Source organism: Apium graveolens, chromosome 10 (assembly GCF_009905375.1).
Source record: "Apium graveolens cultivar Ventura chromosome 10, ASM990537v1, whole genome shotgun sequence".
Lineage (NCBI taxonomy): Eukaryota > Viridiplantae > Streptophyta > Magnoliopsida > Apiales > Apiaceae > Apium > Apium graveolens.
In genome coordinates, this window is record NC_133656.1 from 235831017 (window position 1) to 235903105 (window position 72089).

At 34.2% G+C, this 72089-nt stretch overlaps 5 protein-coding genes across 7 annotated transcripts; 3 read left to right on the forward strand and 2 right to left on the reverse strand.

Moving 5' to 3' along the window:
• The first annotated feature begins 23302 nt into the window (after positions 1-23302).
• Positions 23303-27180, forward strand: LOC141692862 (transcription factor bHLH62-like). Of its 2 annotated transcripts, XM_074497806.1 has the most exons (9): positions 23303-23612; positions 24227-25159; positions 25254-25469; positions 25562-25627; positions 25711-25779; positions 26290-26361; positions 26452-26580; positions 26662-26734; positions 26827-27180. In XM_074497806.1, the coding sequence occupies exons 2-9, from the start codon at positions 24602-24604 to the stop codon at positions 26847-26849; spliced, it is 1206 nt and encodes a 401-aa protein (XP_074353907.1). In that variant the 5' UTR covers positions 23303-23612; positions 24227-24601; the 3' UTR covers positions 26850-27180. The 2 variants fall into 2 exon arrangements, with proteins under 2 accessions (XP_074353907.1, XP_074353908.1); XM_074497807.1 differs by lacking the exon at positions 23303-23612 and having other exon boundaries at positions 23670-25159.
• A 2239-nt stretch (positions 27181-29419) lies between these two features.
• Positions 29420-31971, reverse strand: LOC141688920 (polyubiquitin-like). The gene is made up of 2 exons (XM_074493064.1): positions 31779-31971; positions 29420-30935 (listed from the first exon to the last, which is right to left on the reverse strand). Exon 2 carries the CDS (start codon positions 30933-30935, stop codon positions 29559-29561), a length of 1377 nt encoding a protein of 458 aa, XP_074349165.1. The 5' UTR covers positions 31779-31971; the 3' UTR covers positions 29420-29558.
• Positions 31972-37258: 5287 nt separating this feature from the next.
• On the forward strand, positions 37259-38082 carry LOC141692085 (uncharacterized). The gene is made up of 2 exons (XM_074496824.1): positions 37259-37645; positions 38044-38082. The coding sequence occupies exons 1-2, from the start codon at positions 37259-37261 to the stop codon at positions 38080-38082; spliced, it is 426 nt and encodes a 141-aa protein (XP_074352925.1).
• Positions 38083-54189: 16107 nt separating this feature from the next.
• On the reverse strand, positions 54190-56536 carry LOC141688922 (polyubiquitin 4-like). 2 transcript variants are annotated; one of them, XM_074493066.1, is made up of 2 exons: positions 56338-56536; positions 54190-55494 (listed from the first exon to the last, which is right to left on the reverse strand). In XM_074493066.1, exon 2 carries the CDS (start codon positions 55492-55494, stop codon positions 54346-54348), a length of 1149 nt encoding a protein of 382 aa, XP_074349167.1. In that variant the 5' UTR covers positions 56338-56536; the 3' UTR covers positions 54190-54345. The 2 variants fall into 2 exon arrangements, with proteins under 2 accessions (XP_074349167.1, XP_074349168.1); XM_074493067.1 differs by lacking the exon at positions 56338-56536 and adding an exon at positions 55886-56169.
• A 1968-nt stretch (positions 56537-58504) lies between these two features.
• On the forward strand, positions 58505-59659 carry LOC141692086 (uncharacterized). The gene is made up of 2 exons (XM_074496825.1): positions 58505-58987; positions 59075-59659. The coding sequence occupies exons 1-2, from the start codon at positions 58505-58507 to the stop codon at positions 59657-59659; spliced, it is 1068 nt and encodes a 355-aa protein (XP_074352926.1).
• Positions 59660-72089: the final 12430 nt, after the last annotated feature.

Consider the following 72089-nt stretch of genomic DNA (forward strand, 5'->3'; position numbering starts at 1 on the left):
ACTGTTTGCGAGTTGGAAATTCAACAACTTGGTACTGATTTTTTATATTTGCAACCGAGACCGTCTTATTATCAATCATTTTAGACTTGGCAATGTGTTTACTTAGATGGAATGGATGGCTCCACTTTCTATAGTTTCATGTTCAATGTGTGTAGTTGTTTCTATGTTGTTTCCTGGAATTACTCCACTCTCATTGTGTTTAGTTGTTTCTGTTGGGCTTGTAATATAAATCCTTAGATCTCCTGCTACATTTGGTATTGCACTATTTTATGGAAAATTTGATTAAAAGGTACTCAGTACTTGGTTAGTAATATTCTTTAAGTAACTTACAGTTTCAGAACTTGATGAACAATGTAGCCAGGTTTTACTACAATCACAAGAAACAAGCTAGATAGTTTTGGTAAATGAACTATAAAAGAGGTGACAGTTAAACATCGTATGGAGGGCCTACTTACATTAACATGACAAAGGAACTTACATATAGACAAAGGGCACGAACGAGGCAATGCATGAGTCAAAGTTAATGGCAAATAGCAATCAGCAAAGTTAGTGTAGCAGTAAAAATAAAGGGGGTTAGATTCGCAACATATTACTTATCACGTACTTAATAAGCGTGGTAAGTATGCTGCAACAATCATCTGTCACGGAACAAACCCGGACTAAAGTATTTACATAAATACTTTATTTTTAAAAAAAATTAACCTTTTTTACTTAATATGTTAATAAAGGCATCACTAAGCTAGCATGATCACAATCATGAAGAAACTGGTATGTTCTTCAGCAAGATTAATCACCCAGTAATAGTTGACCAAAAAGTTGACCAAAAAATCCACTCTTCACTATACAAGATGCAAATAAAATACGTCCGCCCTTTAGACAAGGCCGAACCTGTGTACAAATGGGCTAATACACAAACTTTTAAAGCATAAAATATTTGGGGCCTTTGGTTGCCTTTCTCTAATGGGCTTAATTCGAACAATTTTTGGCCCAATTCAAATAAGAGAATAAGAATGCCGACTTGGTCATGGAGTCATGGTTGATGGGAATTGGGATGCAGTTTTTCAGAAGAAATTTAGATAAATATTTAAGCTACGTACTCATACTCTGAGTCCCGTGGGAGGGATTCGAACATGTGAGTAAGAGGATAATTATTTTTTTTTAACCAACTGAGTCAATTTTATAACTCGTGCAATATACTATAAACTCACGTGTTAAAGAACTATGTACGTGTTATGAAAATTAAATATATATTATTAGAAACGAAGCCGGCAAATGTCAATAAGGGGAGTAAAAAAAAATCATCAAAATATACAGTAAAATATTCAATGAAATAAATTCAAAAATACTACTAAACAATTTATATTGAACTTTTACATTCCTTTAATTCAAGAAACTCATCTATAATTGAGTCAATACTAAAAAATTTCACTATTTCTCTTTTAATATGAATAAGCATACAATGATATAATAATTCGTCATGATAATTCTAAGTCATAGCCTTTAATCGGCAATAACACACATAAAATTAAGTTATATTTTGAAGAGTAGTAAGTAACATTTTCAGCAATCACCCAAAACTAAACTTTTTTACTTGCGAACAAGAAAATAAGTTATATAAGACAAGTAAAATCTGGATAATGGAATTTGAATTGACTACCCGAGTGGGTAAATATAATTAAAAAACTGATATTACAAGAGAGTATTATCTCCGTCGTGTTGTACAAAAATGAATAAGTGAGGTATGAGTTTCTGGAATAAGAAGACCGGGAGATTTTAATTTTTTAAAAATAGACACATTGATGTTCATCTTTACAATATACCACATTCCATGTTCGATTTTTTAAAAATAGCATAATTGTTAATATGCATATTTTTGTTAATTTTTGTTTTGAATTTGGTCTAATAAATTAATAAGAGAATTTTACTGAATTAAAATTTTATTTTGTAAGGTTCAAAACTTTTTAGGGGTGGCCAAATTTTATATTTACACTAATATATAGATAAAATATATTTTTTTATAAGAATTATATTATAGAAGTTCCAGTATTACTACAACCTTAGAGGGGCCAAGATCACTTGTGACCCCTTTGTAGTCTGGTCCTGTATATTGTGCTGTGAAATACACTTACTTTTATATTGAGAAACTGGCAAATGATGTTTGGTAATATATTTTGTGTAGTGAGATGCATTTTCTTCTGTCTACTGTTTGGCTGGATCCTATTGGTCAGTCAATTATAAAGAAATTGGACGTTAATTGTTTGGCAAGATCGTATGATTTCAATACAAAAAATCTGCTACTAAGGTGACATTAACTCATTCACAATTAGCAAACGATGTGTTAATAATCAAGAATGCGTTTTTACTTCACGTTCCATGACACTATTATGATCCAACTTACAAGCCTACTGAGTTATCTAATTGAGCACTATAATATAAAGTGTGAGTACCTGAGTAATTAATGGCAAATAGAAATCAGCAAAGTTAGTGCAGTGGTAAAATAAAGTGGTTGGATCCGCAAAATATACAAATCACGTGTAACAAGTGTGGTAAGGGGGAAACACTCAGATCCCGACACTAAGAGTTGACATTCACTTAAAAAATAAGTGTTATATCTTATCGCAATGTGAAAAATATGTTGCAACAGTTATCTGTCTATAACAGAACATACCAATATGAAAAATACTCACACATTTTTTTTTTAAAAAAAAATTGATCCTTTTATCATGTTTAATGGGAGAACAAAGGCATTACCTAAGCTAGCCTAGCATACTATCATATAAGAACTGGTATGTTTTTCAGCAAGTTAGACAAAAACACAAGTAATTGTTGACCAAATAAAATTCACCCTACATTAAGATGCAAATAAAACACTCTACAAATGGGATAAAACAAAAATTTTAAAACATAAATATTGGGGGAATTTGGTTGCCTTCCTCTATGGGCTTAATTTGAACAATTTTGAGCCCACTTGATATAAGAGAATGAGAATGAGAATGTGTAATGGACACTTGGTTGATAGGTTGCAGTCTTTTAGGACAAAATGTACATAAAAGAAAGAGGTACAGGCCCAAGTTGTTCTCTTGTTATTTCATGATTAAGTTCATGAACTTTGCTGTTTGTATTATACATCCAATTTTAGAAATTTATTAGTTTTTTCTTAATAATCCAGTTTGTAAATTAAAATATTCAAATATTTAAATATTTTACCATAGTTGAAATGTATCTCTCTCTTTTATTCCAAAAAATAATCACTATACAGAATTATAAGATTTTTCGTTTTGCCAATAAATGGTTGGTGGAATGTCAGAGTTCTTGCCTTTGTGAAAGAGGTCGATTGTTTAATATCTCCTTTGTCCCGGTCATTTCTTTATATTGGATTTGGGTACGAAAATTATGAAAAAATGTAAATGAATAATGGCGAGAAAAACACATGCAATTAAGGCTGTACATGGGTTGAGCAAACCAACCAACCCGACCCAACCCAACCCTTTTTCAACCCGAAAAATCCGACCCAACGTAAACCAAATTATAGATTGGTTGTTTTTGGATCAACCCGACATAAATGGGTTGGGTACGTGATACAAATATTTTTACCCTAACCCAACTCAATCCGATTCATTAATATATTATCCATAATTTTATATAAATTTTTAAGTTAATCATTTATTTACATCTCTTCTCGTATATTTTTACGTAACTATTAACTACTACAATATCTTAATTTTTTAAGTTTAACATGTATTTACACCTTTTTCCATATGTTTTCACGTAACTACTACAATATCATAAATGACTTATGTTTTTTTTTCCATCTCCAATATCATATTTAGATTTCTAAGTAATATGATAAAATTTTATTTGTTCAATTTATGTTTGCATATTCATTTTCGTTTACAGATGTATGGTTAATTTATTTGGCTATGCATATAATTTAGGATATGATATACATTACTAAAATTATGATGTTAATCAAATTTAAATGTTAGTACTATAATTATAAGTTATACGTATTTTTTTATTTAAATTTACAAAATGAGAGATAATAAATAGTATTGAAACTTTTTTATTGAATCATTCAACCCATCCAGACGGGTAGGGTTGGATTACAAAATTATATTTTATGGGTTGGTTAAAAAATTTCAAACCGATTCAATTGGGTCGGATTGTAAAATCGTCTCAAGCCCGGCCAACCCGACCCATGTGCAGCCCTATATACAACGGTGGAAATGTATAAAATGTGTGTAGTGGAAAAAAGTAACCGAAATAGTTATTTTTTGTATTATAAAATTTTACCACTTTTAATAACTTTTGTAATACACAAAATCGAGAGAGATATTAAAAAAAATAAGTGTAAAGAAATGAAGGATACGGTTGGTTGAAGTATTCATTTAGCAGATGTAGGATGAGGAGGGCCTATGGGCCATAACCCATCTACCAAGTACAGGGGATCTTCATATATGGGCCTTCTTAAATTCAATTGCTTTTAACTAATAAAATTGTGATACCTACCTAACCTTATTGAACAGGGCTGCTGGGCTGGGGTCAAATCAAAGCACAACATTTTATAATGTGCTAATTATGAATTAGCAAAAAAAACAATTGCTTGTAAACTTGCTATTAATAATCTCTACAAGTTGAATCTCATAAAAGGAGACATACAATAATTGTAGTAGTAAAGCAAGGAGACTGGAGAGTGGAACTGAAAAAAGGGAGGAAGCAAAGCTTAAGAAATTAGTATGGTAAGAGCATAAAGTGTGTTTAAAATAGTACTTAAAGAAAGATTAGAGTTAAAGAAAATAATGAAATGGGGGGTATAAGATTCTTCTTTAAGGTATCATATATGAAGCCCATGATTGTTAATTAGGCAGGGACCGCATATCTTGATCTCCCTAATTAGCCCCCACCCCTTAATCAACACCATGGCGTGCTGTTGCTGCACGCTTGTAATTGTGCCAACTTATGCCCTCCTCCAATTATACATTTTAACAAAGTGATCCGGTATCATCTTCTGTCCTACTAAATTCTTTACGTACTTTCTTCTCATACGTGACACATATTTTATGGTTATTATAAAATATAGTTTATAATTTATTTTTAAATTTTTTAATGTATAAAAAATTAAATATTGTATTTTTATTTAAAAAGAAAATATTTAAAATTAATTAGAAAATCATATTTTACGGGAGCCTTAAAATACGTGTCGATCCCCCGTGCCCCAATGTAAACAATTCAGTGGGGCTCCGTCCCTTTTATGAGATATTTGAATGAAAGTTTCATTTTTATGGCACAGTCGTCCAATCTCGGACAAAAATGACAAAGAACGCCACTTTTTATCGGGTATTGTCACAGACACCCATAAGAAGTGTCGAATGGGTGGTATTTTTTCCCCTTTACTCCAATATGTCTTGTTTGTATATTTTGTAGGGTAAAATTTAGTATAAAATCTCGATTTTGAACTTTCATATTAAATTTAATATAAAAAAAACGGTTCAATTTTTGTTATTGGCAAGTGATGTAAACCTATTTCTAGTAAATATTTTTATTTTAATTTGGTTTTAATTGCTTTAAAAAGGGTATTATAGGTGAATATGATTTATTTTTTTTGGCGAGGGCTCATAATCATGAATTTTAGAAGTGCAGTTGTACACAATATATAATATATAAAAATGTTATTTTTTTATCGTAATTAACCCGTAGCCGCTATCTTTCGGGTGCGCACCGGGTAAACCCCGCAGACTCACGCAATAGCTTGCAAATCACGTGAATCAAGGTAAACCGCATTTAAGCGACGAGCTCTGACTCAAGAGACATAATCATAAATTCTCCTTCCGTAGGATTCGAACCTGTGACAAACTTTAGCATAAACCTCTTTAGCATTGTGCATAGTAGATTTGCAGTACAAATCAAAGTGCCCTTTAATTATGAGGTTTTTTAGACCAGAAACAGAAAACTAAAACTTTAAGAGTATATACCTTAAAGATAGATTAAAAGCTTAATACTTGTTTGCAAACTTAAATTCTAGGCACACAAGAAGAAGCTGCAGAAGCTTATGACATAGCTGCAATCAAATTCCGTGGAGTTAGTGCTGTCACAAACTTTGATATAACACGATACGATGTGGATAAAATTATGGCAAGCAATACATTACTTGCTGGAGAGCTTGCTAGACGTAACAAAGACAGAGAACCTCAACCTACCAGTGAGGCCGTTCCAACATATGTTAATCCGATAAAAGCTAATAACAATGAGGAACATATTCAACTGGAGCAAAATGCAAGCAGTTTAAATTGGAAAGTGATGCTGGATCAGTTCCCACAGCAGCAGCAAAAACATAATGTTACTGGACAGCATTACAAGAACTCTTCTTTCTCAATGGCTTTACAGAATCTGATAGGAGATGAATCAACGAATTCGAGTCACTTATTAGTCAATGAATCAACTAAGATCAACAACCACCATTTATCGGATCCGTCTTCTTTGGTCACAAGCCTAGATAGTTCCAGAGAAGGTAGTCCTGATAAATCAGGCACTGCAGCGATACGCTTTGCGACACCATCTATTTATAGTTCTTGGATCACTTCTTCCCAATCAAGAGCAGCTCAAATTTCCACAGCTCAGTTGCCAGTTTTTGCTGCTTGGAATAATAGCTCTTAGAAAGGTTTTGTCACTTTGTTGCATGTGAATGTTTTGCATGAACCACACAAAAGAGAAAGTTGGAAGAAATTAGAGGGTTAATTAGTCCTAGTGGAAGACACACTGGGACCAGTATTGGGAACTAGTCAAGCTAATCACCTTTATTGAAATCAAATTTTGCAAAATTGGAGGGAATGATTTCATGGGGTCTTATTATCAAGTCTTGTGGACTGATGTTACCAAATTTCATTTATCTCGTAATCCAAATCAAGTCGAGTTGAAATTTATTATAGCGAGTTTAATTAATTATTTCTTCTATTTCATCAAGTTGAACAAGATATTTATTGTGTTCGAAAAGAACTATAGTTTGCTAATAAAATCCCCGATTTAAGTCAAACACAAGGCCAAATCAAAGAACTAAAAATCATATCGAATTATTTGAATCTTAAATTTTAAATTTTAGTATTCGATAAAGAGTTAAACTCGATATCATTAAAATTAAAACAGGTCGAATTTGAATTAATATGTTCAAAATTTTGATTTTATAAAACATTTTTTGTTATGTGATCTGTATCCGGAAAAGGAAGTTAGAATTGAGTCGAGATCGAACCGTCTTAATTTTGCTACCCTGATTGAAGGTGTTACACATTATATGATTAGATTAAATCCACTTTAATGTTTTCTTGATTCAAAGTACAAACCAGCTTGATCCCTCTCAAACCTCAATAATGTAAAAAGTTGCTATTTTGTTTGCATAGAGCTTTGACCAGAATATATCAATCCATGCCCCAAATTGTTTCCAATCTACATGACAAAATGATTGCCAATTAGTAATCTACACTCTACATCAAGCTTTCCCAAAGCCAAAAGAAATTCCCTCATAATTCAATAAAGCTGAGGGGGAGATTCTCATGAATTACATTACTGTTTATAGTTGATTCATGTAAGAATTAGATGTGCCATAATTAGTTACAATGCACTTCATTAATCTACTTCTTTTAGGTTAAAAGCTATTCCACTTAAAAACAACTTAAGCTTTTTAAACTCCATTAGTAGTGTTAGCTAAAAGTAGTTTCACGTCTTGGTGTACCACTAAATTAAGTTTTTCTTGTTAAATATTATCAAGTTACTTTAATAATCACAAGTCAAAATCGACACGTGAGATGGCATGGATATTATTATTATTTTTTGCCACCAAAGAAAATATTTTATTACGAAATCAAATCTTTACATAGAACAAAGTTAAACTCGGAGTGAGCATCTTTCACTCTCATTTACGATCAGTTATTGAATAGTTGTATCTCGTTAAACAGTGAGCTACTCTATTCGTAGATCGTTTGACGAACCTTAATTTGGTGTTTTGATTCTTCAAACAGTCCGTTTCAACTACTACTTCTGCCTGGTTGCTGTTCTTTACCCAACTGAAAGCTTCACGAATTCCTACAGCTTCGGCGAATTCAGGAGATACATTACTTGCTGCACATTTAGAACTGGCTTCTACTAGGTTACCAGCATGGTCTCTGATAATCAAACGTGACTAAAACGGTTTTGTTCTTCGAAGAGAGCTGCGTCGACATTAATCTTAACTCTATTTAACCCTAGTATGTGCCTGAACCGTCTTCCTGGTGCATATAGCCCAAAAACCTGTTAAAGGAATTATCTTGAAAGATCCCCATTGGTATAAGTGTCGAAAACGTCGAGTTGACTATACCCAAAGCATCAATGCTATGCTGGTTCCAAACTAAATCGTTTCCATTCTTCCAAACTAATGCTATGGACCTAAAAGATAATACAATAAAAACTCGATAAATGACTATAAAATATATATTCATTTAGAGAGATTATTTATTTATCAATTAATGAATATTTTATTTATTAATTTATAAATAATATTCATTTTTTAGATATTATATTCAATTTTTTTATAATTTCTTTACTAAATTTTGTATTCAAATGTATCTAACATTTATTATGGTAATAATATATATAGCCTAAAACCCGTGCGATGCATGAATTGTTTTTATAATATAAAATTTTTTGAATTTAATTTGAAGTGAAAATTTTAAGCTATAAAATTTATTTATTTGAAATTTTAATAATATGACTTGATAATAAATAAAAATGTACCCATGGGTGTATAAGTTAGTGATATTTTAATTTAAAAAGTAATGTAAGGACTTAAATTCATAATTTTAATGATATTTAGAGGTATTTTTATTAAAAATAATTATGTTTAAATTAAAAGTTAAATTTTAGCTCATATTAATAATATATGAATTATCTTTAGTCTTTTAATCGACCAAATCTAACTAACTATATTCAGATTACCTTAATTTAATATGAGTAACCCTCAATCAATGATAAAAGTACATATTATTTAATTTTAGCAGGTTTAATTATTTTCTTATTTTATTATGAATCAATTGTATATTTTTTTAGCTCATATGAGCTATATTGATTATTTTTAGTCTGACGCTATTAAACTGGAACAAAAGAATCAAATCTATTTTCATTTTATTAAAATGGTATATATGTTATAGAATTTAAAGAAAACCCGTACTTTATAGAAATTCAAACATTTTACACACAAATCAACTATAAAACATTAGTATTTTGACTATTATGGTCGGATCTTTGTTATCGCACTCTTTTAAACCTATATTATATCTACCAACGCATTAGATACATTTTAATTTTATTGTAGCCTGGATCAATAATATATTAATTATTTTTTTATAGTAGGGAACCCGCAACCGCTAACTTTCGGATGCGCACCGTGTAAACTTCACGGGCTCACGCAGTAGCCTGCACATCACGTGAACCAAGGTAAACCGCATTTAAGCGACAGACTCTGGTTCAGGAGACATAATCATAAATTCTCATCCCGTAACCAAAAGAATAGTTATCTCCTCTTTAACCAACTGAGTCAATCCTTGCAGACAATAATTATCTATAGTTTGAATTTAATTTTGGATTTATAGTAAATCAATAAGATGCATTGTTTTTTAGCCACATGCCCTTTATATCTACTAAATTCATCTAATTATATTTAGTTTATTTTTAATTTTATTTTAGCTCGGTGAATATTTTATTTTAAATCGAATAAATGATATATTTTATTTTATTATTAGCATAATGACATTATATCGATCAACGAATTACCTTTCAAATATTGATTTTGTTTCTAACCCGATTCAATAATATATTTTTCTTAGTCAGATCGGTTGTATTTCATTTTGTTTTAACATGAGTAATCAAATCTTTGTTTTAGGTTCAAGCCCGTCATATCAATCAAATTCGACTAATTATACTTAGTTTTTTGTTTAATTTTATTTTAGTCTGGGATGAATATTATTTTGTTTTACACTGAATTGTTATTAAGTATTAATTTCAGATATTATTATTCTTTTTCAAATTAAAACAAAAGCAAAACATATTTGATCAATATTATTATAATTTTTATTCAAAAAATAAAAAAATTTAATATTATTTTATATTATTATTACATGGTATAATGGAAGTAATACTCGATACGATGCTTTGCTTCGCTCTTCGATCTGGATTGTGCCAAGCTTTATTTGAGGACATAGCCGTGTTCTTTGGTAAGAATAAAATGTTAGCCTATTTATCTACGATTTAGAAGGGTAACGTTTTTCTTGAGGGGGGAGGATAATTTAGTAGGGGATAGATTGTACAAATTTTAGCAAGAGTTTGAGGTTAACTTTTTTTACTTATTTTAATATAATTTAAATTAAAATAAATTAATTAAGGGCAATTAAGTAATTTAAGCAATACCGACCGACTATCAAATTTTTAATGTTTCGTCTATTATAATATAGTATAGATGTGATATGTAGTATATTACATTCATATTTAACATTATAAACCAGTTTTATACGCATGTATCCATGAAATACGTATTCACTTGTTCTAGTACATAGTTCAATATGCGTAAAATATTAAAAAAAGATATTTACAAAATCACTCATAATCAACTATATATTTATGATCTTATTTTAATATTATAATCGTAAATTAATAATGATCAATCAAATGAAAAGTATTTATTAGATAAAATATATTCACATATTTATATAAATATAAATAAATTATTCAAAGTACTAAGATTATTTATTTATCGAATATTCATTTATCAAGGTTTATTATATATGACAGACTAATATAATGTAACTAGGAGAATTGAGTTATATAGAGTCTAGTATTTTATTGAAATCATTGGAGTTCATATATGTTGTTTAAATAAAATATAGTTTAAAATATTGAAAAATATAATATTTTACAAACATCGCTATTTTTTTGAAAATCTTGCTCATACATTTTATAGATCGGACACCAGTGATTTCGTATCCGGTCAAGCTTGTTCGCTGGCGTGAGAATAGGTCTTGCAGTAGGTATAACACTGCAAAATATATTATTCTATTAAACATGCTTAATTTGTAAAATATAAATGTTCATATCGGAGAACATATGTATTTAGTTGAACAACATACATATTGCACTTTTAAATGTATAACATTTGCATGATTTTATCAAATTAATGATTTTTGTGAAACACGTTTTAAGAGATAACACGTTTTACAAAATGTTTTATTTGCAAATGGACTCCGAAAATTTCAATTAGAAATGAATTCCAGAGAACTTTACTCGTAACCAGAAAACAATTTATTATAGCCCAACAGAGATGTGCCGCTGTTCCAAGAGTGAACGGAGATTCCCGGTAACTAGTGTGTCTAAAGTAGACTGAGCAAAATCGAACCGTATCGTGTAATTTCGGTCCAGTTTGATCCTAATTTTTTAAGAATTTGGTCTTTTTAATCTGTACTGAATTAAATAATCAACAGGTTTATATTGATAATATACCTTAAATTACGCGTAAAAGTTAAATTTGAGAAATAATTTGGGACGGAGTTCGTAATAATAATGGCGCAGGGTACATAATTTGAGTTGGGGGAACTACCAAAGGGTCTTTAGGTCAACGTCTATGAATGTTTTCAAAGAACGTGATCCTGATGCCGTAACTCTCAGTTTAAGAAAATTTACCGACTGTCATCATAATGGACCTCTACCTCTTCCTATTCGGGTTTCACCTTTGCCTGACTATGAGGTTGTTAATTTTTTTATAGTTTAGAAGCCCTACCGGGATATAAATTATGCAATTTTTCTCACAAGGCTGGTAAATAATAGAGATAAGTTGTGGAGAAGATCAGGGTTCTCAATGAGACGACACAATGCGGAGAAGATCATCAGGGTTCTCAATGAGGCGGATTCTCAATGAGGCGGGTTCGGGGCAGGAATTATAATTTTCATATCCATACCGCATATAATTTTGTCTCATACTGGTCACGTTTGCCTGCAAAAATTTATAGTGTATTCCCATTCCCATCTCACGGGACAAAACTTAGTCCCCATCCCACCCGGTTGCCCCATTTAGTAATTAATTATTTTTTTTAAAAAAAATAATAAATTATTTTTTATAATATATTATAGAATGTTAAAATAGATGCATACTTTATTTTAAATTAATTGTTCAATTTTTTTATTATAATATATATAATAAATTATAACTTATTCTATATAATAAATATATTATACTGCACACTATAAAATATAATTATAAATTATAATAAATATATATTATATATACTAGAGGCGGGATAGATTTGTCCCGCGAGAATCATATAAATACAATACCCGTCCCACATTTAAACACGTTAAAATCACTGTCGTCATTTAAGCGGGGCGGGACACCCCATTCGGGATCGGGTTGGGGCGATTTCCCATTTTCCCGCCCCATTGATAAGCCTATGAAGCCGAGAAGAGGCTCTGGCTATTACAACCCTCAAATTTGTCGGAAACTGTTTGCGAGTTGGAAATTCAACAACTTGGTACTGATTTTTTATATTTGCAACCGAGACCGTCTTATTATCAATCATTTTAGACTTGGCAATGTGTTTACTTAGATGGAATGGATGGCTCCACTTTCTATAGTTTCATGTTCAATGTGTGTAGTTGTTTCTATGTTGTTTCCTGGAATTACTCCACTCTCATTGTGTTTAGTTGTTTCTGTTGGGCTTGTAATATAAATCCTTAGATCTCCTGCTACATTTGGTATTGCACTATTTTATGGAAAATTTGATTAAAAGGTACTCAGTACTTGGTTAGTAATATTCTTTAAGTAACTTACAGTTTCAGAACTTGATGAACAATGTAGCCAGGTTTTACTACAATCACAAGAAACAAGCTAGATAGTTTTGGTAAATGAACTATAAAAGAGGTGACAGTTAAACATCGTATGGAGGGCCTACTTACATTAACATGACAAAGGAACTTACATATAGACAAAGGGCACGAACGAGGCAATGCATGAGTCAAAGTTAATGGCAAATAGCAATCAGCAAAGTTAGTGTAGCAGTAAAAATAAAGGGGGTTAGATTCGCAACATATTACTTATCACGTACTTAATAAGCGTGGTAAGTATGCTGCAACAATCATCTGTCACGGAACAAACCCGGACTAAAGTATTTACATAAATACTTTATTTTTAAAAAAAATTAACCTTTTTTACTTAATATGTTAATAAAGGCATCACTAAGCTAGCATGATCACAATCATGAAGAAACTGGTATGTTCTTCAGCAAGATTAATCACCCAGTAATAGTTGACCAAAAAGTTGACCAAAAAATCCACTCTTCACTATACAAGATGCAAATAAAATACGTCCGCCCTTTAGACAAGGCCGAACCTGTGTACAAATGGGCTAATACACAAACTTTTAAAGCATAAAATATTTGGGGCCTTTGGTTGCCTTTCTCTAATGGGCTTAATTCGAACAATTTTTGGCCCAATTCAAATAAGAGAATAAGAATGCCGACTTGGTCATGGAGTCATGGTTGATGGGAATTGGGATGCAGTTTTTCAGAAGAAATTTAGATAAATATTTAAGCTACGTACTCATACTCTGAGTCCCGTGGGAGGGATTCGAACATGTGAGTAAGAGGATAATTATTTTTTTTTAACCAACTGAGTCAATTTTATAACTCGTGCAATATACTATAAACTCACGTGTTAAAGAACTATGTACGTGTTATGAAAATTAAATATATATTATTAGAAACGAAGCCGGCAAATGTCAATAAGGGGAGTAAAAAAAAATCATCAAAATATACAGTAAAATATTCAATGAAATAAATTCAAAAATACTACTAAACAATTTATATTGAACTTTTACATTCCTTTAATTCAAGAAACTCATCTATAATTGAGTCAATACTAAAAAATTTCACTATTTCTCTTTTAATATGAATAAGCATACAATGATATAATAATTCGTCATGATAATTCTAAGTCATAGCCTTTAATCGGCAATAACACACATAAAATTAAGTTATATTTTGAAGAGTAGTAAGTAACATTTTCAGCAATCACCCAAAACTAAACTTTTTTACTTGCGAACAAGAAAATAAGTTATATAAGACAAGTAAAATCTGGATAATGGAATTTGAATTGACTACCCGAGTGGGTAAATATAATTAAAAAACTGATATTACAAGAGAGTATTATCTCCGTCGTGTTGTACAAAAATGAATAAGTGAGGTATGAGTTTCTGGAATAAGAAGACCGGGAGATTTTAATTTTTTAAAAATAGACACATTGATGTTCATCTTTACAATATACCACATTCCATGTTCGATTTTTTAAAAATAGCATAATTGTTAATATGCATATTTTTGTTAATTTTTGTTTTGAATTTGGTCTAATAAATTAATAAGAGAATTTTACTGAATTAAAATTTTATTTTGTAAGGTTCAAAACTTTTTAGGGGTGGCCAAATTTTATATTTACACTAATATATAGATAAAATATATTTTTTTATAAGAATTATATTATAGAAGTTCCAGTATTACTACAACCTTAGAGGGGCCAAGATCACTTGTGACCCCTTTGTAGTCTGGTCCTGTATATTGTGCTGTGAAATACACTTACTTTTATATTGAGAAACTGGCAAATGATGTTTGGTAATATATTTTGTGTAGTGAGATGCATTTTCTTCTGTCTACTGTTTGGCTGGATCCTATTGGTCAGTCAATTATAAAGAAATTGGACGTTAATTGTTTGGCAAGATCGTATGATTTCAATACAAAAAATCTGCTACTAAGGTGACATTAACTCATTCACAATTAGCAAACGATGTGTTAATAATCAAGAATGCGTTTTTACTTCACGTTCCATGACACTATTATGATCCAACTTACAAGCCTACTGAGTTATCTAATTGAGCACTATAATATAAAGTGTGAGTACCTGAGTAATTAATGGCAAATAGAAATCAGCAAAGTTAGTGCAGTGGTAAAATAAAGTGGTTGGATCCGCAAAATATACAAATCACGTGTAACAAGTGTGGTAAGGGGGAAACACTCAGATCCCGACACTAAGAGTTGACATTCACTTAAAAAATAAGTGTTATATCTTATCGCAATGTGAAAAATATGTTGCAACAGTTATCTGTCTATAACAGAACATACCAATATGAAAAATACTCACACATTTTTTTTTTAAAAAAAAATTGATCCTTTTATCATGTTTAATGGGAGAACAAAGGCATTACCTAAGCTAGCCTAGCATACTATCATATAAGAACTGGTATGTTTTTCAGCAAGTTAGACAAAAACACAAGTAATTGTTGACCAAATAAAATTCACCCTACATTAAGATGCAAATAAAACACTCTACAAATGGGATAAAACAAAAATTTTAAAACATAAATATTGGGGGAATTTGGTTGCCTTCCTCTATGGGCTTAATTTGAACAATTTTGAGCCCACTTGATATAAGAGAATGAGAATGAGAATGTGTAATGGACACTTGGTTGATAGGTTGCAGTCTTTTAGGACAAAATGTACATAAAAGAAAGAGGTACAGGCCCAAGTTGTTCTCTTGTTATTTCATGATTAAGTTCATGAACTTTGCTGTTTGTATTATACATCCAATTTTAGAAATTTATTAGTTTTTTCTTAATAATCCAGTTTGTAAATTAAAATACTCAAATATTTAAATATTTTACCATAGTTGAAATGTATCTCTCTCTTTTATTCCAAAAAATAATCACTATACAGAATTATAAGATTTTTCGTTTTGCCAATAAATGGTTGGTGGAATGTCAGAGTTCTTGCCTTTGTGAAAGAGGTCGATTGTTTAATATCTCCTTTGTCCCGGTCATTTCTTTATATTGGATTTGGGTACGAAAATTATGAAAAAATGTAAATGAATAATGGCGAGAAAAACACATGCAATTAAGGCTGTACATGGGTTGAGCAAACCAACCAACCCGACCCAACCCAACCCTTTTTCAACCCGAAAAATCCGACCCAACGTAAACCAAATTATAGATTGGTTGTTTTTGGATCAACCCGACATAAATGGGTTGGGTACGTGATACAAATATTTTTACCCTAACCCAACTCAATCCGATTCATTAATATATTATCCATAATTTTATATAAATTTTTAAGTTAATCATTTATTTACATCTCTTCTCGTATATTTTTACGTAACTATTAACTACTACAATATCTTAATTTTTTAAGTTTAACATGTATTTACACCTTTTTCCATATGTTTTCACGTAACTACTACAATATCATAAATGACTTATGTTTTTTTTTCCATCTCCAATATCATATTTAGATTTCTAAGTAATATGATAAAATTTTATTTGTTCAATTTATGTTTGCATATTCATTTTCGTTTACAGATGTATGGTTAATTTATTTGGCTATGCATATAATTTAGGATATGATATACATTACTAAAATTATGATGTTAATCAAATTTAAATGTTAGTACTATAATTATAAGTTATACGTATTTTTTTATTTAAATTTACAAAATGAGAGATAATAAATAGTATTGAAACTTTTTTATTGAATCATTCAACCCATCCAGACGGGTAGGGTTGGATTACAAAATTATATTTTATGGGTTGGTTAAAAAATTTCAAACCGATTCAATTGGGTCGGATTGTAAAATCGTCTCAAGCCCGGCCAACCCGACCCATGTGCAGCCCTATATACAACGGTGGAAATGTATAAAATGTGTGTAGTGGAAAAAAGTAACCGAAATAGTTATTTTTTGTATTATAAAATTTTACCACTTTTAATAACTTTTGTAATACACAAAATCGAGAGAGATATTAAAAAAAATAAGTGTAAAGAAATGAAGGATACGGTTGGTTGAAGTATTCATTTAGCAGATGTAGGATGAGGAGGGCCTATGGGCCATAACCCATCTACCAAGTACAGGGGATCTTCATATATGGGCCTTCTTAAATTCAATTGCTTTTAACTAATAAAATTGTGATACCTACCTAACCTTATTGAACAGGGCTGCTGGGCTGGGGTCAAATCAAAGCACAACATTTTATAATGTGCTAATTATGAATTAGCAAAAAAAACAATTGCTTGTAAACTTGCTATTAATAATCTCTACAAGTTGAATCTCATAAAAGGAGACATACAATAATTGTAGTAGTAAAGCAAGGAGACTGGAGAGTGGAACTGAAAAAAGGGAGGAAGCAAAGCTTAAGAAATTAGTATGGTAAGAGCATAAAGTGTGTTTAAAATAGTACTTAAAGAAAGATTAGAGTTAAAGAAAATAATGAAATGGGGGGTATAAGATTCTTCTTTAAGGTATCATATATGAAGCCCATGATTGTTAATTAGGCAGGGACCGCATATCTTGATCTCCCTAATTAGCCCCCACCCCTTAATCAACACCATGGCGTGCTGTTGCTGCACGCTTGTAATTGTGCCAACTTATGCCCTCCTCCAATTATACATTTTAACAAAGTGATCCGGTATCATCTTCTGTCCTACTAAATTCTTTACGTACTTTCTTCTCATACGTGACACATATTTTATGGTTATTATAAAATATAGTTTATAATTTATTTTTAATTTTTTTAATATATAAAAATTTAAATATTGTATTTTTATTTAAAAAGAAAATATTTAAAATTAATTAGAAAATCATATTTTACGGGAGCCTTAAAATACGTGTCGATCCCCCGTGCCCCAATGTAAACAATTCAGTGGGGCTCCGTCCCTTTTATGAGATATTTGAATGAAAGTTTCATTTTTATGGCACAGTCGTCCAATCTCGGACAAAAATGACAAAGAACGCCACTTTTTATCGGGTATTGTCACAGACACCCATAAGAAGTGTCGAATGGGTGGTATTTTTTCCCCTTTACTCCAATATGTCTTGTTTGTATATTTTGTAGGGTAAAATTTAGTATAAAATCTCGATTTTGAACTTTCATATTAAATTTAATATAAAAAAAACGGTTCAATTTTTGTTATTGGCAAGTGATGTAAACCTATTTCTAGTAAATATTTTTATTTTAATTTGGTTTTAATTGCTTTAAAAAGGGTATTATAGGTGAATATGATTTATTTTTTTTGGCGAGGGCTCATAATCATGAATTTTAGAAGTGCAGTTGTACACAATATATAATATATAAAAATGTTATTTTTTTATCGTAATTAACCCGTAGCCGCTATCTTTCGGGTGCGCACCGGGTAAACCCCGCAGACTCACGCAATAGCTTGCAAATCACGTGAATCAAGGTAAACCGCATTTAAGCGACGAGCTCTGACTCAAGAGACATAATCATAAATTCTCCTTCCGTAGGATTCGAACCTGTGACCAAGAGGATATTTATCCCCTCTTTTTAACCAATTGAGCCAACCCATGCGGGCTATAAAAATTTTATTTGTTTGATGTACACGTACATTTAATGTATTGTTTGCATTAAATTTAAAAATATTTTCAAAAAAATTAGAAAACATGGCAATTTCTACCGTCTGAAAATGGTAATTCAAATGTGTAAAAATAGAACATTAAAATGTTGATAAGCCTAACAGTTGTGAATGAGAAAAGTAATGAAGATGTACATGGAGTTAATATGTTGTTAATCTTGCTGATTGGAAGAGCAAGTCCAATGCAATATGCAAAATAGATGTAGTTATTGCTATAATTTGGCATTAAAAATGTCATTTGGTGGTAAAACAAAATTTCAACTCCAATAGTAGATGCATTTTGAAACCAAGTATTTCCTTATTTACCTAAATTTTGTCACTTTGCCCAAAATTTCATTTAAAGTACAACAACATGCATTTCATTTGTAGTAGTATGATGACGTGGCTAGATGCATATATGCATATTTGCATCCAAGTATAAAACTCGTTTGGAGTTTAAATTTTTTAACATTTGATTTCAAATTATAGAAATGTTATCACTTATAGCATTGCATTAGACTTGCTCTAAATAATTTTGTATACTATTAAAATGATTAATTAAAATTTTAAAAAAATATTAAATTTATTGATATATTTTGTACACTATTTATTTTATTGACCAAAAGTAAAAACTAAAATTTACTATAAAAATTATAAGTACATGCAAATTAAAAATTATTTATACATGTGTATATACGTTTTGATTTGATTTCATATAATTTTTTTAGTCGGTTTTGAATAAATTTGTTAGCAATTATTTAGTGTTATCTAGCAGGAAGAAGATCTCCAGATATAAAATGTATTAATTTATTTTCTTCGAATATGTTTATAGAGTTAAAAGTATTAATTTTTACTACAAATCATAAAAGAATGAAAAGTAAAATATATAGAGTTCAGTTTATAATTTAATAAAATAGTTCAGTGGTATAAAAAATTAAAATTAGTGAATAGTAAAATTAGAAGTTTTAATTTATAAAGAATCGTAAAATCTTAAAATATTAGATTGCATCAAGTTTATTTAGCTATTTCATAATAGTATTTAATCTTGAAAAACAATTTAATTTTTTTGAATATTTATTCAAAATAAAAACAAAATTGGTGATAATCAGTTAAGATTTTAAATCTCCCACTAAATTCGATGACAATAATATTATAGATTATTCTGAATATTATAAAATGCTGATTTTTTATCCATAACATTATAGTTTTATATTTAGTTATGTTATTATATACTTATTATTCAGTGTACCTATTTGATTCTTAACCTTTTTTTATTTTTAATGGATTTTTTCACCGGTTTGATGAATTCCCTTATCAATTGATAGTTTCATTTTCAATTTATGGATATACTATTTTACACACTTTTTTTAGTACTAAAAAATGTCATGTTTTCTAATATTTTTAGAAATAATTTTTAATGATCAAAATATAGTAAAGTACTTTTATATAAACAAATAATATTTTATATATATTGTGTACAACTGCACTTTTAAGATTCATGAATTTGAGTTCTGGTCAAAATATGCACATTCTCACGTGATACCATTTTTCAAACTATGAAAATTATATATAAATAATTTTTTAATTAAAATAAAAAAATTCCTACTTACAATAAGTTAACATCACTTGCTAAACAAAACTATTCTCTTGATCACAAGTTCGAATCCCACGGGAGGAGAATTTATGATTATGTCTGATGAGTCAGAGCATGTCGTTTAAATGCGGTTTACCTTGGTTCACGTGGTTTGCAGACTATTGCGTGAGTCTGTAGAGTTTACCCGGTACGCACCCGAAGGGTAGCGGCTGCGGATTACCTACGATAAAAAAAATTAAATTAAAATTTATTAATTTAATAAAAAATGTAAAAAAAAACATGACCTTACCACCTACAATTATAATTACAGTTTGTCTAAGGCAACTAAGGAAGAGGAGGAAAAAGAGGAGGAAAATAAAAAAAAGATTTATTACCCCAGAACGTCACTTCATTTGGGTAATAACTGCAGCACCCCATTTGAAGCGGCGTTCAGTGTCATTTTTGGAAAAGATTGAATATGTATGTTACTTTTGGAAACTGAATGCACAAATGTGCTAAAAAAGAGATGGAGTCATCCGGTGGGACGAGGGAGTATTTATCTAGCTATGGTCTATGTGATATGACATTATTAGTAAAAAAGGATCACCAAGACAACATAGTCAAAAATTAGAGATAAAATAATAAATTCTGAACGAGTATTCGGATACTGAAAATTGATACTTCTAATTGGAGTAAAATACTTGAATTTTAACGATGCGGTTGAGTTCATATACGATTTCTAATTTTGTAATTTTGCAATATAGGACTTGATTTTCATGTACGTATAATCTGGTATCATGTACTCGAAATATAAATTTTAAAACAAAATTTTCGTGTTATTTATGAAATTACCAGGTCTAATAAAATAACTATGTCAATTAATTCGATAATTTGAAAAAAATATCATTTTGTATATGTCAAACTACTGTTATATATTTGAACTTATTATAAAAGTTAAATTTGGTAAAAAAAACTTTATTATATGTTAACCCGGTATTCGCGTGTCCGAATTATTTACACGCAGGTCGAATAAATTTGATAAAACGATCGATGCATTAGATCATACAGAATTGATAGAATTGTTTGTATTAGTATTCGACACCAGCTTAAATCAAAGATGTTTCTGCATAATCTAACCTCTTTGTCTTTCAAAATTTCTTACATATTTTCAACTTTACATCAATCACCATCAAAACCTTTTCAATCAAAAACACGCATAGCTTTATACATTAATGAAATTCTAATTTCTCCAAATGTTAAGTCAAATATTAAGCACACGATCATTGATTCTAAAGAAAAATTAAACAAATGGTTACACTTAAACTATAGTTAAGTGTACCTACTCTACACTGGTACTACAAGTCACAAAATATGATAGATCTCGAATCTAAGGGCCTAAACTAACTTAACCCGGAACTACTCGTTCCATGCCAAATTATTTGTTCACGTTAACTTTTTATGTATATTTTAAGGTGTACTGGTTACCGCATAGCTTTGTTAATAATTTTTTAAAAAGTTTTTGTATATAAAAATTTAAATCTTAAACTTTATTCACAAACATGAAATTTGATAAATTATTAACGAAATTATATGATTAATGTATCTTAAATTACATTCAAAAGGCCCGCATGGGTTGACTCAGTTGGTTAAAGAGAAGAGAGAATAATCATCCGCTTGGTCACAGTTTCAAATCCCACGGGAGTAGAATTTATGATTATGACTCCTGAGTCAAGGTTTATTACTTAAATACGATTTACCTTGGTTCACGTAATTTGCAGGCTATTACGTGAGTCCACGTGGTTTACCCGGTGTGCACCCGAAGGATAGCTGATGCGGATTACGGATTACATAACATAAAAAAATTACATTCAAAAGTAAAAAATGACAACTAATATAAGAATGATTTGGTGCGAGAGCCCACACTGATAAGTTAGGTGTGCTATCCCAATCATAATCCATCATTATCATGTATATCTCTTCTCCCCATTCTATTCTCCTCACTGTATTGCACTAATTGTGGGACTTGTATTTATAGAACTGCCTCATATTTAAATATATTATTACATGCATTATGAATTATGATCCCCTTAGCTAAATCTGCAGTGTTTCACACTGGATCACAAGCCATTAATTCCGGGATAACTTGTGTTTCCAGCAAGATCACAACCGTGCAAACTGTTGACCAAATAGTTTTAGTTCTTGACTAGCATCTTGTCTTTTTTTTAAAGATATGTTTCAAGTTATTCTAATGTTTTTTATACCAAATTGGTAGACCTTATACCAAATGAATTTGTTAAATGATTTTATTTGAAATTTTTATGATATCATTAATTTTTATATCTATCATCATATCATAAATAGGCAGGGCCGACCCTGAGATTCGAGAGATTCTAGTCGAAATCAGTTTATGGGACCCTAATATTTATTTATCATAAAAATTCATATATATATATATATATTTACTTGAATAAATTAGAAATTTATGGGCCTTTAAATGTCGGAACCCTACACGTAAGTTTTGCTCGCCCATAATCAGGGCACCCTGTAAATATGCTTATAGATTTTATGACAAACTAATATGTCAATGATATTTTTATATCCATCGTCGCAAATAGACTTATAGATTGTATGCCTAGACTAATTCATCAAAGATTTTATTTTTCTGATATTGCTGCCGTATTCGCAGACCTATGTCAAATGAATCAGTTAAAAGATCGTATTTTCGACATCGAAAGAAAAACATTTTGTTTATATTTATTTGGAAATTGGATAAAATTAGAGTGCAACAATCTTTCTAGAGAAGTAGAAGTAGGCAAGTGTCTTATACAAGTAGATGCTTACAGCTGGAAACGTACAAGCACAATCAAGTATTTATATTTGATTAGATTCCATTATTCCTTGTGTTGAGACTTGAGAGAAGCAAAGGGCTCAAAGTAAAAGAAAAATAAAGATTGCACCTGACACACAACTAAACTAACATTAACCAACAATTATATACACTAAAACCAGAGAATTATTCACAATAAGCTGCATTTTCTTGGACTTGTTCAATGCTAGCCATCCATTTGTTACATACTTAACTCATATATAATCTGTATTTTAGTAAGAAATAAAATTTAGTTTCACATTGTCCATGATCCAAATGAGAAAAGACATGATAATGTATGTTTGAAAAAGAGTTGTTGGATTAGTTGGCACTGAGAAAATGAGTGTGTAACAGCAAATGTAGAAGAGATCTAGTTTTATAACAGTTGGCAAAAATTGTGTCAGTTAAAAAATCAAAAAAGATATGTCAAGCAAGCAAGCTAAAACAAAGCTTGGGCTTGAAGAGAAGAACAACTACCTCTCCAATCTATTATGAGCTTTGAGAATTTCAATAAAGTTAATTTTATATTTTATTATTAAATTTATAATTATTAAGTTAAATTAGTAGTTAAAACTTAAAAGAAGCTTAAAGGTGGAAAATATGGTATAGTTTAACAGGAGGAGCAGTTGCAGTAGTTACTCTCCTTTTTCTCTTTTTATATACTTATTTTGCAGTTGTTATTCTGTCTTTCAAAGTCTTATATGTCACCAGTTAGCTTGAGCAGGTAAGCAAAGCCTCTTAGTCTTTATCATTTTATGTCTTTTTATATTGTCTATTATTTCTTTGTTTATATATATGTTGTTTTGATGCATTTCAATTTTCAAGTTGTGAATAATTTTTTGTTTTCCAGTTTCTGCAAATACCCTTTAAGTAGTTTGTAGCATTTGATGCATTTTGAGGGGTTTCTGTCAAGTATCCAATTTTGCAAACTGTTTATTTTTTCTGCCAACTTGAGTGAAATTTAATGCTATATGGTCATTAAAAAAAGGATCTTGATTCAAAGGTTTAAAATCAAGAATTGGTAAATTTTAAGTCCTTTTCATTCTTGAAAACTGATGATCTTTGAACAGTTTGTTTCAGACTTATGTATGTGTATCATTAGTGTTTGACTGGGGTTTCTGGAGATTGATACTAAATAAGAGTGTGATGTAAGTATAACCCAAGAAAAGATAAAGAAAAAGTGAGAAAAAAGAAAAGGGAATCTGCTTTATTTTGTTAGTATTATACTGAGCTGTTACTTAGCTAGTGCTGTTCACTTATGCTGTGTGTGTGTGACTACTTTAAGCTCTGAAAGGTTCATACTTTCTTGTCTCTGAGTATACTTTTTCCCATTTTCAGAGTAGACTTGATCCTAGAGGTTTTGAAACAGGGGTTATGTAGCTGGTGATGCTGTTAGATTTTATGCCTGGTACATTGGATTTCCCCTTTTTTTCTTTGTGTCCATGGGATGCTGCTGTGTGCAAGAGGCTTCTTTCTTTTGCTTTAACCTCTCCTATTAGTACTATAAAGCTGCAAACATTGTTTTGTTCCTTGTCTAGTTCTGCAAGATATTACCAGTCAAACCAATTTAACTTTACCTCTATGTATAAATATATTCTCCTGTAAATTAAGTATTAGACTCCTGGTTTAGCTTACCTAGTGAAACTAAGGTTCTTTTTGAGGTGTTTAAGCTTTATAGTGTAGATTGTGGGGTGGTTCTTTTGATTTAGTATCATGGGTACTGAGGATCATGGTAATATGAGGTTCCCCCATAGAGATGGTGATGGTTTGTTGAATGTTCCTTCATCAGTGATGAGCACAAATCCATTATCTGATAAGGTTGCAGGAAAGGCCATGGGATCAGCTTCAATGTTTAAAGCTATAAACGGGCCAGTCCCTTTCGGTTCCGGTTGGGATCCACTGGTTTCTTTAAACCAAAGTGAGAATTTTGGTGGTCATAGTAGCTACTCAGGCTCAGGTTATTCAGTGGATAATCAAGCAATAAGTAGCACTTCCCACCTTGTTCAGTATCAATCGGATTTAGGTCTTGGTGAAATGGTGCCAAAGTTGTCATGTTTTGGAAGTGGAAGTTTTTCGGAAATGGTCAATCCTTATGGCATTCCTGATTGTGGGCAGATGAGTTACTCTTTGAACAAAGGAGGGATGGAAAAGGCAATGCTTACTGGTACACATTCTCGGAAGGAATGCCAAATTCCTGAAGATAAAACATCTCCTGATCGGAAGAATAAAAGAAAAGCATCAGACACCGATTCGCTGCTGCATTCCAACAAGGTACAGTTGTCTTGTGAATTTTGTTATTTGTCAAAAATGAAATCAAAAGTAAATTGTATTTAGTTAACATTTATTTGGTTGTTATAAATCTCAGAATGACACAGAGCAACAAGATCCTTCTGCAATTAGCTTAGAAGAGGATGATAAGAAACAGAAGATTGAACAAAACACTACTTCAAACTTGAGGGGTAAACAAACTGGTAAACAAGCCAAAGATAATTCTGACAGCGGAGATGCTACTAAAGATAATTACATCCATGTGAGAGCGAAAAGAGGCCAGGCTACAAACAGTCACAGCTTGGCGGAAAGGGTACAGTCTTCTCTAAATTGTATATGCACAATCGAGCATAAAATTTGCAATCCTCTGAAGTTGAAGTGGCCTCACAATTTTTTGGTTTGCAGGTGAGAAGAGAGAGGATTAGCGAGCGTATGAGATTGCTGCAAGAACTTGTACCAGGATGCAATAAGGTAACTGAAATGCTACCTTTTCTATTGTTGTTATGTTACAATTCCCTGGAGAGATGCAAATTTTTTTATTGTTTCTACTACAGATTACTGGCAAGGCTGTAATGCTTGATGAGATTATTAACTATGTGCAATCGCTGCAGCAGCAAGTCGAGGTAGTATTAGCCCATATGTTCTTTTTATTAATTATAACAATTCAAATTAGAACTAGCTAATCAGAATTCAGAAGTGTGTAAAGACTTGAATCAAATGGCAGCAACTTTAGCATAATGTGAAATAATAACATTTTGGGCTTGAGTTTCACTAATACTGAAGTCTATAACATTTTGATTTGCTGGCTAAAATTACATACCTTAAGCTAAAACAGATAAGTCTAGACATGAGGTTTACAGATTTATCCCCATTAGAGTATTTTGGGATATCTGTTTTTAGCACCTAATAATTCCCAGGAAAATATATTACACAACATGAGTTCAACTGGACAATTTCTTATGCAAATCAAGTAAAAATAAGTTTGTTTGGAGTATCCGTCTAACTTCCATCGGATGGTATCGGAGGAAAAATAGGAATTAGACCATTTCCACATATTGTAGCGCTTACATGTTCAAATGTTATAAATCTGGTTTCTTGTTTTTACTAATGATATAATTGCTTTGTTTCTGCAGTTTCTGTCGATGAAACTTGCAACTGTGAACCCAGAAGTGAATATTGATATCGAACGGATTTTGTCAAAAGATGTAAGTAAACACCAAAGTTTTTGTGAAACTGACAACTTCAACAATTTCCTCTATTTGTTATAAGTTTCATCTTTGCATTATTATTCGTAGCTTCTCAATTCAAGGAGCAGCAGTGCAGCTATCCTTGGATATCAAGGATTAAGGCCAACGCATCCTTTTCCACTGGGAAATTTGCCAGGCATCCCAAATATGCCTCCACCATACCATTCTATGCCTCAGGTAACTAGGTGTTCTTAACACTACCCTTGTAACCGTTTTCTGTCAAAAGCTTATCAAACTAAAAGTAAGTCGAAACTACAGGCTGTATGGGACTCTGAGCTGCATAATCTTCTTCAAATGGGATTTGACGCTAACAATAATCTTGGACCAACCGGTAATTTCCCAAAACTTCAGTCTTCATTAGTCATAAACCTGCTCACATTTTCGGCTTCTGTACTCTTAACATCAAACCTGTCACGTTTGCAGGGCGTCCTAAGTTGGATTTATAAAAAACTACGAACGAGAAGTGACCTATAAATTCCTCTAACAAAGAAGTTAATTTCTGAAATCGATTGCAGATATAGTCCTCACAACAAAAAGAAAACCATTCAAAGATTCTTCGAAGTTGTAAAGGTTATCAGTGCCCTAATGTTTGTTCTTCGAATTTTAGCAGAAGAAGATGACTTACCTAAGAATTTTTTGTATATTTAGAAAGAACTGTGAGTCTAAGATTATTGTTTCCTCTGGTGGTGCAGAGTAAAGAGTGTGTGAAGATTTATTAGTTAAGAGCTTTTTTAAACAAAGGTTGAATAGAAAATTTGTTATTGGTTTGTGTGGGAACTTTTGTTTAGTTGGTTTTCATATCAGTTCATTTAACAATGTCTGCAAAAGTTAGCAAAAAAAACAATGTCTGCAAAAGATCCATTACTTCCTTGCTAAAATATCCATTACTTGCCTTTGAACTCAAGCTGATGCCTGATATAAAATAGTAAAACATAAATTGAGCTTGGTAATATACTAAATATAGTAATACTTTCCTGTCTTAAATGGTTATGTTTAATTTAATTTATTACCTATATATTGATTATTATTGCATATTTACTTTAATCACCAAAATTAGATGGAAAATCTTGACCCAAATTTTTTGCCAAATGTATAACTTATTAATTTTTCTAGCAATAATAATATGACAAAAACTATATAAATTTTAATTTCAGAGGAGACGCAATGTAATATATATATATGCTCCCAGGAATTAAAACTATTGTGCATATTTGTAAAAAATATTTAATAAAATTTTGAAATACTTAGCAGTATTCATTTTAAAATTCTATGTTAGACCCAGAAAAATCTTGTAAGTTTTAAGAAGCATGTACTTGGATTACTTCAGTTCAGTTGGGCTCTATTAATTGACTCAGGCCCATGAAAGAAGCATGCTTGAGTTGGCGATGAGCCCATCTCTACTTCAAACATTCTTTCTAGGCTTTTAAAACCTTTTAAAACAATTTCTAAAGGTCTGAAGTGCGGAATTATACGAGTTTGGTGTATTTTTATTGGTGGATTTGTTATCAATGTAAGGGGCTTATTAATATTTATTATTTGAAAGCATATCAAAATACCCCGAATTCATGGGAGTTGATGTTTATTGTGTGCCCCTGAAAACACATTAGAAAACTGAATTTGTAGAATCTCTACAGCACAGCCTAACTGCCTAACAGAGTAACAGCATCTGGACATAGAGATGCACGTCGAGGAGGCCCTGCATTACAGTGTTAATCTCTACAAAGTCCCTGTGAAAGACTATCAAATGTCAAGCCTAAATGCACATCGAGGTGGCCCTGCATTACAGTGTTAATCTCTCTGAAAAGCGACTGAGCTAGCATGATATTATTTCCAAGGATTCTACGGGCACAAATGCAGACTGATTCGGAGAGATTAAATCATTCAGAACTCGTCTAATACGACCTGCAAGCATCTGTGAGATGCATTTGTACATCACATTACAACAAGAGATAGGTTGATAATGGTGCATATTCGAAGGGTTCATCTAATCATCTGTTTAATATTCAATCTGTTAATCCAGCCGGTGCATACGAGATTATTGAAGAGATGGAGGGCATGGCCTCTTGATGCCTGAGAAAATTATGTTTTGCTTCTTCAACAGATACTTCAACATTCCCCATTGATGAATTAAGATTAAGCATCCCGTCATTAACATGTTTGAGCTTAATCGCGAGCACAAACCAGGGATCTCCAGTGATTGCTCATCCATGCTTCACAAAAAAGATGAAATTTCAATAATTTGCCCATTTAATAATTTAAAATCCATTACATTTCTCAGTATTTGATCCTTAATTGCCTTCCATCACAATAACATACATATATCAAATGAACCAAGGTCATTTCAAAATTTAACAGTGCAGAGTAGTACAGCTGAATAAGATAAGTAAAATGTTAATCCTCTGCTGCTATACTTTTTTAAGATTTTTTTGTCAGGTCTTGTTCAAGATTTTCTTCAGTTACATATAACAAATGCAATCTAAACTGCCATCTTATTGCAGTTCAGAAATAATTGTCAGGCCAGCACAAGTATCCGACAAAGGGATTAACTTGTACTTTAAACATGATAGACTTTGTCCAGGAAAATAAACAAGGATTGGCTCGAGGAAACTTTTTTTTAACTGATTACACACGCAGACAACACGAGTCACCTCCCCTTGCGGGAGTACAAGAGCTCAAGGAAACTTGATCTCAGGCTCATAAAAAGTGCTCTTTTCATTGCTATAGCCTAGTATCTTGTTCGAATCCTCAGCAGTATCCTTTTTTTTTCCAGATTTTGATGACTCTTATCACACAAAGAGGCATGTACTTAACAACCATCACACAAACATATGCTAGCTCAGAAACAGTCTCAATACACTTGTAACAGTCAGATTAACCGATGATTTGTACAATCACTCCCGAATAACGAAGATGGCACATTTTTTTCTAAAAAGAAAATTAATATGAAACCATGAAACACATTACACACTAGTAGTAGATTTTAAGTAACAACATTATAGTGTTAGTTTCATTATCATTCACAAAACACATTTTACCAATTCACATCAAATGATTAACGAATATAGAACTTAGATCCATCATCTTTCAACACAAGCACATAAAACTTCGACTGAAATAAAACAGAAATCCTGAAATTTTAAACAGAGCCAGAAGCACTAAAACACACCACCACGGAGACGAAGAACAAGGTGAAGCGTGGACTCCTTCTGAATGTTGTAGTCTGCCAAAGTCCTCCCATCTTCCAACTGCTTTCCTGCAAAGATCAATCTCTGCTGATCAGGTGGAATCCCCTCCTTGTCCTGGATCTTCGCCTTCACATTATCGATCGTATCTGAACTTTCAACCTCCAGAGTAATAGTTTTACCAGTCAAAGTCTTGACAAAGATCTGCATCCCTCCTCTGAGACGGAGCACCAAGTGGAGGGTAGATTCCTTCTGTATATTGTAGTCTGCAAGTGTACGACCATCCTCAAGCTGCTTGCCAGCAAAAATCAGCCTCTGCTGGTCTGGTGGGATACCTTCTTTGTCCTGAATTTTTGCTTTGACACTATCAATGGTGTCCGAGCTCTCTACCTCCAGGGTGATAGTCTTCCCTGTCAAAGTCTTCACAAATATCTGCATTCCACCTCTCAGCCTTAGCACCAAATGAAGGGTCGACTCCTTCTGAATATTGTAATCAGCCAAAGTCCTTCCATCCTCCAACTGCTTACCAGCAAAAATCAGCCTCTGCTGGTCAGGTGGAATACCTTCTTTGTCCTGGATTTTTGCTTTGACATTATCAATGGTGTCCGAGCTCTCCACCTCAAGGGTGATAGTCTTTCCTGTCAATGTCTTCACAAATATCTGCATTCCACCCCTCAACCTTAACACCAAATGCAGTGTTGACTCCTTCTGGATGTTGTAATCAGCCAGAGTCCTCCCATCCTCCAGCTGCTTACCAGCAAATATCAACCTTTGCTGATCAGGAGGGATTCCCTCCTTATCTTGAATTTTTGCCTTCACGTTGTCAATTGTATCCGAGCTTTCTACTTCCAAGGTAATCGTCTTTCCAGTAAGAGTCTTGACAAAGATTTGCATGCCACCACGTAAGCGGAGCACCAAGTGCAGGGTTGATTCCTTTTGGATGTTATAGTCAGCCAGGGTGCGACCATCTTCTAGCTGCTTGCCAGCAAAAATTAGCCGCTGCTGGTCAGGTGGAATACCTTCTTTGTCCTGGATTTTTGCTTTGACATTATCAATAGTGTCAGAACTTTCAACTTCTAGGGTTATGGTTTTTCCAGTAAGGGTCTTAACAAAGATCTGCATGCCACCACGTAGACGCAGAACCAAATGAAGGGTGGACTCCTTCTGAATATTGTAATCAGCTAGTGTACGTCCATCCTCGAGCTGTTTGCCAGCAAAGATAAGCCTCTGCTGATCCGGAGGAATACCTTCCTTATCTTGAATCTTAGCTTTAACATTGTCAATCGTGTCAGAGCTTTCCACCTCAAGGGTGATGGTCTTGCCAGTGAGAGTTTTCACAAAGATTTGCATCTGTAATCAAGGGCAAAACGAATAAGAAAATAGGTTCAATAACCTACTGCTAGAATATATACATAAAAACACAAACACGTGTAAAATGAAGCCAAGGAATGATCTATACACACACTGTAGAAATCCATTGACTAGAACTATTTAAAACTCTAATTGTAATATTAAAAAAAATATTGACTAGCAAGGTTCGCTATTAATTACACCCGGTTATCGAAGTTCTGCAATGAAAATCCTACAAATTGAATATTACACAACTACACTAATTACTTTAATTCGCTGCAGTAATTAACCACCGGTGTTTAGAAATAACTACCAGTAATAACTAGTGTAAAATTGGAGAACTGATAAGATAAATTCAATGACAAGATACATTCAATGTCAAGTTACTAACCTAAATCAACATCTGCGCGTAAACTCAATCAACATAATTTTACAGTATAATAACCCTACAATACACACAATTTTAAGGAGAATGCGACACGATTTTACAGTATAAAAACCCTACAATACACACAATTTTACGATAAATTTGATGCCAAGTTAATGTTTATCATCTATATAACCTAAATCCTCATCTTCCTAATCTCAATCAACATTATTATACAGTTTATAAACCTACAATACCCGCAATTAATCCGATAAGTTATCAAAACACATTAATCTAACTAATCACATAATCAAAAAATTAAACATACAAAACACATCAATCTATACATATAAACACATTCACAGATCTCGATTACAATTTACACACAAAAAATAGAACAATACGTACACATATCAATTATATAATTCATCAATTATAATTCATCAATTGATAACAATAAAGATTAAGTATCGTACCTTGAAGATGTGTGGATCGAAAGACGAGAGAGATGTAGAGAATTGTGTGTGTAAAGAAAATTAGGGCTTTTTAGATTAGAGAGAGAATACGATGATCGTGAGAAATTGGGGGAGAAGCGAGTTGTATTTATAGGTGTAGAAGAGGCTGGCTTGACCAATACTAGAAGCTTCTGGGGCTTCACACGTCGGGTTCGCCTAGCCCACAAGTTACGTCTCCTTATTTGCCTGGGACTCAAGATTTGGACCGGAGTTGTACAACATTACTCTTTCCTCTTCCCAAAATATTAATTTTTTTTGAATTTTTTATCGGCATTTTTTAACTTTTTACGCGTATTTTTAAGGTGTATAAAAATCATAAAATGTATAAAGTTATAGTTTCGTATATATATTTTTTAAAATTTCTTTTCTTAAATTAAAATTTAAAATGTATAATTTTATTCAGAAATTTTTTGAAAAATATGTTGTGTAACTATTCTTTTTAATCTTAAATACGCGTAAAGTGTCAAATGTATTTGTATTTTGGGATGAACGGATTAACACCATGTGCTCGTGAGTACACAATAAGCGCGAACATTTATCAAATTTTCTCATTTTAATTGATGTTTTTTTTGTATATGCAGGGATGTCCACCACTGTTCGAAAAAAAGGAATCAATCAAAATTACTTAAACTTATAAAATTTCGCGCTTACACGGTAGAAAATTGATATTACAATGTATCAAAATGTATCAAAATAAAATTGATATTACAATGTATCAAAATGTATCAAAATAAAATAGCATTTGAAATGAAACACGCAAATGCAACCTTCGAACTAACTAAATGCAATTTTGACACTTTCAAAATTGAACTTAATTGATCTCATATAACTAGGGATGTAAATATAACTAGGGATGTAAATGAGCTGAAACGAGCCAAACTCTTAAGTGTTCATGTATCAGATTGTTAAAAATTATAACGACTCGTATATATTTGTATTATTTAAAAGTGTAATTGTGGATTAATTAATTAAATAAAATATGTGTATTAGTTCTCACAGCTGTGTGTTGTTTATTATTATTTATATGTGATTGTTGGTCTACGAGGATTATTTGTATAATTGTTTGTTGAGCCGTATTGTTTTGTTTTCGCTTTTAAAAGTGGTTTTATTACAGATCTATTCTCATAAATATTTGGATTGCCTTTAAAATTATTTTTATGGTTTTATAATTTTATTAATTATTTTTGGGATTTTATAAAATTTAGATATCAATATTTCATTAATTATTTATCTTTAAATGATTTTCTGATTACATTTATTTGTAAATTCAGTATTTAATTCCAGGATGCTTCAAAAATTAAAAAACTCATATTTTAGTAAGTTTGGGATATTTCGAGAATTTTAAAATTATTTTGGAAATTTTTGGAGTTAAAATTCACTCACACGTTTGTTTGTTAAATCGTTAATTGCGGGTATGTTGCACGTTTTAATAATGCTTTAAAAATTATGAAAATTTTATTTTATTAGCTTTCAAATATTCCAGGAATTTTAGAATTATTTCGATAGTTGTTTGAGCTTGATTTACTCGCAAGTTGGGTCGATAAAAGTACAAAATCCGAATCAAAACCAGGTCTGTGGATCAGTTAGGGGATGCGGGGCTCATTTTAAGGCTGCTTGGCACCTATTTCTGTATACGTGTAGTGTGCACAGTACAGGATGTGCAATTCATTTTTTTATTACATCAATCTCTCCCTGTCTCACTCTCTCATCTTAATCTCTCTATCTCTGGATCTCTCTCCTCGAAATCTCTCTCTCGTCTTATTTCTTTTCTCTGGGTTTTCATCCCGGTGCTCTGTTCATTCTTCCCTCCCCTGTTTCTCTTCGGTTCCCGTCGCCTGTTTCCTTTTCCCGTGATTAACCGCCGCCCGATTCCGGTGAGGCTTGGTGGCTTCCGTTTGGTTATATATATATGCTGTGTGTATATATGTGTTCGTGTATGTGTATGATACCGTGTGTGTGTGTTGTGTGTGTTAGTGTGTGTTGTGTGTGCAGCGACGGCCGTGTGTTGTTGGTCGTGTTCCTGTGCTTCCCTGTTTCTCTGCTTGAATGTATTATTGGGCCCGTTAATTGGGCCTCTAATGTTGGGGCTAATTATGTGCAGTTGGTTTAGTTATTATAATTCTAATTTAATTCCTTTTTATGCAGGAATTATTTGAATAAATATTCGTGATATTAATAATTTCGTGCGGGAATCGTATTTAATCGGTGGAATTTATTCGGAAACCCGTATTATATCGGGCACCAATAAATTTTGCCGCCGTCGACGATGAGCTTCGGCGAGTCGACGGTGGACGATGATGAATTAATTCTGAGTCCTAAATTTATAAAATAAATAATGTGATTCGTATAATTAGTTTTTGTACGTAAATAGTTATTTAATTAAAAAAATCGTATTGTGACATAAGTTGTGAAATTGTGATTGTTGGGAATTGACATCGATTATGTTTCAACGGGTAGTCCTATAAATAGAGGAGTCGCTGTCCAAATATTTCGGAAATTATTTTAACTACGAGAATACTAGTCAAGCGTGTATATTTTTAAATAAATATTAAATGAACCCTGATTGTTATGTGTATTATATTAGTACGTATAAGTACAAGTTAGGAATTGCTATCGTTGGGATAAAGTGATTAGCGAGGATATGTCAAGCATAACTGGTCGTCTAACATTGGATATTTCGATTCTGTAGGTTCCAGTCGAAGGACTCGAAAGTTAAAGTCAGTTTAAAGTCGAGCTAGTGTATAGTGTAAAGCTTCGCAAGGCAAGTACCCCTGAACAAATCTTTTACGGTTCAGTATATATGAATAACTGTTGATTTAATTTGCGTAGTGGAACGAAACGTTTTAAGTTACGCATCCTATGTATTTGAAAATATTCGTTTAAATTATGTTTTGGGGAAAAGTAACTTCTGAAAATGCCTATCTCTAAATTGTGAATAAAAATTGGAAATGTTTTGGAAAGTGTGCTGTGATATAATTGTTTTAAAAGAGATTGGTATAAGTGGTTTCAGAAACTGGATAAAACGGATCAGATATTGGATGGTTGCGTAAGAGGCCCGTAACGGCCCAACGGGTTTACGTAAGTGGCTAAGTCGGTTGCGCACCCTATTTGAACCGCTTAGTCCAGCGTGACAGAGACCTAGCTAGTCTCTGAGTTCCAGAACAGCTTTGTGATGGGATAAACTGATTAGTTGTCCCTAGGATTCGTCCAATATATATTTGATTTTGGTTTAGTGATTCCCATAACGGAACATATGACTTTGTGGTTCCTGTAATGGAACAGTGGATTTAGAAATGAAAATAACATGCTAAAATTGGACTCTGATATTCACACAACACACAACTGATGATACGTTTTACATAGCATGCTAGTTGTTGATATCCAGTTTATACCTGTTTTACTTGTTTTTGTAAATGAGTTATGATTTCTGTTCCTATAACTGGTTTTTATTAATTGCTTTACTTGTTATTCATATAGTGGTACTGTTGAGCAATTGATTGCTCACCCTTGCAGCTTGTTTTGTATAAATATATATATATATATATATATATATATATATATATATATATATATATATATATATATATATATATATATTACAGATGCCTAGAAGACCTATCAGACCCGATCAGAATAGAGTTTCAGCCCTTTCTGGTCCCGGCTCCTCTGAGCTAGTTTGTATCAGACCATGTGGTCTGATGAGTTGCTGTAATAAGTTAGTGTGCCAGACTTGTCGAATAAGTTGGTTGTACTTTTGTAACCTAAATAATACTTGAACTTGGATCGGATCTTGGTGTTGGGGCCGTGTTAGTGTAATAATGATAAATTTGTAGTTTATCTTTGTGGTTTGTTATATTTAGTACGTCAGCTCCTGACCCCGGGGTTGAGGCCGTCATAGTTGGTATCAGAGCTACAGGTTCAAGTGCCTGATTTAGGATAAGAATCGAGTCAAAAAGGTGTAGCAACTGTATCCTAAGGTGTGAGTCAACAACTCATTTAGAGGAGCAAACCTAAGAGTCAATTGAGGGTTCTGAAGGCATTACCCCGACATCTATTGATGTTTTGATAGAACTGCCTTAACCTTATTATGTTTTTCCTGTATATTGTTGACAGTGGCCTATAGTGATATCCAGTTCTCCATCCCGGGAGAACATATCTGATTCAGAAAGTTCAGACTCAGAGAGGACACTAGATGTTGTAGGTGAGGAGACCCCTTTGCCTCCCCCACCAATGCCTCAGTTTGTTCCGAGAGTTATACCTGGACCTAGTGCCCGTCTTCGTTAGGTACAGAGATCAGTCCCAGCTGTTAGAGATTTTCCACCGTGTTGCGGACCCAGTTCTTCTTTCCCTAAACTTCCAGTCCCTCCTTTTGCTCCTACAGGTATCTCCTCCCTGATTCCGTGTCATGTTCACCGGGCGGTGAACAGATCTTTTGTTAGAGAGCAGAGCCCAGAGTTGGCCGTGCAGCTTGATCGAGTACCAGTTGGACCCTTTCAGGGTATCCCTATCCCCTCACCCAATATCCAGGCGAGAGTGAGGACTTTGACTTAGGCTGTTGTTGAGCGAGCTAGGTCTATTGACCCTTTTATTAGCTATGAGTTTAGGGCTATTCAGTACCAGGACCTGGTTAACTGGTTGGTGTTCGAGTTAGGCTCGATTGTGGGTAGTGGCAGTGGTAGTTGCTAGAGCAGAGTTGCAGCAGTGATGGATAGAGCTCAGAGTTGGTTCATCAAGAGTTCTGTAGTTGTTTTATATATACATTATGTTGTTGTAGCATGTATTAGGCGGAGGCTGTTATGACAGCAAATTTTGTTGTGTACTCAGTTTTATTATCAGTGTTGCACTGTTGTTGTATTGTAGTTCCTTTATATAAAAGTTGTTGTTAGTTTTTATAAAACTTTTACACTGTTATTATTGTTGTTACTGTTATTATTGTATTTATTGTTGGTTTTGTTAAATTTAGCCATGCATCGTGGGTGGACCCCAAGTAAATAAGGATGAGAATATTTTATTGTGGCAGCGTTCTCCTGACGCATAAAAATGTTGCTACCCAGGGGCAAAATTTTCACATTAAACTTTTTGTTGTGTTTCAGGAGAATGCCGCCCAAGAAGAATATCCCATCCAATTCCTCTAGTAGAGACTCTGTTGGGGCCCAACCATGGGTGAATTGCTAGATTTGTTGTGCCAACAGTCTAATCAGATGGCTCAGAAGCAAGAACAATTCCAGCAGCAACAACAATTTCTGCAACAGCAGCAACAACAACAACAATTCATACAACAACAACATCAACAAATCCAACAACAACAGCTGCAGCTTCAGCAACAACACCAGCAAAGAAAGCCGAACCAAACCATTAGTTTTAAATCCTTATAGTCTGTCAAACCCCTAGAGTTTAAGGGTGAAGTAGACCCCGTTGCTGCCAGAATTTGGCTTAAGGAAATGGAAAAGACTTTTATCCTCATTCAAGTAAGTGATGATTCTAAAACGGATTATGCGAGCTATTTTCTTAAGGGTGAAGCGAATTATTGGTGGGAATCCATTCGTGCTTTGGAAGAAGAGGGTCCTGTTTCTTGGACCAAGTTTACAAAGTTGTTCTTAGAGAAGTATTTTCCATATTGTCTACAGAATCAGTTGGAAGTTGAATATTTGGAGTTGAAACAAGGTGAAAAGAGTTTGTCAGAATATGAGGCCAAGTTCACGGAATTGGCCCGATTAGCTCCTGGGTATGTGAGTACGGAGATTCAGAAAGTAAAAAGGTTTCAACAAGGATTAAAGCCTGAAATTCGTAGTGGAGTTGTGGCTTTGCAACTCAAGATATATCCTTCCGTAGTTCAGGCCGCCTTAATAATTGAGAGTGATCAGAAGTTGGTCGTCAAGGAAAAGGGTGACAAGAAGAGAAAGTTTGAAAGCGTTACTGACAAGGCGGATCAAGAAGAATCCAGTCAGAAGTTTTCGGAGCGATTTGCCCGAAATAGGAACAAGAGATTCAGAAGACAAGGTTTTCCCCAAGTAAGGCCAAATGCCACCTCAATTTCTTCTACTCCAGCCTAGTCAGTCAAGCCAATAGTGGAATGTAAGTTGTGTGGCAAGAGGCATAGTGGCCAATGCAGAAAGGACGTCCAATGTTTTAAATGTGATCATAAGGGCCATTATGCGTCGGAGTGCAGTTCAGGGAATCCTGGAGTTACTTGTTTTAAGTGTGGTAAGGTTGGACATATTGCCAGAAATTGAAAGGTCGCTACTCAGGGCAGCGTAGAAGGTAGTGCATCCCAAGGACCGGCAACCAGCACAGCTAGAGCCAGAACTTTCAAGATGACCAAGAGATCTAATGCTCAGGACTCGGATGTAGTTGCATGTACACTTTCTCTTAATTCCGTACCTGTTAAAGTTTTGTTTGATTCAGGAGTGTCTAGGTCCTTTATATCGAAAGAATGTGTGATTAAGATGGATTTAATGTTGGAAGACTTAGCTGAGCCCTTGACCATAGAAGTGGTCAATCAGGATAGAGTTTCATTGAGGCAATTTTGTCCTAAGTGTCAATTAGAAATCCACGGGCATTCTTTTGCAGCGGACCTAATACCCTTCGAGTTAGGAGAGTTTGATGTGATTCTAGGAATGGATTGGTTATCCCAGCATAAGGCAAATATTGATTGTAAGAAAAAGAAGATTGTGATGTATACAGAGATAAATGTCCTTCATAATCTGATCCTGATTATGAAATTGAATAAAAGTGTGCTTTTTTATCTTTCCTCTCAAGCTGCATTGAACAAGTGCCCACCCCACTACTCTCCGGACAAGTACATAAATTATAGCAAAAATGAATCAATGTAGAAACCAAGAGCAGACGAACACTATATTATCGTATTGTAGTATATACAATAAGTTGAAACACGAAAGCAGATTCTCAGATTTCATAGAAATTTCACTGAACATAGAAGCTATACAGCCTAAGCATACAACCATATACAAACAACCAGTAATACGGAAACACATCGTGTATATTTTATAATGAACATCTAATTCAAATTGATTTTAAAAATCTTAAAAGCATAATTTGAAAAAGGGATTCTCGTTATGGCAAATAATTTTGTAGGAGGGTTAAAACTGATATACAAATATTAATCAGTTATTGTAAGTACAGAACATGCTTGCACATCAATTCTATATTCCTACAGCTTAGAATAGAAGCTTCCGTTTAGAAGTAAGTTTCCTATATTCACCAAATCAAAGCATTAAAAACACAAAAGCTTCCTGTTAATCCATTCTATGTAAATTAAATTTTCATCAGTAACAATAAAAATACAATACATAAAGAATCTTTTAAAATTGATAATCCCAAATTTAACAATTTAACACCACCAAAAATCAGATTTTGTAAACAAATTCTAACCACCCCCACCCCCCAAAAAAATTAAGCTTCATGAATAAATTCTAAAAAATCCCAAAAATTAGGTTTGTAAACAAATATTAAAGAAGCCCAAAAATTAGGGTTTATAAACCACATATTAAGAAATTATAATCAGAGCCTACCTTTAATTGGAGCTTTGAAAAGAGAGAACGGATTGTGAAACTTTGAAATAGAGCCAAACAAATAAACCGGAGCTTTGTGACCGAGATATGAGCGAGTGAGCTTTGAGAAGTGATGAGCGGTGATGATGAGCGACGACGGTGAGAGGCTGAATAAGCAGAGTTTTTAAGTTGGCGGGGAGAGGAGTTTGCTTGTGTTATAATTTATGGCTTAATTAAAAGAGAGTATGGTCTTTTAATTCACTTGAACGACCTTTTTATTTTACTTGAGCGGGATTTCCCCCCGCTTATTTATTTTTAATTTTTTCACATGTCTACAACAACACCAATATAGATGTTGGCATAACAAATCTAAGGCAACACTTATAATAAATTTGGTTATGATGTTGTCATACGTCATTCTTTTCAATTTTAGGCCGCATAAGACAACATTTTTCGTGCCAACACTATTTTTGGATGTTGCCGAAGACCATTTATGTAGTAGTGCTAAATGCAATTTTGACACTTTCAAAATTGAACTTAATTGATCTCATTTAACTAGGGTTGTAAGTGAGCTGAAATGAGTCAAACTCTTAAGTGTTCATGTATCAGATTGTTAAAAATTTATCAAATTCAAGCTCGAACTTTTTATATAATACTGTAGACACAAAAATTGTATACCAGAACACAAGTTAAATAAAATAGTTATTTATTTATTATCTATCATGTACTCTTATTTAAATTCTATAAATATAAAAATTTAATATATTTAATCAAATAAAGAAATAGATGGAATCAAATCGTAAATTGATTAGCAGATAAATATAACATAATTATTTACTAAATATTATGTTATTAGTATGTGACATTTACGAGCATATATAACTAATACTCCCTCCATCCTTTTCAAGTTCATCTCATCTAAAAATCGAACTTTAAAATTGTATTCATGTTTGGCTCGTTTATAATTCAAACTGAATTCGAACTAAATCTTTCGAATACTGAACTATTCGTGAGCGTGTCGACTCATTTACAGCCCTAAAGGTGCCACATAACTTAATTTAAGTCCCCTAACTTAGTTAAAATCCCATGTTTGTTGAATTACATCATTTTATACTCATCTTCATCAGGGATTGACATTCCACCAACCCCACCCCGCCCATACCCGATCTGATCCCAGTTCCGAATGGAGGGGATTCTGAAAATTTTTCGGGTTCGATGCGGGTTATGAAAAAAATTATAAAAAAAATTAGGGTATCAGGTCGGGGTCGGGGATTAGGGTATCCCCGCCCCGTTCCCCTACCTCGATTCCCTGTTATTATATTTAATATAAATAATAATTTATATGTGTATTAATTAAAACATCATAAATAAATTTTATATTATGAATAATTATAATGTTTATACATTTTTTAATTTTAATTTTTTATTATATTAATATTTATAATATAATATAATTTAATAAAAATAATTTTAATACTATCTGTAATTATAAATATATTTTAATTCGAATTGATGGTTGTTCATAGAAAAATATCCCAGTATAGTCTTCTTAAACATTTTTACATACTCAAATAACACAATTACAAATTACATTGTGATTACAGTTCAACTAAATCTTAGGATTTTCAGATTGACTCAGTCTTGTTATGTTAAGACATGTCTTGCACAACAACCTATGTCACTGGTTTTGGTGAAATCTCTTTTTTCGAGCTCTAGATAAAAAAAAATTCTTCGCCCAAAAAGATGAAACTTGATTTTCTTTTCAATGACTGAGAAAATGGCCTTTTTATTTATGTCCACTAGAGAAGGAAAACCTAGATAATTTTCATAATTATCAGTAAGTGACACACCAAGTAAACGATTAATATCATCTGGTGAAATGAGTAAAATATTAGGCTTAAAGAGAATGCTTTAGATAATAATCTACCCAAAAATCATTTCATACTGCTTCAATCTTAGATATGTCTCGTCTCGTCAATAGTACTCTAAAGAATAATAAGCAAGCATCTGCGAATAACAGGTGCGAGGAATCATAACGAGAAATCTTACATATCCATGAATTTATTAACCTTTGGCCTTAGACCCTTATGCTGAAAGATTGGACCAACACGATCACTATTATGCATTATTATATAGTCTACCGACGAGAGACACGTCATTCATGGAACTCGTAGTACTTATTCTTATCTTTGCTCTTCCAAGACGACAGTGCTTCTGGCTTCCTAAAGAGTCCTCTTTTCTTGTTCACCTCAAAGATGTGCTCAATTGATGCGTCCAAAGGGGTGTATCAGCTTGTTTTATTGTCATAGCTTGAGGGATGGCTCCATTCCCTCCTCACAGTTGTAGCATTCACCCGATTCGGGCTTCAACTATTTCTACGATATCTCGGGCTCGGAGATCTATCTCTCTTTCTTGCTCTGCCCCTCTGGCTTGTTTGCAAAGTCGGTTGAACCTCTGCTAAAGATTGTTCAATGGCCTTGAATGATTCTGCCAGAGCAAAGACATCTTCCAGAGTAGACGGATCTTTTCCCTGCAAATGTTTCTAGAAATATGAGCCAACCCTTGTTGTGAATATGTTGAGTACTTGATGATTACCTAAACAAAACATCTAAGTAGATTTTACTTAGTGAAATAATGTAGCACTCGACGGATAAGAATTATAGTCCCGACGGATAACTCATTATAGTCCCGACGGATGATTAACTTATTATCCATCGAGTGAGTAGCTTATGTAATAATAAGTTTGTAGCACAGTGTTGTATGCACCTTTGTATAGAATCTGTAGTAGCATATAAGTCATATTGACTTTAACTAGATATGCATAATAGGTTGATCAACTGTACATAAGCAATGTCTTGTAATTCCGTATAAGTGAATTGAAGTCAAGTGCCAAAATAGCTACCAACGGATGCTTAACAAAGCTTCGACGGATGATCAAATGACTATCAACGGATGTTTAACATAGCAGTCGACGGATGATTAATTAAGTCATCGACGGATGATCTGAAAGTTGACAGATGATCATATCAAGATTCAAACATCAGTTGAACAGTGAAAGCTGACACACAGCCGTTGAGTTGGATACAAGTACACTGTGGAAGCCCATTAACTGGGTAATAGAGGACAAAAAGCAGCAAAGATCAAGACTGTTAGATTTTATATTTGTTCAGTTCTTTTGACTTTGTAATTTTGGTAATATATAAACCAAGAGAGTAGCAAATAGAAAAAGAACCGAGAGAGCTAAGAAACAACAACAGAGAAATCTTTGTAATCACTATCTTTAGCATTTCCTGTGTTCTTAGCAGTTCTATTTGTGTAAGCAGCTGTGGGCATTTCTGCACACAGAGTCCTCTCGATATATTAAATATATCTCTGGTGGAATTGTTTAAATCCCCCAGAAAGTTTTTAAAGACTCTTGTTTTTAATTACTTATGTTTTGATTCATTCAAGTTTACATTCCGCATTGTGCTAATCAAAACAAATATATCCATAATCGAGTTGAACATTTTTATTTTAAGAAAAAGGTTCAAGAATTCCATTCAACCCCCTTCTGTAATTCTTGCTATATTGTTAAGGGACTAACAACCCTTAATCCTGCTATCAAAAAACTTTTAAAAGCTTCATCCGAAGCACCTCTTACGCTAGTAGACTCGGTGTTAAACCTTTTGAAATAAGATGTCAAGCTTTCGTTCTCCCTTTGTTTGACATTAGCAGAGTAGTGACAGACGGAGCGTACCTCACAGCTGCCTGGAACTTGGTCAAGAACAAGGTTTTCATCTGACTCAGGAAGTGATTTGTATTATCTCATATTTTTCAAATATTATTATAATAATTATTTGGAATTATTTATATGATTTTATGTGAATTTTAGTGAATTATATGATAATTGGAATTGATGTTTGGATGTTTATATGTGATATTCCTTGAGCGTTCTAATTTTTATATGTTCAGAATAAAATTTAGATAATCGTGATATTTTTTTGGTAATTTTTGGACTGTTAGATGATTTTATAATAATTTATGAATTATTAATTATTTTCTGAATAATTACCAAAATTATTTTATAAAGTCGGGAATCGTTCAACCTCAACCGTTTTTGCGTTTTTACAACCCGAAACTCTTCCAAAAACTCCTACCTAACCTAATCTGGCAATTTTGGACATTTTCCGTGTTTTGACTTTTTCGATCCGGATTACGGTTTGACCCGTGCGCGGCCCAACGAAAGATTTTCGATACGCCAATCATTTCGGTAGATCAACAAAACCCGTATTCTCGAGAGACAATATATTTTTACATTATTTTCGTATATGGTGTTTTATAAAAAGCTCGGTTTTGATAATTATCTAATTCTGGTATTAAATTGTATCATTTTTTTATAGTTACTTAGCGTCTAAGTAATCTATTTTTGGATCGTTTTGCAGTTACTTAGCGGCTAATCAACTAATTTATCGATCCAAAACGATGCAGAACGATCCAATATTCCATAAATATAAATAGCCTATTTCTTATTTCATTTATTCCGTTTATTCATTTGCAACCAGTAAAAAAATACCGTAAATACAAAGAAAACCCTAGAAAACCGATACGTTCCTGAGAATCAAACACACGAATGAAGGCGTTATCGAACTCCGATTCAGGCGTGCATCATATCAAAACGAAGCTCTCGAAATCTTATTTCTGAATCAATCATCAGTTTTGCCCAGAAATCAAGGTTATTTTTTTATTTAATTATTTAAATTCGAATTATTTAGTGAATAAAATATGAATTTTTGCAGACGTGATTATTTGAGTGTTTTGATGATTCCATGTTGTAGAGCATGTTTTTCTGGTCAATTTCATATATTATAATTCAAAAATAGAGTTCAATATCATGTAGTAATTAAGGTTTGATTTTCTGAAAATTACTTGAATATGTGTTCTTGGTGTTCTTGAAGAATTCTGAGAATCAAACCCAAATTTGAGGGTGATGCAGATCTCAATTTTTGAAGTATGAGTAACCAAAATGTTCAGATTTTCATGGTCTTTCTGTTTATGCCATCAAATCATTCAAACGATGGGTAATTTATCAATTTCGTAATTTAGGGTTTATACCCAAATTTGGGGGTTTCTTGATTGTTACTTGTTTATTGAATTGGTTTAGGAAGAATTATAGATCGTCTTTCTCTGAGTTTAATGGTATTTTTAATTAAATTTATTGTGTTCGATTTGAAGTCACCGAAAAACCTTGAGTATTCGCCGGCTTTCATGGCGATTTGATCGGAATCGAAGAGTTCGAGCTCGTCTGTTGCAGTGGTGACTCACTGTGAGTTGCCCAGTTAATTTGCGGATGAATTAGTTAAAGAATGAACCTCAGCTGTGTTGTTTTGGCCGTGAATTGAAGCGGCCGGAAATTTTTCCGACGGTCGGAACCCGGGTTCTTCAAGACCCGGTTCGACCCGTTTCAACCCGTTCCTGACACGTTTTCCAGAAATTTTCGACCCGGTTTTAATCCTATAAACCTAGTTGCAAAAATCGTATATCTATTTCCGGATTTCTTTTTTTTTTTTTAAATTTATTTAAATTCCATTTCTTATTTTCAAAAATTAATATTGTTTATTCTGAAAATTATTTTTAATTCAAAAATAAATCTTAATTATTTAATTAATTAATTTTAGTTAATAATTAATTATTTAATTAGTCAATTAATTTAAATATTAATTGATTAATTAATTTAATTATCTATTAATTAATTTTAATTGATTATTTAATTAGATTTAATTATTTATTTTTGATTTAAAAATTCCGAAAAATAGTTTCGAGCTTTAAAATATTATTTTAAATTATTTTCCAGGCTCGATAATTTTGATAAAATTATTTTCTGGTGTTCGAGCCCTATTATTTAATTATTAAATGATTCAGAAAGTTTTTAATTACGAAAAATATTCAAAAATTCATATTAAATCAACCGTTCGTCCGTTTAATACGAAAAGAACGCCTCTAGACTCAGAAAAATATTCCGCTTTCAATAAAAATACTTTCGAGACTCAAATCCTATTGTTTCGAAAGGTCACTTGTTTTACAAGTCATTCTGAGTCAATTATTGATCGATACATCATATTTTTGACCCGATTTCAGTTTTAAACATACCAAGTCGAACCTTTTGACGAACCGAGTCATATGTGATACGAATTATGTGATATATGAGTTATGTGCTATGTGAATTATGTGTATATGTGGATCAAGGGTCCTGTGTTTGTCTGTTATATTTATGTGTGGGCTATCGTATGGGTAGACGATAGGCTTTTGACGCGTAGTTCGTTGAGTAATTATCGTTTGGACGATTAAAGTTGTATCTTTTAATTATAGATACGGATCGTTCGAGTGATCAGTTAATGGTGTTGGATAAAGAATGGGGTGGAATGGTATATGATATCTGGCTTCTAGCAATCGCAGGAGCAGCATAGCAGTGAAGTGTTGAAAAGAAGGACGGTGATGTTTCGAGACAGAATGTCAGAATAGATACGTCATTGCGAGTGTGACTAACTGCTAAAACCTAAAGGCAAGTATCCCTAACTTCACTTTTCGTTCAAGTGATGTTTATTTCGAATCATATTATGCAAGTATCCCCATCATCACTTATTGTTCAAGTGATATTTATCTTGAATCCTATTATGCAAGTATTGCTTTCCCTATTCAGTTCGTAATAGATAAATGTTTTATATATCGCTGAATTAAATAATTCTGTTTATGCAAATACTCATCTGCTATTATGTTCAGAATAATCAAGTGATTTTACTTATCCAATTATCAGATTTATAAATATTTTGGATTTTGAGAAAAGTGATTTGGTTGCGAATATTCCTACCCAAGAATTGGGAGAATAAAATTATTTCGGGTGTCGATTATAATGACCCCATTTCAATAAAACGTTTTAAGATTGGATGGTTGCGTAAGAAGCCGCGGCGGCGGTCCAGCCGAGAGTTAGGTATTATACAGGATATAATACTAATAGGCCGATATGTGCCTTGGGTGCCCCATTTGTTTAGTTGGATATGCTTAGGCATACCGGTGTTGCTCCGCGACTGATCACCGGCGGCAACACACCGTCGTTCGAGGATTCCAATCTAAATTATTATATTGCTTTTGACATTCATAAGAATAAATGATTTATCAACCTGTTTCTGTTTTGGAATAATGGTAAAATGCAGTTTTGATTCAGATTCTGATTTATGTTGATACTTACATTGTTGTTAAATATCAAAGGTGGTATTAGTATAGATGATTGATGTTGACTTCAATATGGAATGTTGTGAGCATCAAAGTTCGTATTGATATCTAATTTGATATGACAACAAAATAAGTATTAATTTCAAGAGTTCGGTTTTGAGTAAAGTTTATGATTCAATCCATAATCATTATTTCATGTTATTGTGGTTTACGATATTTCCGTAAACACTATTTTACGAGTTTTATTCTCGTCAAGATTCAAAGTATTGCTGAAGCATTTCGCTCAAAAATATCAAAATGGTTTGAATATAATTAAGGAATCAATTCCGGGATTCCTCAACTGAATTTTTCTGTTTCAGCAATTATGATTTTAAAATGTTCTGCGCTATTGCAGATGTCGGTTTTATATCAAAATGAACCGATATTTACTATAATGAACTTGCTGAGCATTTCTTCCGCTCATACTTGCCTGATTTTAAATTTAACCTCCAGTGAGGATTAGCTTGCTGTTTAGCTGCGTAATTCGAGGAAGCAAAGAAGAAACTTTTGGAAGGTGGTTGGTCCAGGATTTGTGAGCTAGTGTAAGTTATGTTATGTAAAGTTGTTTATATTATATTATATTATATTATATTATAATTATGTTATTTTATAATTGGGCCTAGTATACTTCTTTTCGAAGTTATACTAGCGGGTTAGTATTGAATTGGAATTTGGAATTCTTGTTTCTAAAACTGTAACCTTAAAAGATCTTGGATTAGTTTGGGGTCATAGATGATAAATATCTTCCAATGGCATTTGTTTATTGGTTAAACAAGTTGATCTGGATTGAGGTTTTATAGTGACGACGAAATCCTCTGACCCCGAATTTGGGGGCGTTACATGATTGCTCCTGGTCCAAGCTTTTGAAACCACTGTCGAGCGCTTTCCCTGAAGGTTGCTGCCAAGAGTCGGCATCGGGACAAGTCTGGAACTTGATACACATCCATCTCTATATTGAACCGACCCAAGAATTCCACAGGATCTGAACTTCTATGGAACCGGAGATCGCTAGTTGTGTTACGATACCCAGCTGATAATTGAGCTTCCCTTACAGTCACAGAGAATGGAGAAGGAATCTCATCCGTTTCCGTCACCCTTCCCTCCAAGTGATTGAGCAGCTTCTTCAGATCATCCACATTAAAGGTTCCCACGCCGGGAATAATCTCCATATTGGGTTATGGATCTTGAGGTTGAGGTGGAGGTAGCACCACCTGATTTCCACCTGGAGGAGCTGGTTGTTGATTAGTGTTTTGGACACCAGGTTGTCCTACTCCAGGTATCACTACTATCTCTTGACTTCACTTTTGATCTCTTTCCGGATTTTCTCCTTGTCCGCGGTCGCGGCCTTGAGTTGTCTCACGATCATAAGTCTGAATATTCTTACGACCGTCATCTCCCGCATAGTTATTTCTTCCACCTCGGTCGTACATGCGAGTATCCCTATAACCACGATAGTTATCGCGGTGATAGCCATCCAAGTACCCTTCACCTCTTCCATGCCATTGGGGTCTTCTCCAATGATCGCTTCCATAATCTCGGCCATACCGGTCCATCGACCCACGAGGAGGAGTTCTCTCATGGTCGCGGTGCCGCCCCTGATTCTCAGTGGGATTCAGGGGCACATGCGTTGAACCACGGGGTGTCACATCTCCGTGATCGGCATCTCTCTGCCATTCCAAAAGTAACATCCTTATATCATCATCTCCTAAACAGATCCCCAAACGATCCTTCAAAGCAGCGAAACCTCATTGCTCGTTCGCTGGAATAGATTCCGCTTGCTGACGTTCCTCCAGAGTTCGCACGGATCAGTGCGGGTGAGTGATTACTCGGTTAACTGTCTGCGGAGCCTCTCGCCCGTCAGTATCTTCATCAATAAGTTCAACGATCAGATCAGTATGATTGGAGTAATTCAGGCGTCGCGACATTATTGCCACACGCTCACCTCTGGATTGGCCACGACCAAAGCCAAGCGATTACAGTGCAAGCCTCTCCTTGTCTTATGCCATTCCACCGTGCTCAACCTTGAGTCAAAATCGTTCAGGGCATCACCCTGCGATAGAGCTGTTCCAACAAATCCGCGTTGCTAATCAGGACCGGTGGTTGGCCACCGACATTCGGGGTTGGATGATCCATCGGAGTAGGAACGTGTAAGAACCCTGATTTTTGTAATATTTTAAAACTTCAGTGAATAGTAACTGGAACTAATTAGGTAATACGTATGGAGTTCATCACAAATATGAATAGCGGAATTTTGGAAATCCGAGATCATATTCTTGTTTATCGAGGAAAATAAGTGAATGTAAAAGCCGTCGGAATTCGAAGATTCACGATTATACTACGTGTTTTCGTATCCGTAAGGAATGGCGTAGAACCGGGAATACTACGTGGAATAAACATTATATCAAGGTGTTTCTATGATCAAGAGAAAGGAATAGAGTTGATTAAAGGATTATAAGCAATAAAAGAATTCACTACGAAACGAAATGTTATGCGAGTAAACTATCGGAATGGAACGACAATCGCGTGTACGATAAATAATCGAATGAGAAATAAATTCCATGCAAGTTGGCCATGCAAAACCAAGATAACTAGTAGTTAGGAGATGTAACTAGGGACTTAGAAGCTAACTAGAATATTCAGTGGAATAGTAGTAGAATAGTAAGTGAATAGTAAGTGGGAGACAAGGAAGTACAAGGCCATACCTCCTCATTTCTACTCATCTAAATTGTCAACCAATCCTATTTTTTTTGTCTGATTATTATGTCCATATATACACACTATCAAACACATCTTATACACTCCCACACTTTAACAAAAAATCAAGCCAAAACCCCCCACCATTCTCTTGCTCTCGGCTGCTTCATGCAGAAAAGGGGAAGAACCCTCTTCTTCACTTCACTTCTCCATCCTTCCCTCCACTAAAGATTCTATAAAAATTCACAAAGCTTCCTTACATCCTAATAAAGGTATTTCTATGATTTCATGGCCAAATTCTTAATGGTTTGTGAGAAACAAATTCTTGAAGTTCAAGAACTTTATGGACTGTTTTGACTAACATGGTTTCTTGGTTTTGTTTCTTAAGGATCTATCCCTTCTAAGTGTTTTTCTAGCAAAACAAGCCCTAATCATCTTAGTACTAACCCTCCCAGTGCTCAAGAAGGTATAACTTCCGACTCTTTAAAGTTTTAAGGGTGGGTTTAAGAGTTATTTATGATGTAGTGTCAAGATCCAAAAGTTTGTGTATGTGTGAGGTTGTTTTGCTCATATTCTTGCTAAGTACTTGAGTTTTTGAGTTGTGATGCTTGTATGTGATGCTAGACAAAGTATATAAGGTGTATGTGGGTGGATCTTGAGAAGTAAAAAAGTGTTGTGTTGGTCATAAGTTGTGATTGTGTCAAGAACAAGTAGTAGAAATGGAATGTGGAGCCTATTGTACTTGGTCTACCTTCTGCAGTGTATTTGGACATGTAAGTGTTGAAACTTGTGAGTCACTGGCCATGAATGGGTATATCTTGATTTTTAGTTTCTGTACATGTGTGGATCGTCGCGAGGGGATTTACGGTTTAGGAGTTATGACTGTTTTAGTGTAGAGCGTTCATACGAAAAGCCAACTGTACATAAGGCCACTTGCATGAGGATTTTGAAAGGCTAAAAATGATTTTGGAATCTTGGAAAAATCATGATAATTACATAATGCATCAAGGAAGACTTTCCAAAAAGAATTTTAAGAAAATATTAATTTTTCGATTTTATAAAAATATTTTAGTGAAGCGAATCGATAATCGCGTACTAACTAAGATCGTTGGTTATTGATTTTACATCGCCAACAAAAGCCCCGAGACCATACCACTCCTAGCACTCGAGGCAAGTTTACGAAACCCTATCACAAATTATCCATGCTATATATACTGTTGTGATATTGATGTCATGATTTATAGTTTGAAAATATATGCTTGTCTGTGATATCAATACATTCAAGCTATGCGATTGTTTACGAAAACAAACTTCGTTTTATACGAGTATGAGAAATTGAAACGTAATTTTAATATAATACAAGATAGGGGGAGTCGGAGATATTTTAAATCGATTTAATTCCGGAATGAGCCGGACGCGAAAGATTTCTATTTCAATAAACAAAGTACTTTCGCGTAACATACATATTAAGCGAACGATTGAGATTTGATTCATAACTATAAGAGATAATCGAATATTCACTCAAGGGATATCCTATTTGATTATTTATTTATAAGTATTACCTAAAGAGTTACTAAAATATCCGAAAAATACTTAAAGAGATATTGAAAAACTTTTAAATCAATTCACTCTATCTAAAACGTATGTAACCATTCGAAGGATAATTATAAGATGTCAAATCTTGTCTTGAGTATTTAATTAAGATTTTTATCAATTCATTGAACCTTATTGAGAAACATTTTGTACTTAAGATTTTATCAATTCATTGAACCCTTCTTAAAAATATTATGAGACCGTAAATATTTAATATTCCGTACCTCTAAAAAAAATCATTTAAAAATAGACATAGTTCCCAAGGATACTTTCTAAATTATTTAAAATTTCTCGGAAGAGATCAATCATCTGAAACTTATCAAAACCTTAGGGAACTTAGTCTAGAAACATAAGGGTTTTGCTTCCTCGCTCAATGAAAAACAAGTGAACAATATATGTAAAACTTTACTACAATTAAGGGTTTGAAAATGATTTTAAATTCAAAACTCCGACAACTCTAAAGGATCAATTGAATTAAAAGTGATGAATAAATCATCTTATTTAAAGGTCAACTCAGAATGATCTATTCCTTCGATTAAGGATTTTGTGTAAATGATATAATTGTTCTGGGACTGGAATGTGGCCTGCCCGGCACGGAGAGATATCGGGTAGTGACCAGGCGCGGAGTGGCGCATTGTACAATGATATGGTCTCTGTGACCATTGACTTTCGGACTTGCACAGAAATGGGCAACCATCGTGTAATGTCTTGATAAGCCCAAAGGCGGCTAGGTTTGTATTCCTTCTACTATTAGAGAAAATTTCGTATTCGGCTGATCACCGGTACGTGGTTTATTCCAGTATAGTCCCTTTCCTCCACTTTGGATAAATTATTATGAAACCTACAACAGAAGGCCGATAAGGCTGAGTTTTAAATAAGGATGTCGATAAATATATATCACATCCATTTGAGAATCTTGGTTCAAGCATCATATTGAGATTTTAAGATGAAATGAGTACGAGTATAAACTGAATAAACTAATACATTTAAAGTTGAGTTTATCATAAAATTGACAAGCATATAAACTTTTAGAAACCTTGAATATACAATGCTAAATGATTATTTTTCCCTATTTGATCATATTTAAATAATGGATATCTATATCTTGCTGAGCGTTAGTGCTCACTCTTACTTTTATAAATATCATATCACAACAGATTACCAGCATGGCCCGAACCAGGATGACTGCCCGCAAGCGGGTAGGGGACGCACGTGAGTACCGTAAACTGTTCGTCCGCCAGCCACCTCAGGTAGACGAGTAGAGATAGTTTCCTTTTGAGTACTTGAACCAATACTATTTGTGACCCGAGCCAGTCTCATGTAGAGCTGTTCTCGGTGTTCAACCTTTTGAGATAATTTTCTTGGGTCTGTAATAACTTAAATACTTTAACGTTAATTTAGTAATATTTCTGAGCATAAAACCTGTGTGGGTGTGAGTTTGGTTAAAAGGTCGAGTAATGAGGTGAAAAGAGAATTAATTATTTATTAGATAATATTAAGTGATCGTAACAACCCGAATTCCCGACCTTGAATTTGGGGGTGTTACAGAACGTAGGGTTCATCATAGCCCTGCTCAGAGCCTTCTTTAGAGATTTCTCCATCATAAGAACTTTCATCACGATATTGAGACATTTTTCCTCCTAGATGCAGATCTTGATTAGCCCATCCTTCTAGCGCCAATTTGTTGACAGAGGAATTTGGTAGCAACAAAGTTTGAGGTTCGTAGCCGGAAACACGATCTGTGACAGTGGTTCTTCATCGAAAAACGTGAATAATAATCGTCAGATTTTATAAACAGTGTTTGGGGTTTTTGATTATTGGTGGCCGAGATTGCTTAGGGTTAGTGGTGGCTCCTTTGTGCTCTCGCTTCTGACCTCAGACAATTTGCCTACGTATCCCTATTTATAGGAAATCAAGCCAACATAGTTCTTGAAAAACAGGAAACCTAATGGGCTTAGATCTCTTGTCCCGAGGCCTAGTAGGAAACCTACTGGAAACTGTCTTCTACTAGCTTTAGGAATGTCCGCCGATGAGGCCTAACCACAAAGGCCCAAGGCTCGTCCCTGGCTTTGAGACTTCACGGATAAGCCATCTCCCTGACCAATGATAACCTTTCGCTACCAGCTGTTTCTCTAATCTTTGAACGCAGGTATAGTCGTGGTTCACCCCAAATATTAGACGCATCCTTGTCCCCCGGATAAGGAGCCCGTACCAGATTACAGGACAAGTGATCGCAAGCTTTTGGGTGCAAAGTGTAGGATACTCCGAAATCTTCCAACGAGAAAACCCGTTGACTACAGAGACAGAACTCCCAAAGCACACACAAGAATTTACCCCACATTCCCAATGAGGACACTCATTGACTACAGGAGAAGGCCTTCCGTCCAGGCATACCCTTGGAGGTCTATGACCACGGACACCGCCTTCCTGTGGTTGCATTACAAGAAGGAGTTCTTCAGTAGTGTACCTGCAACAAATATGTTAGTAATAATCATCTCCTCCTTCCTTGAATCCTCCAGAGAACCCGTCCAAGTAACCATGCTAAAATATCATACAAGTCATCTCTTCTACTTAGGGCGCGCCCTAATATCTTTCACATGTGAGGGACTTGCTCAAAGAATGACTCAAAATATCTTTCTCAACAACAGGGCGCACCTCCTTCATCTCATGAGGGCGCGCCTTTAATATTGGCATGATGCTTTCATCCATCAACGAGATGAGGGAGGCATGCCTTTAACATCGACATGATGTTTTCTTCCATCAACTCTTCATAAACATAGGGCGCACCTACTCTTATTCAAAAGGCATGCCCATCACCTCGGATAGGAAACTTGTCTTATCTTTTTCTTAACTTTAGGCATATATTTCACAATTTTGACCATTTAATCCGATCTTGACCCGAATAATGTTTATACCGATTTTTGGGTATAACATGAACTATAAAAGAGGTGACAGTAAAACATAAAACATCATCTGGAGGCCTACTTTCATTAACATAAAAGGAAGTAAAAGAACAAGCAACTGGCAATTAACAACCAGCAAAGTTAGTTTAGTGCAGTGGTAAAATAAAGTGGTTAGATCCGTAACATATACTAATCATGCGTAACAAGTGTGATAAGGGAAACACTCAGATCCCGACATTAAGCGCCGAGATTCACATAAAAAGTAAGTGTTAGATCTTATCGTGCTTAATAAACGTGATAAACATATTGCAACAGTTATCTATTAAATTACCACAGGACATACCAAGATGAAAATTCTCATACAATTTTTTCAAAAAATAAATTCGTCCTTTTATCATATTTATTAGTTTTTTCTTAATAATCCAGTTTGTAAATTAAAATACTCAAATATTTAATTTCTTTTTACTATAGTTAATGTATCTCTCTTTTCTTATTCTAAAAAATAATCACTATCCATCATCTTTCAACAAGGCGCATAAAACTTCAACTGAAATCCTGACATTTTAAACAGAGCCGGAAACACTAAAACACACCACCACGGAGACGAAGAACAAGGTGAAGCGTGGACTCCTTCTGAATGTTGTAGTCCGCCAAAGTCCTCCCATCTTCCAACTGCTTTCCTGCAAAGATCAATCTCTGCTGATCAGGTGGAATCCCCTCCTTGTCCTGGATCTTCGCCTTCACATTATCGATCGTATCTGAACTTTCAACCTCCAGAGTAATAGTTTTACCAGTCAAAGTCTTGACAAAGATCTGCATCCCTCCTCTGAGACGGAGCACCAAGTGGAGGGTAGATTCCTTCTGTATATTGTAGTCTGCAAGCGTACGACCATCCTCCAACTGCTTACCAGCAAAAATCAGCCTCTGCTGGTCAGGAGGAATACCTTCTTTGTCCTGGATTTTTGCTTTGACATTATCAATGGTGTCCGAGCTCTCCACCTCAAGGGTGATAGTCTTTCCTGTCAATGTCTTCACAAATATCTGCATTCCACCCCTCAACCTTAACACCAAATGCAATGTTGACTCCTTCTGGATGTTGTAATCGGCCAGAGTCCTCCCATCCTCCAGTTGCTTACCAGCAAATATCAACCTTTGCTGATCAGGAGGGATTCCCTCCTTATCTTGAATTTTTGCCTTCACGTTGTCAACTGTATCCGAGCTTTCTACTTCCAAGGTAATCGTCTTTCCGGTAAGAGTCTTGACAAAGATTTGCATGCCACCACGTAGGCGGAGCACCAAGTGCAGGGTTGATTCTTTCTGGATGTTATAGTCAGCAAGGGTGCGACCATCTTCTAGCTGCTTGCCAGCAAAAATTAGCCTCTGCTGGTCTGGGGGAATACCCTCCTTGTCCTGGATCTTAGCTTTGACATTATCAATAGTGTCAGAACTTTCAACTTCTAGGGTTATGGTTTTTCCAGTAAGGGTCTTAACAAAGATCTGCATGCCACCACGTAGACGCAGAACCAAATGAAGGGTGGACTCCTTCTGAATATTGTAATCAGCTAGTGTACGTCCATCCTCGAGCTGTTTGCCAGCAAAGATAAGCCTCTGCTGATCCGGAGGAATACCTTCCTTATCTTGAATCTTAGCTTTGACATTGTCAATCGTGTCAGAGCTTTCCACCTCAAGGGTGATGGTCTTGCCAGTGAGAGTTTTCACAAAGATTTGCATCTGTAATCAAGGGCAAAACGAATAAGAAAATAGGTTCAATAACCTACTGCTAGAATATATACATAAAAACACAAACACGTGTAAAATGAAGCCAAGGAATGATCTATACACACACTGTAGAAATCCATTGACTAGAACTATTTAAAACTCTAATTGTAATATTAAAAAAAATATTGACTAGCAAGGTTCGCTATTAATTACACCCGGTTATCGAAGTTCTGCAATGAAAATCCTACAAATTGAATATTACACAACTACACTAATTACTTTAATTCGCTGCAGTAATTAACCACCGGTGTTTAGAAATAACTACCAGTAATAACTAGTGTAAAATTGGAGAACTGATAAGATAAATTCAATGACAAGATACATTCAATGTCAAGTTACTAACCTAAATCAACATCTGCGCGTAAACTCAATCAACATAATTTTACAGTATAATAACCCTACAATACACACAATTTTAAGGAGAATGCGACACGATTTTACAGTATAAAAACCCTACAATACACACAATTTTACGATAAATTTGATGCCAAGTTAATGTTTATCATCTATATAACCTAAATCCTCATCTTCCTAATCTCAATCAACATTATTATACAGTTTATAAACCTACAATACCCGCAATTAATCCGATAAGTTATCAAAACACATTAATCTAACTAATCACATAATCAAAAAATTAAACATACAAAACACATCAATCTATACATATAAACACATTCACAGATCTCGATTACAATTTACACACAAAAAATAGAACAATACGTACACATATCAATTATATAATTCATCAATTATAATTCATCAATTGATAACAATAAAGATTAAGTATCGTACCTTGAAGATGTGTGGATCGAAAGACGAGAGAGATGTAGAGAATTGTGTGTGTAAAGAAAATTAGGGCTTTTTAGATTAGAGAGAGAATACGATGATCGTGAGAAATTGGGGGAGAAGCGAGTTGTATTTATAGGTGTAGAAGAGGCTGGCTTGACCAATACTAGAAGCTTCTGGGGCTTCACACGTCGGGTTCGCCTAGCCCACAAGTTACGTCTCCTTATTTGCCTGGGACTCAAGATTTGGACCGGAGTTGTACAACATTACTCTTTCCTCTTCCCAAAATATTAATTTTTTTTGAATTTTTTATCGGCATTTTTTAACTTTTTACGCGTATTTTTAAGGTGTATAAAAATCATAAAATGTATAAAGTTATAGTTTCGTATATATATTTTTTAAAATTTCTTTTCTTAAATTAAAATTTAAAATGTATAATTTTATTCAGAAATTTTTTGAAAAATATGTTGTGTAACTATTCTTTTTAATCTTAAATACGCGTAAAGTGTCAAATGTATTTGTATTTTGGGATGAACGGATTAACACCATGTGCTCGTGAGTACACATTAAGCGCGAAAATTTATCAAATTTTCTCATTTTAATTGATGTTTTCTTTGTATATGCAGGGATGTCCACTACCGTTGAAAAGAAGGAATCAATCAAAATGACTTAAACTTATAAATTTTCGCGCTTACACAGTAGAAAATTTGATATTACAATGTATCAAAATGTATCAAAATAAAATAGCATTTGAAATGATTCTTAACAGTTTTAACCTCATAAATTATTGGTCTTTGATCCACATACGTAGTAAGCCACAAAGTGGAAGCCCTTATTTGCAAAATAATTTTTTTGAACTTTATTTTTTTGGTAAGCTGAAATATATTAATAAATGGGGAATTAAAGAAAACATAGCAAAAGGAATGCGATAACAAACCTCATTCATGAACCCTTTACATAAGCATAATACCTAGCATTAAAAATGCCCTGACAGCAGATCAGTGTCAGCTGTTAGGGATTTTCCATCGGGTTGCGGACCCAATTCTTCTTTCCCTAGACCTCCAGTCCCTCCTTCTGCTCCTACAGGTACCTTCTCCCCGATTCCGTATGATATTCACCGGGCGGTGAACAGATCTTTTATTAGAGAGCAAAGCCCAAAGTTGGCCGCCAGCTTGATCGAGTACCAGTTGGACCCTTTCAGGGATCACTATCCCTACACCCGATATCCAGGCCAGAGTGATAACTTAGACTCAGACTGCTGTTGAGTGAGCTAGGTCTATTTACCCTTTTATTAGCTCCGAGTTTAGGGCTATTCAGTACCAGGACCTGGTTAACTGGTTGGTGTTCGAGTTAGGCTCGATTTGGGGCAGTGGCAGTGGTAGTTGCTAGAGCAGAGTTGCAGCAGTGATGGACAGAGCTCAGAGTTGGTTCATCACGAGTTTTGTAATTGTTTTATATGTACATTATGTTGTTGTAGCATGTATTAGGCGGAGGCTGTTATGACAACCAATTTTGTTGTGTACTCAGTTTTATTATCAACGTTGTACTGTAGCTGTTTAGTTGGATATTTGCACTGCTGTTGTATTGTAGTTCCTTTATTCAAAAGTTGTTGTTAGTTTTTATAAAACTTTTGCACTGTTATTATTGTTGTTACTGTTATTGTTGTATTTGTTGCTGGTTTTGTTAAATTTAGCCATGCATCGTGGGTGAACCCCAAGTAAATAAGGATGTGAATATTTTATTATGGCAGCATTCTCCTGACGCATAAAAATGTTGCTACCCGGGGGCAAAATTTTCACATTAAACTTTTTGTTGTGTTTCAGGAGAATGCCGCCCAGGAAGAATATCCCGTCCAATTCCTCTGGTAGAGACTCTGTTGGGGGCTCATCCATGGGTGAATTGCTAGATTTGTTGTGCCAACAGTCTAATTAGATGGCTCAGCAGCAAGAACAATTCCAGCAGCAACAACAAATTTCTGCAAAAGGAGCAACAACATCAGCAATTCATACAACAACAACATCAACAAATCCAACAACAACAGTTGCAGCTTCAGCAACAACACCAACAAAGAGAGCCAAACCAAACCATTAGTTTCAAATCCTTTCAGTCTGTCAAACCCCCAGAGTTTAAGGGCGAAGTAGACCCTGTTGCTGCCAGAATTTGTCTTAAGGAAATGGAAAAGGCTTTTATCCTCATTCAAGTAAGTGATGATTCTAAAACGGATTATGCGAGCTATTTTCTTAAAGGTGAAGCGGATTATTGGTGGGAATCCACTCGTGCTTTGGAAGAAGAGGGTCCTGTTTCTTGGACCAGGTTTACAGAGTTGTTCTTAGAGAAGTATTTTCCAGATTGTCTACAAAATCACTTGGAAGTTGAATATTTGGAGTTGAAACAAGGTGAAAAGAGTGTGTCAGAATATGAGGCCAAGTTCACGGAATTGGCCCGATTATCTCCTGGGTATGTGAGCACGAAGATTCAGAAAGTAAGAAGGTTTCAACAAGGATTGAAGTCTGAAATTCGTAGTGGAGTTGTGGCTTTGCAACTCAAGACATATCCTTCTGTAGGTCAGGCCACCCTAGTAATTGAGAGTGATCAGAAGTTGGCCGTCAAGGAAAAGGGTGACAAGAAGAGAAAGTTTGAAAGCGTTACTGACAAGGTAGATCAAGAAGAATCCAGTCAGAAGTTTCCGAAGTGATTTGGCCGAAATAGGAACAAGAGATTCAGAAGACAAGGTTTTCCCCAGGTAAGGCCAAATGCCACCTCAATTGCTTCTACTCCGGCCCAGTCAGTCAAGCCAGTAGTGGAATGTAAGTTGTGTGGCAAGAGGCATAGTGGCCAATGCAGAAAGGACGTCCAATGTTTCAAATGTGATGAGAAGGGCCATTATGCGTCTGAGTGCAGTTCAGGGAATCCTGGAGTTTCTTGTTTTAAGTTTGGTAAGGTTGGACATATTGCCAGAAATTGTAAGGTCGCTACTCAGGGCAGCATCGAAGGTAGTGCATCCCAAGGACCGGCAACCAGCACAGCTAGAGCCAGAACTTTCAAGATGATCAAGAGATCCAATGCTCAGGACTCAGATGTAGTTGCAGGTACACTTTCTCTTATTTCCGTACTTGTTAAAGTTTTGTTTGATTTAGGAGCGTCTAAGTCCTTTATTTCGAAAGAATGTGTGAGTAAAATGGATTTAATGTTGGAAGACTTAGCTGAGCCCTTGACCATAGAAGTGGCAAATCAGGATAGAGTTTCAGTGAGGCAATTTTGTCCTGAGTGTACACTAGAAATCCACGGACATTCTTTTTCAGCGGACCTAATACCCTTCGAGATATGAGAGTTTGATGTGATTCTAGGAATGGATTGGTTATCACAATATAAGGCAAATATTGATTGTAAGAAAAAGAAGATTGTGATGTATACAGAGAAAAACGTCCTTCATAATCTGATCCTGATTATGAAATTGAATAAAAGTATGCTTTTTTACCTTTCCTCTCAAGCTGCATTGACCCAGTGCCCACCCCAGCACTCTCCGGACAAGTACATAAATTATAGCAAAAATGAATCAATGTAGAAAACAAGAGCAGACGTACACTATATTATCATATTGTAGTATATACAATAAGTTGAAACACGAAAGCAGATTCTCAGATTTCATAGAAATTTCACTGAACATAACAGCTATACAGCCTAAACATACAACCATATACAAATAGTCAGTAACACGGAAGCACATCGTGTATATTTTATAATGAACATTTAATTTAAATTGATTTTAAAAAATCTTAAAAGCATAAATTGAAAAAGGGATTCTCGTTATGGAAAATATTTTTGTAGGAGGGTTAAAACTGATATACAAATATTAATCAGTTATTGTAAGTACAGAACATGCTTGCACATCACTTCTATATTCCTACAGCTTATAATAGAAGCTTTCGTCTAGAAGTAAGTTTCCTATATTTACCAAGCCAAAGCATTAAAAACACAAAAGCTTCCTGTTAATCCAATCTATGCAAATTAAATTTTCATCAGTAACAATAAAAATACAATACATAAAGAATCTTTTAAAAATTAATAATCCCAAATTTAACAATTTAACACCATAAAAAAACAGATTTTGTAAACAAATTCTAACCCCCCCCCCAAAAAAAATTAAGGTTCGTGAATAAATTCTAAAAAATCCCAAAAATTAGGTTTGTAAACAAATATTAAAGAAGCCCAAAAATTAAGGTTTGTAAACCACATATTAAGAAATTATAATCAGAGCATACCTTTAATTGGAGCTTTGAAAAGAGAGAACGGACTGTGGAACTTTGAAATAGAGTCAAGTAAATAAACTGGAGCTTTGTGACCGAGATATGAGCGAGTGAGCTTTGAGAAGTGATGAGCGGTAGCGATGAGCGACGGCGGTGAGAGGATGAATAAGTAGAGTTTTTATGTTGGTGGGGAGAGGAGTGTGCTCGTGTTATAATTTATGGCTTAATTAAAAGAGAGTATGGTCTTTCAATTCACTTGAGCGGCCTTTTTATTTTACTTGAGCGGGATTTCCCCCCGCTTATTTATTTTTTATTTTTTTCACATGTCTACAACCATACCAATTGATCTCATTTAACTAGGGTTGTAAGTGTGCTGAAACGAGCCAAACTCTTAAGAGTGTTCATGTATTAGATTGTTAAAAATTTATCAAATTCAAGCTCGAACTTTTTATATAATACCGTAGACACACTAATTGTATACCAGTACACAAGTTAAATAAAATAGTTATATATTTATTATCTATAGTGTACTCTTATTTAAATTCTATAAATATAAAAATTTAATTTATTTAATCAAATAAAGAAATAGATGGAATCAAATCATAAATTAATTTGCAGATAAATATATACAAAATTATTTACTAAATATTATGTTATTAGTATGTGTCATTTACGAGCATATATAATTAATACTCCCTCCATCCTTTTCAAGTTCATCTCATCTAAAAATTAAACTTTAAAATTATATTCATATTTGGCTCGTTTACAAATCAAACTGAATTCGAATAAAATCTTTCGAATACTGAACTGTTCATGAGCGTGTCGACTCATTTATAGCCCTAAAGGTGCCACATAACTTAATTTAAATCCCCTAACTTAGTTAAAATCCCATGTTTGTTGAATTACATCATTTTATACTCATCTTCATCAGGGATTGGCATTCCACCAACCCCACCCCGCCCATACCCGATCTGATCCCAGTCCCGAACGGTGGGGATTCTGAAAAATTTTCGGGTTCGAGGCGGGGTATGAAAAAAATTATAAAAAAAATTAGGGTATCAAGTCGGGGTCGGGGATTAGGGTATCCCCGCCCCGTTCCCCTACCTCGATTCCCAGTTATTATATTTAATATAAATAATAATTTATATATGTATTAATTAAAACATCATAAATAAATTTTGTATTATGAATAATTATAATGTTTATACATTTTTTAATTTAAATTTTTTATTACATTAATTTTTATAGTAGAATATAATTTAATAAAAATAATTTTAATACTATCTCTAATTGTAAATACATTTTAATTTGAATTGATGGTTGTTCATAGAAAAATATCCCACTCTAGTCTTCTTAAACATTTTTACATACTCAAAGAACACAATTACAAATTACATTGTGATTACAATTCAACTAAATCTTAGGATTTTCAGATTGACTCAGTCTTGTTATGTTAAGACATGTCTTGCACAACAGCCTATGCCACTGGTTGTGGTGTAATCTCTTTACCAGTTCTAGATTAAAAAAATTCTTCACCCAAAAGATGAAACTTGATTTTCTTTTCAATGACTGAAAAATGGCCTTTTATTTATGTCCACTAGAGAAGGAAAACCTAGATAATTTTCATAATTATCAGTAAGTGACACACCAAGTAAACGATAAATATCATCTGGTGAAATGGATAAAATATTAGGCTTAAAGAGAATGCTTTGGATAATCACCTACCCAAAAATCATTTCATGCTGCTTCAATCTTTGATATGTCTCGTCTCGTAAATAGTACTCTAAAGAATAATTAGCAATCATCTGCGAATAACAGGTGCGAGATAATGGAATCATAACGAGAAATCTTACATATCCATAAATTTATTAACCTTTGGCCTCAGACCCTTATGCTGAAAGATTGGACCAACACGATCACTATTATGCATTATTATATAGTCTACCGACGAGACACACATCATTCATGGAACTCGCCATACTTCTTCTCATTGCTCTGCCAAGACGACAGTGCTTCTGGCTTCCCAAAGAGTCCTCTATTCTTGTTCATCTTAAAGATGTGCTCAATTGATGCATCCAAAGGGGTGTATCTGCTAGTTTTATTGTCATAGCTTGGGGGAGGGCTCCATTCCCTCCTCACATTTGCAGCATTCACCCGATTCGGGCTTCGACTATTTTTCCGATATCTCGGGCACGGAGATCTATCTCTCTTTCTTGCTCTGCCCCTCTGGCTTGTTTTCAAAGTCGGTTGAACCTCTGCTAAAGATTGTTCTATGGCCTTGAATGATTCTGCTAGAGCAAAGACATCTGCCAGAGTAGACAGATCTTTTCCCTGCAAATATTTCTTGACATCTATCAAAAAACTTTTCAAAACTTCATCTGAAGCACCTCTTACGCTAGTAGACCCGGCGTTGAACCTTTTGAAATAAGATGTCAAGCTTTCGTTCTCCCTTTGTTTGACATTTGCCATAGTAGTGACAGACAGAGCGTACCTCACAGCTTCCTGGAACTTGGTCAAGAACAAGGTTTTCATCTGGTCCCAGGAAGTGATTGCTCCTGGTGCAAGCTTTTGAAACCACTGTTGAGCGCTTTCCCTGAAGGTTGGTGCCAAAAGTCGGGATCGGGCCAAGTCTGGAACTTGATACACATCCATCTCTATATTGAACTGACCCAAGAATTCCACAGGATCTGAACATACATGGAACCGGAGATCGCTAGTCCTGTTACGATACCTAGCTGGTAATTGAGCTTCCCTTATAGTCGCAGAGAATGGCGAAGGAATCTCAGCCGTTGCTGTCACCCTTCCCTCCAGGTGATTGAGCAGCTTCTTCAGATCGTCCACATTAAAGGTTCCCACACCGGGAATAGTCTACATATTGGGTTGTGGATCTTGAGGTTGAGATGGAGGTATCACCACCTGATTTCCACCTGGAGGAGCTGGTTGTTGATCAGTGTTTTGGACATCAGTTTATCCTACTCCAGGTCTCACTACTATATCTTTGTTTCGCCCTTGATCTCCTTCCGGATTTTCTCCTTGTCCGCGACCGCGGCCTTAAGTTATCTCACGATCATAAGTCTGAATATTCTTACGACCGTCATTGTAACGACTGGGAAATTTACGTTGTATTATATCATAGTTATAATAAATTATGTGTATTGAATTGTCATTTATGTGTGGTTATCGGTTAAACCCTGATTGTTATGTGTTACGTGCATTCTGTGTCATTTCTGTATTTTTAAGGTAGTTTCCAGATGTTTTATTTCGCATTCATAGGTTTCATTTCAAACGTTTTATGACCCAAACGATGATTTTAAAGCCAGTATTTCAAATAAAATAATGGGCCATATTTTTCATGAAACGGCTTTTACCATCGCCTTATTCTGAACATCTAGATATTTTATAAATTTTCTCGTTTTGCGAAAAATGACTTTTCCGGGCCCCATTGGGTGTTAAAAACCCCACAAAAATTACATTTTTATTTTTATAAAATTATAGGCCTTTTATTTATACCATTTCTTTGTATTTTTGCATTATACACAATTTTTGGGAAATTTTGGCATATATATTGCATATATAAAATATTTACAAATTAAATTTTAATACTCAAAAATTATAAAAATTAGGTCCAAATATTTTTATTAGATGTATAATTAGCCCCTTAATTTTATTTAGGAGTATTAATTTTACTACTATAAATAGCCTAATTATTAATTAATTATAATTAATAAATCATTAAAAATCAGAATTTTCTCTGAAATTCGGGTCGGGAAGAACTTGAATTGGGTCGAGAATCAAACCGTGATTTTCAGCTGATTTCTTCATCAAATCGTGTGATTCCAGTAACCAAATCAAAGGTTTTGATCTGTTCTTTCCATTTCTAGCATCAATTTCACGTTTTAATTCGTAGTTTTTGATTTTTGATTTCTAGGGTTTATGTTCGAATTAGGCCTTTTTGATTCCAGGGTTATTTTGATGTTTTGATGATTGATATAGCTTTGTTAGATGATTTACAGTCGATTCATGGTGTTTAATTGATTAAACGATGTCTGTATAGTGATTCACGATTTCTAGGATTTATACTGAATTTTCAAATTACAACTCGATGTTTTCTGTGAATCTTTGGTTCTTGAAAGGTTAGGGCTTTGATTGTATATGTTCTTAGCTTTGATTTGCACTATAGAACATTGAGTTTGGTTTACAGAATCAAAAGATAGGTTTTTGGCCGGAGTTGAAGTCGGTTTTGATCGGAGAATGATATCCAAGGATGTTTCTGATTGACTTTGGCCTGAATTAGGTTGGGGAAGTGATTTGCAGTGATTTGGGATTAAAAACGATTTTAGACGATGTGTTTTTGACCCCGAATCAGACTCGCCGGATTCCGGTGAAGTCGCCGGATTCTGGGTTTATAGCCAGATTCCGGTGGTGTTCTTCACTGACCCGGATTCCAACCCGGTTGACCCGTTTGGTTAACCCGGTTTTGATCTGTTTTGTCAGATGGTTGGTTTCTGACAAATATTTCTGGATTTTTAATTATTTAATTATATTTTTATAAAATAAAATTAGTTTTATTAATTTTGAAAATCAATTAAAAATTAGTTTTAAATTCTGTAAAATATTATTAATAATTCCTAAATTATTTTCTTAATTTATAAATTTGAATTTAGTGATTTAATTAAGTATTTAATTATTTATTTAATATTTTATCTATTTATTATTTAGTAATTAAGTAATTACTTATTAAAATAAGGATTAAAGAAATTAATCGAATATTATGATTAAAGATTCGATAATTTGGGGAATAAAACTAATAACTCGTAATTATACGGATGATTGAACGATAAGTTCGATTATTATTATTATTATTATTATTATTATTATTATTATTATTATTATTATTATTATTATTATTATTATTATTATTCTACTTTCAGAATAGTAATATTCATTTCAAATTCTTATTACGCTAGTACTCTTTTAATTCTTTTGTTCATATTTAAGTTTGATTCTTGAATTATTCTCTTCATTTGAATTCATTATTCATATTCCAATTGTTACTCACAATTATTGATATATTCTGGTGATTAGAATATATCAAAGCATACCGATTGTTCTGGTTGCTATTCCAGGGACTGGATAATACTACTTTTGGGATTAAGTCTACTTAATCCTAAGGACCGGGATATAACCGGATCCTTGAGATGGGTCGTAGTGCCTGGGTGCCCGACAGTATCTATATAGTGAGATATAGATCTGCACTGTATTCTGGCTGATCAGCAGGGTAGAGCTGCGAACTTGAGTCCAGTTTAGTTCATTTGTATTTGCCAGTAATGACCTTCTTTCTATTCTCGTGGGGTTATATCTTTGCAGATATACCCGGGTTACGGATTCAATTACATTGCTTTAACACTATTTATATTTTGTGGACTTGTTGAGCAATTTTTGGCTCACCCTTTTGTTGTTATTCACCTTATTATTTTCAGTTAAGAAGGAATATGTAACCCATCAGGACTCGAGTGGTAAAGAAGCGGGTCAAGCCTCGGGATCCTCTCATACCCAAGTTGTTGATCCCAATTCAGGAAGAAAGCTTTGAGTTGCCCGAGCAGGTGAAGTGTTGATAAATAGTGTGTGTGTTTGAATAAAAGATGAACTTAGTTTAAAATGAATTAGACAATGGTTTGTAATAAAAGAATTTGTGAAACTTTGAATGTTGGTTTGTAATAAAAGTAGTTAGTGGTTCTTGTTTTCATACTTCAACCTAAAAAGATCCTGGTTAGTATTAAAGGGGTTTAGTTTCATTTCTTTATTATTTGTTAATCAGATTATACAGTATTGGTGATTAGCGAGTAACCCTCAGACTTATACCCAGGGTTTGGAGGGCGTTACAGGTTTGGCATCAGAGCTGTAGGTTTCGTCCCTGAAAACAAGAACATTAGGGTTAAGATAAGATAGGGAGATCACATAGGATATGAATAGTAAATAGGGAGATCACTGTTAGGATTTAGGTCAGATTAGATTAGGAAGTATAAATCTTAGGATTGTTTAGTGACCTTTTCTTTTCTTTGGTATATTATCAGATGGCATCTTCTGGTTATTCTGCATCTTCCGAAAGGACAGTCACCGGGCCAGCAGCACCAGTTATACCTCCAGTATCTGAGTATATGTTTCCTCCTCTACCACCTCCACCACCATTGCCACGGGAGCCGGTACCACCAGTACAGGGGATAGTTCATGACCCCATAGAGATGTTTGATCCATATGAGTTCTTTGAGTCGATGGTTCCTTTACCTGTTAAGCATCAGTTTATACCGGGTATTGAGCAGAAGTTACCACCACCACTATTGTTACCTCCTATACAAGTGCATGCTCCAGAGCCGGACATAGTTCAGATGATTCCAGTCGAGGGGATGGGAGAGCATAATGTGGATCTACAGTTAGGTTTACCACAGCAGGGTGCAGGTATTCCGAGGGTTCCTTCACAGGAGTCAGTAGATCAGGTTGCTCAGCCGTATATGGTACCATACCATGAGTATAGAGTTATGAGGGATGATGTGGAGTATTGGTGGGCACAGTGTCGAGAGATCAAGCATCTGTTTGATCAGAGGGACAGAGGACTGTTAGCGGCCCTATAGCCGGATTACTATATGAGACAGATATTGCAGTCGGTGTTGATGAGCGCCACTTGGGAGCTTGATGATTTGATCCATGAGGGACCACCTTCTTTCGCAGAGTTCTACCGGACATTCCGCTTGGCACAGACTTTGGTCCAAGCACTTAGAGAGGAGCTTAGGCGTATTCCGCCTGGGTTTTGAGACCGTGACAGTTGAGACAGTGACTTCAGAGTACAGATATATATAGAGGCAGCATAGTATAACCTAGTGAGTAGTGTGTATGCGTGTATTAGTAGATTAACCTGTAGTAGGATTTTGACCTATAGTGGTAGTATAACTTGTAGCCATAGTGATTACCAGTAGCACGAGACTTTTTGTATCAAGCATTTACACCTGAGGCTGGTGTCACATATATATAAACTGAACTTTTCATATTTCTTTTATTTAAATTTCAGTCTTTACAGTTTTACAGCATTTACTTTCACTTTATTGTTTTACAGCTTTCCATATTATAATCCTGTTGAGAAAAAAAAGAAAAAAAAAAGAGAGAGAAAAGAGAATAACCATTTTAATTAACTGCTTACATTTCCAGTTTTATATTTAACAACTGTTTTCTTTATTTAAAGCATGTTGTTAATACATAATAAATTGTTTTCTTACCTACTGTCAGTTGTTTATTAAACTGTTAAAGAAATATCACCTGTTTTATTATCAGAAGAAGATGGCACCAAAAAGAAAGACTAGGGCTGAGACCTCTAACAGCAATTCCGAAGATCAGACTAACGAGATCATGAACCAAATGTTCCATCTGATGCAACAACAGATGGTTATGATGCAACAGCAGATGCAGCATCAACAACAGCAAATCCAACAGCAGAAATCACTTGCTATCAATGCGAAAAGAAAGGGCATATCGCTAGAAATTGTAAAGGACCAGCCATGGCAGCCAGTATTCCAAGAGTATTGGCATTACCTCCGCCGCCTAATCAACCCAAAGCAAGAACTTTCAACATGACAATGAAAGAAGCAGTGCAGAGTCCGAGTGTTATTGCAGGTACGCTTTTGGTGAATTCAGTAAGTTCAAAAGTATTAATTGATTCTGGATCTACCCGTTCATTTATTTCTGAAGAATTTCTTGATAAATTACATTGCGAAATCGAATGGTTGGGAGAGACGTTAATTATAAAATTAGCGAATGACGACCAAGTTTCAGTGGATCGGATATGTCCTGCGTATGATATAGAAATAGCTGGACATCATTTTTCTATAGACTTGATTCCTTTTAAGCTAGGAGACTTCGATATTATTTTGGGAATGGATTGGTTAGCATGTCATAATGCTCAGATAGACTGCGCGAATAAGAAAGTCAAATTGCGAACTACGGAAAATGCAACGGTAATATTCAAGGGCGAAAAATAGCGGAAGAAATTTCTTACAATAATGCAGACCAAACGATTGCTTCGACAAGGATGTGAGGTGTACATAGCTTACGTGTTAGATACTGAAAAGGAAAGTCCTAGAATAGAAGACATTCCAGTTGTGTGTGAGTTTCCGGATGTCTTTCCAGACGAGCTTCCAGGGTTACCGCCAGATCGAGAAATCGAGTTCACGATTGATCTAGCACCAGACACAGAACCAGTGTCGAAAGCTCCATATCGAATGGCTCCAGTCGAGATGAAAGAATTATCAACGTAACTGCAAGATCTTCTAGACCGAGGCATCATACGACCTAGTGTATCCCCATGGGGTGCACCAGTGTTATTCGTGAAGAAGAAGGACGACATCATGCGATTATACATCGACTATCGGGAGTTGAATAAACTTACCATCAAGAACAAGTATCCGCTACCAAGAATAGACGATTTTTTCGACCAGCTAAAAGGAGCTGCATGGTTTTCAAAGATAGATTTACGATCAGGCTACCATCAATTGAAGATTAAAGCCGAAGATATTCCCAAGACTGCGTTTCGCACGAGATATGAACATTACGAGTTTCTGGTGATGGCACTCGGTTTGACAAATGCGCCAGCTTCATTCATGGATTTGATGAACAGGGTATTCAAGAAATACTTGGACAAATTTGTGATTGTATTTATTGATGACATCTTGATTTACTCGAGGACGGAAGAAGAGCATGCAGAACACTTGAGGATATCTTTGAAAATTCTGAGGAAAGAGCAACTGTACGCGAAATTCTCAAAATGTGAATTCTGGTTAAGGGAAGTACAATTTTTAGGGCATATCATCAGTAGAGAAGGAATCCAAGTTGATCCAGCGAAGATTGAAGCTGTGTTGAATTGGGAAAGACCAAAGACACCGACAGAAGTTCAAAGTTTCTTGGGATTGGCAGGATATTATAGAAGATTTGTTAAAGATTTTGCAAAAATAGCAACACTGTTGACCAAGTTAACTCGAAAAAGTGAAAAGTTCGCATGGAATGATAAATGTGAAGAAAGTTTCCAAGAGTTAAAGAATCGATTAGTAACCGCACTGGTACTAGTATTGCCAGACGAGCAAGGGAATTTCGTCATTTACAGCGACGCTTCGTATCGCGGACTAGGATGTGTATTAATGCAGCACGGTAACGTCATCACATATGCTTCGAGACAACTTAAACCTCATGAACAGAAATATCCCATTCATGACCTGGAATTGGCAGCGATCGTATTTGTATTGAAACTTTGGAGACATTATCTCTACAGTGAAAAATGCAAAATTTACACGGATCATAAAAGTCTGAAGTATATCTTTACGCAAAAAGAATTGAACATGCGTCAACGTCGATGGCTGGAATTGATAAAGGATTATGATGTCACGATCAGTTATCATCCAGGGAAAGCAAATGTTGTAGCAGATGCGCTGAGCAGGAAAGAAAGATTGAATCGGTTAACTTCATGCGAAGAATTAGCTAGGGAATTCGACAAATTGGAAATCGAGATTCGTATTCCCAATGAATATGTAGAAGTTATTTACGCTATGACTTTCCAACCGGAGTTGCTAGAGAAGATTCGCCACTATCAAGAAGAAGTGATGAGTCAAGATGACAATCTAACGGGAGAAGAGATCACAACTCAGAAGGATAATGAAGGAATTTTACGCTTTGCATCGAGAATCTGGATCCCTAACATGGCAGAATTAAAAGAAGAAGTATTACGAGATGCGCACAGTTCAAAGTATTCCATTCATCCAGGAAGCACAAAGATGTATCGCGATCTGAAGGAAAACTTTTGGTGGCCAAATATGAAGAAGGAAATAGCAGAGTGGGTAAGTAAATGCTACACATGCCAGCGAGTTAAAGCGGAACATCAACGTCCGAGCGGATTATTACAACTGTTAGACATTCCAGAATGGAAATGGGAACATCTAGCAATGTATTTTGTAGTAGGACTACCGAGGACTAGGGCAAATCATGATGCGATATGGGTAATCATTGACAGACTCACGAAGTCGGCACATTTTCTACCGATTAACGAAAGATTTTCGCTCGACAAGCTAGTGCATTTGTATCTCAAGGAAATTGTGATGCGACATGGAGTTCCAATATCTATCGTGTCTGATCGAGATCCTTGTTTCAACTCAAGATTTTGGAGACAATTTCAAGAATGTCTTGGAACAAAGTTAAACATGAGTACCGCTTATCATCCACAAACCGATGGGCAAAGTGAAAGAACTATCCAAATGATTGAAGACATGCTACGAGTTTGTGCGATCGATTTCGAAGGCAGTTGGGATGAGCATTTACATTTGGTGGAATTTTCTTATAATAACAGCTATCACGCAAGCATTGGAATGCCACCGTACGAAGCATTATATGGGAGAAAATGCAGATCGCCAGTATATTGGGATGAAGTTGGGGAACGCAAGATTTTGGGTCCAGAATTAATCCAACAAACTAAAGAAAAGATTGAACTCATTCGAAAATGACTCGATGCAACACAAAACCGGCAACGCAAATATGCAGACCAAACAATGAAGGATATGGACTATCAGGAAGGAGAAAACGTATCACTTAAAATATCGCCATGGAATAGATTGACCAGATTTGACAACAAGGGTAAATTGAAGCCACGATACGTCGGACCGTTTAAAATTTTGAAGAAAGTAGGAAAAGTTGCATACGAATTAGCTTTACCGCCTCATATGCAACATATTCACAATGTGTTTCACGTGTCGATGCTTAAGCGATATAATCCTGATTCTAGGCATGTAATAGAGTATGAACCGATAGATATCCAACCTGATTTATCTTTTGTAGAACAGCCGGTAAGGATTTTAGATCGGCGAGAGAAAGTATTGAGAAATAAGTCTGTATATTTAGTGCGAGTGTTGTGGAGAAATCCTATGATTGAGGAATCAACCTGGGAACTTGAAAGTGAAATGTTAGAGAAATACCCTCATTTGTTTTCGTAGAAGATTCTGGGGACAGAATCGTATTAAGGGGGGAAGGATGTAACGAGTGGGAAATTTACGTTGTATTGTATCATAGTTATAATAAATTATGTGTATTAATATGTCATTTATGTGTGGTTATCGGTTAAACCCTGATTGTTATGTGTTACGTGCATTCTGTGTCATTTCTGTATTTTTAAGGTAGTTTCCAGATGTTTTATTTCGCATTCATAGGTTTCATTTCAAACGTTTTATGACCCAAACCATGATTTTAAAGCCAGTATTTCAAATAAAATAATGGGCCTTATTTTTCATCAAACGGCTTTTACCATCGCCTTATTTTGAACATCTAGATATTTTATAAATTTTCTCATTTTGCAAAAAATAACTTTTCCGGGCCCCATTGGGTGTTAAAAAACCCACAAAAATCACATTTTTATTTTTATAAAATTATAGGACTTTTATTTATACCATTTCTTTGTATTTTTGCATTATTCACAATTTTTGGGAAATT

Excerpts from the sequence above, each read along its gene's own strand:
- LOC141688922 (XM_074493066.1), bottom strand. The coding sequence starts at position 55,494 with ATGCAAATCTTTGTGAAAACTCTCACTGGCAAGACCATCACCCTTGAG.
- LOC141692085 (XM_074496824.1), top strand. The coding sequence starts at position 37,259 with ATGGAAAAGACTTTTATCCTCATTCAAGTAAGTGATGATTCTAAAACG. Across the intron at positions 37,646-38,043 it reads AACTCAAGATATATCCTTCC|AAATTGAAAGGTCGCTACTC; the intron begins GTAGTTCAGGCC and ends ACATATTGCCAG.
- LOC141692086 (XM_074496825.1), top strand. The coding sequence starts at position 58,505 with ATGGAAAAGGCTTTTATCCTCATTCAAGTAAGTGATGATTCTAAAACG. Across the intron at positions 58,988-59,074 it reads TTGAAAGCGTTACTGACAAG|GTAAGGCCAAATGCCACCTC; the intron begins GTAGATCAAGAA and ends GGTTTTCCCCAG.
- LOC141688920 (XM_074493064.1), bottom strand. The coding sequence starts at position 30,935 with ATGCAAATCTTTGTGAAAACTCTCACTGGCAAGACCATCACCCTTGAG.
- LOC141692862 (XM_074497806.1), top strand. The coding sequence starts at position 24,602 with ATGGGTACTGAGGATCATGGTAATATGAGGTTCCCCCATAGAGATGGT. Across the intron at positions 25,470-25,561 it reads GTCACAGCTTGGCGGAAAGG|GTGAGAAGAGAGAGGATTAG; the intron begins GTACAGTCTTCT and ends TTTGGTTTGCAG. Across the intron at positions 26,581-26,661 it reads CATACCATTCTATGCCTCAG|GCTGTATGGGACTCTGAGCT; the intron begins GTAACTAGGTGT and ends TCGAAACTACAG.